This window comes from Corvus hawaiiensis, chromosome 14 (genome assembly GCF_020740725.1).
Source record: "Corvus hawaiiensis isolate bCorHaw1 chromosome 14, bCorHaw1.pri.cur, whole genome shotgun sequence".
NCBI lineage: Eukaryota > Metazoa > Chordata > Aves > Passeriformes > Corvidae > Corvus > Corvus hawaiiensis.
In genome coordinates this window covers 6441844-6506355 of record NC_063226.1, presented here as the reverse complement: position 1 = coordinate 6506355, position 64512 = coordinate 6441844, and the positions used below count along the sequence as shown (strand labels likewise).

The following is a 64512-nucleotide window of genomic DNA, read 5'->3' as shown; positions in this document are numbered from 1 at the left end:
TCACTATTAATCACACCTGAACCCATAATTCAATTACATATCAATTGGCTAATCCTTTCATATATTCCTCTTTGGGTCTTTTAAATTGAGCTTCAGTTGATTAATGTATTTCTCAAAGCAAGGAGCTAATAAAGGCCAGTGTCCTCCTCCTCTTGTCATTGTTTTCAGTATCTTTACGAGCAGTTATAAATCCATTCTTCTGGAACGTCTTTATAAAATTGACCTATGCTCTCCAAGTAATAAAGAAGACGCTTATCAGCCACTTGTTAATTCAAGGCACAGATGTGAATCTTGCCCAGGGCCAAGATTTGATTCACTGAGACAAAGCAAAGAGCTTGGAAAAAAAAAAGCCCATCAGGCCACAAATAGCTGGCAATGCCTGGTGTGTAATTGCACAGGAGCAGTCCACACGCCGTGCCCCATGAGCTGAAGAACAGTGTGCCAAGATAACAAAACCCCTTGGGTTTGTCATCTGCAAGGAATCTGATCCCATCCCTTGCTCTGAGTCACAGTAAAAAATTAATGTGTTATTTTCAAAATTCACCCTTAGTGGACACTGGCCAGGCCTCAGCTCCTCAAGGCTGTTGTGGTGTATTGGGTAACAGCATGTCAGCCCCAGTGTCACCTGCCAAATGGCCACTTGGCCACCCAGGGACATTCAGGAGCCACTGGTCCAGCACCTCATGGGATGATGGACTTGGTCCCTCAGCAGCTACACATTCTGGGCTTACACTGGCCTCGGTCTCTGATGGCTCTGACCTTGTGTGGCTCGAACAGTGTCTGTGGGAAGACACTGAGGCTACTGGTTGGGGGCTGCCGGGGTTGGAACTGGCTGAAGGGAAAATCCACGTCACTCAACTCCTTCTGGCCCATTATGCTCCAGCCACCTTTGCTGCACATCCTGCCTCCCGCATCCTACATCCTGCATCCCCCCCGCACTGGTCACCAGGACCTACAGGTCACAGGGAAGCTGCTTGACCATTCCACAGGCCTGTCTGACCATTCCTAACTGCCAGAGCTGTGTGGCCTGGCAGCATGGTGACAGCCACCATGCCAGCACTAGGGATGAGCCATATGCTGGTGGGCTCCAGAGCTGTCCTTGGAGATACTTTGGCTCCCCAGCAGAACAGCACACCAAGCTCACTGGAGAAAGTCCAGTTCATCATGAAGAAGAAGACAACTGAAAACATGGAAACATCATGAAAACCCCCAAATGGACCCATGCTTTAAGGTCATTCATATGTTCTTGCCCTCACAGCAGAAAGTGGGATATTTTTAAAACAGAAAGAAGTTCTGTTTCCTAAAATACGAGTTGTGTTCCTAAATGACAAGTTGTGTCAACTAGCCCTTTCAGCAGCGGTTCCCCTCCCTGGGGGCCTGGGAGTGCCAGCACTGTGGCTCTGCTGCGCTGGCAGCCAGCCCTGTGTGCCTTCCATGGTGTCAGGGCTGTGCCTGCGCTCCCAGGACGAGCTGGTGGCAGCCACAGACCTCAGTGGGGTCACGCCGACTCGAGTGCCCTGACACAAGGGGCATCGGCTAACGCTGGGGTTTGCTCCTTTCCCGAAATTGGTGCTGCCTTCCTCTGCCAGCAGTAGGCTGGTGCCAAAGGGAGGGCAAGCAGGGCCTGGCATGCCCTGTGTCCCATCCCATAGGAGCAGGGTGGGTCCAGTGGCACGGTGTGGTAGCATGGTGTAGTAGTGTGATGTGGTGGCATAGTGTGGTGGCTACCAGGAGAGCCTGTGGGGCCAAGGCACTGAAGGGAGCCAGGGTGGGCAAGACACAGAGGGAGGATGGAGCTGTGGGAGGATGGAGCTCCTGGGACTTGCCTCTCTGAGCCTTCATGGGAATGGCCACATTTTATACAGGATTTCAAGAATCTTCAGAACTTCTGCCTTGCAGGAGCTCTTAGAGACACTGGCAGAGGCTGTTAAAGCACTTCTTAAACTTCTGAAACACAGAAAATGAAAAACATTATGTCCCTTACTCGTTTAAAGCATCTCCTGATTGTCTAAGCCAATCACAGGATTTTTTGGTGGCCCGACCTGATTTACAGCCGTGTGTACGGGCCAAGAAACCTTCTAAGGGCTGCCAGAAACCCGCCCAGTGCACGGAGCTGCTCCCAGCTCAGAGCATCCAGATGGGTAATTGCGCAGTGGGATGGGTCAGGGAGAACTACGGAGCTGAAAACTACGGCTCTGATCCTCCAAGGAGTCCCACGTGGGTGGATTCCAGCGCCTTCATGCGTCTCTGTGTAGCACATAAATTTCAGATGTCAGTGCTCCACTAAGTATATTTCAGTTCTAAATTTATCACACAGATGTGTCTGCTGCAGAGTCTTTGGCCTCTTCAAATTCTTCCTCTGGGAAGAACTCACTGAGGCTCAGGGTCAAGCTTTGGAACTGCTTGTTTTGTTACTGTCTCTATAAAAACCTGAAAGGTTTTACTTGTGCTGGAAGATAATTTTCTTGCTTATATTAAATCTAAATGTTTTCTGTAAGAAAGCAAGCCAGGCACCTGTGGGTTGGGAGACAAGGATTGTTGGGGCAGTGCCTCGGTGCTGATTCCAGTTCATGATCACTTCATACAAGGCCTAGTGAGGAAAGGAATCAGTTTAGTTCCCCAAACGCTGCTGTTTTGAATGCATCCAGCCCTGGAAAAGTTACAGCCTCACAAGGAAACTTTTAAGAGAAACAAGAAGCCAGAAAAAACAAGCAGAAAATCCTCCAGCTGTTGCTCCAGTCCATTGTGTCCATGCCCGCCCTGGGAGTGCTCCGGCTGCTTGGGCCCGGAGCCAGGGCACGGCACAGACCTCTCTGAGCTGGCAAACCCAGCCGGTGCTGCCTGAAGAGCCCACAGGTGGGGGCTGGGCCTGCACAAAATAATCGCAGGAGGATCCTGAAAACAGAAACCAGCACTGAGCAGGGTGTGGGTGGGAACGCTCCCCTTCTCCAGCAGGGACCCTCGCGGCTGTGTGGGCAGCTTGGCTGTCCCTGGGACCCCAGGAACACCCTCCTGAGTGGTCACATCTGTCAAGCTTCTCCAGAAATCCGGTCTCCAAAGCTGGCTGCAAGATTCCCATTTCAGAGAGAGAAAGCTGTTCTCTCCTGTTAAAGAAAAGCAAGAGGCCTGAAAAAGCAAACACTGGTGCACAATGTCAAAAGGTGGGGAAAAACAGACGTGAGGAGGGGCGAAGAGTGCTGGATAGATAGAAAGAAGCCATTGGTCACAGGAAAACCAGAGTCTCAGTGACCCACGGCACAGGACGCTGTCCAGGGACTGTGGCAGTGCAGGAATATTCAGCCTTGGCAGGGCAGCTTCTCCAGTCAGAAAGTGCAGAAAACCAGCTTTGGGGACTGCAAACCCAGAGAGGGGCTTTGGCAGTGCTCAGGGCACTCCCAGTCCCATGGACACAGCCCTGTGTGGCCTCCCCAGGGCACAGAGCTGGGACCCCACAGTAGGATGCGCCTGCAGAGGGGGCGGCAGTGGGGGCAGCGCTTGGGCCTGGGGTGAAGAGTGTCAAAAACAGGTTGATGGAATTGGCTTTCACACAGGGTAATTAGTTAATGAAATGAGTTGAGGTTACTATGTAATGCTACTAGTTGCTGTTTAATTGTCATGGGATAACGTACTTGGATGTTCTGAACAGTTAACGTTATGTCAAGTTAATATCCTTGTCTTCCCTACAATTGAGGTAAATAATAGCTATAGTTCATGTAAATAACAGATTTTAATAATGGAGGAGCCGGCAATGTTCCAGAATATTAGTGATGTAATTGAAGGAGGCGTTTAGAGGAGACCCCTGCATACAGAGGCACAGGCAAGAGGATCGTTGGGTGAAGACCACTCCTAAGACAAAACCCTAGACACCGGGAAGCAAGCCACCAGCTGATCGAATGAACTGACTCAAACATCAGCCAATCGATCCTAAGGGGAGGGTGTAGGGGAGGTGATGGGCGGGGTCTTTGGGGTATAAAATGTGGTGTCAAAGCCCTTGAGGCTGTCCGGCTACAGGTTATCTGAAGCCACGGCGGGCGCTGCCCTTTGCTTTGTGTAAAGGCAGACAGCCAATCTAAGCCTCTGATCGTTGTATTAAAGATTTAATAAATTGTTCCCAATTTAAATTGTGAGCGGTCCTTTCTCACAAGAGGAATAAAACACACAGAGATGGTTGTTTCACTTCATGGAAACTTTATAAACACTTGCAGTAACCTAAGCTTGTACACAGCACAATGGCTCTGGGGCTGATGGTGGGGGGCTGCCATGCTGCACGGGGCGATCCCGCGTTCCCAGCTGTCATTCCTGGGCCACTGGCAGCAGGGACAGTGCTCACAGCAGCAGGGATTGGGCCCCACAGCAGCAAGGACTGTACCTCACGGCAGCAGGGATTGGACCCCACAGCCCCCTGCCAGCACAACCAGCACCCCCCACCACTCCAGCTGCTGGTCCCCAGTGTTCAGCTGCACCCACAGGTGCAGGAAAAATCGGCACAGACATACAAGTGACAAAGAACTTTAAAAGTACACCATGAAATACATCTGCAAGAAGCTGCTTCTCCCCACTGCTCATGCTGTCAGACTGAAACCCAACCACCCTTGGATTCTCCCTACCCACAGAGCCTGGCTCTGTCCTGGGGGTCTGTGCTGGGCAGTGGACACGAGCCAGAGGAGGATGTGACAAGCCACTCTTCCCGCAGAATGTCGCCGCCAGAGCCACGTACATTGGCAGTAACTCAAGGACCTTCCCAAACTGACAGGCTTGAAGGGTCCCCAAACAGCAGCCCAAAGCAGGAAAGAGAGTTGGGAAACGCTGGCCTTTTGTGTGGGAACCACAGGCCCAACACCCCACCAGGGCCAGGGGCTGATGTTCTGCAGGCAGGTGGCCCCACTGCCAGGCTGGTCAGAGTGGCTCCCTCCAGCTTCAGCTCCATCCTACCTGTTCAGAGATCCCTGATCAGAACCACTGTGTGTTGTCCTCATGCTGCTGGTGAGGAGCTGCAGCAGGAGGGGCCCAGCACAGCCCCAGGTGCCACCAGTGCACGTGGCACAGCCTCAACTGCCACAGCACAGGGCTGGTTTGGTTTTAAAGCCACTTTCATGTGACAGGTCCAAAGGAGGGAGCAGCTGGGGCGCTGCTGAAGTCAAGGGAGTGAGAGCACCATGGACACGACACACGTGAGTGCCAGTGTGTGACATTCAGCAATAAGAGACATGAGATGGCACAGAGGCAAAGCGCCAGGAGGTGAGAAGGACCTGCTACGGGCAGGACACAGCGCGCTTGAGGGACGGAGCACCCGGGAAGCAGCTGTGGAATGTCTGGCCACTGTTTTGGAAATGCTCTCAGCACCTAAAGAAAACCATTCAAAATGGGGGAGTCATCTTTGGGTGGGTGGAGGAAGCAGGGAAGCCGCTTGCTGCTGTGCACAGCCCTGGAGCTGGGACCCGGCGGCAGCTGGAGCAACAGACAGGCCTCTACTGCTACAGGGCTGCACAGAGGTCCTGGCCAGGGACACCTCCCTGGCCAGTGGACATTAACCACAGGGCCACAGCTGAGGGACAGACTGGACATCTCATACTGGAAATGAATAAACAAGCAAACAAGAAACTGGGCAGTTCTTAGAAAAACAAACCCACAAACAGTGAGTTTCAGATGCTCAGCACCTCTGTGCTGGCCCACCGCAATCACCCAGGATGGACACTTGTTGGTGGGCCTGTGAGAAGTGGATCTGGTGAGTGTGGCTCACATTGGAAGAAGAGGCAGTGGAGGAAGAGGCGGAGGAGGAGCATCTGCTGCTCCCTTGCCCCATCTGCACCCTTGGAGGCTGCTGACCCGAGGGTGCTGCCTGAGAGCTGACCCCAGGCAAGGCTGCGGCTGTGGCTCAGGCCAAGCCCCTGGCCCAGCCACGTCTGTCAGTGCGGTGTCCCAGGCCAGGGACATCCAGGAGGAGATGAGGAGACATCCCAGAGCTGAGCACAGTGGTTCCCCAGCCCCTGCCCAGCCTGCGTCACCATGGGCAGCATTCCCAGGCACGGCTGTTCCACACACTGACACCACAGCACAGCTCACCAAGTGAGGGACACAAACACAAAGGGGCTTCTCAGGGCAAGGGGGCCTGCAGCTGCTCTGCCCTTGCATCCAAACACATGGACTCAGCCCCTGTGCTGTCCAAACACCCTTTTCAAGGTGTTTTCTGAAAGTGAGCAGGTGAACAGGGGCTCCGCTGTCCCTTCCGCAGGTGGTCAGTGTCCCCCAGCCCTGCCCATGCTGCCGTCACCTGTGCAGGCACACGGGCACTGTCACAGCCTGCAGGGAGGAGAGGTGGGAGGGCAGGGAACAGTTCAACACAGATGTGTGGGCAGGACCTGCTCACCATCATGGTCTCCCTCTCCTAATTTCTTGAGCCACTTGTGGCTTGGAAATCATTGTCCAGTAAGATAGCTGCTCTCCAGGACACTGGGGCTGGCAAGGCTCAGCTATGTATGACTCCTGGGTCACAAGCACAGAAAGTCTCCTGGGTCCAGCTGGGCTGAGGTGTGCTTACAAAGCCTGGAAGAAGAAAACAAGCTCTGTGCTCTGTGCAGCAGTGCAAATCCACCAGTAATGGCAGAACCACTGGACTCCCACAACCCCATAAATGCTGACTTTGTATTACATGTCTGCTTTCAGTTTATTATTTGATTTGTTGTCATAAACACGTACCTTTACCCTCAGCTCTCATCACTTGGGATCCTGCCTTGGGGTGATGAAGAACTGGATAAAAGGAAGTAGAAAAATAGAGAAAATAATGAACGCAAGAAGCAAGCTCCAACTCAGCTCCACGAGCTGCTCGAGGCTGGGTAATGGGCAGGGAGGGGTCTGTTTTGCAATAGAACAAATGATTTCACCTTCAGCACCAGCAGCAGGAGTTCTCAGACTTACACACAAACCTGCTCTCCCTTGGGCAGAGGCTGGCAGCTTTTCAGAGCAGGAAGCTGGAGCTTATTTGGGCAAATGTTATCATAAATGGCACCAGCCGCCACTCAAAGCCAAGGGCTTTGGTGCCTGTGCTGTGTCCCCATAACCCCCTAGCTCCCTGTCTGCATAACCCCTGTGCTGGCCCAGCCATGCTCTCTTGGCAGCTGCTGAGACCTAACTAGCCCTCATCACCTCACTCATGCCCTGATCTTCCCACTGAGCTGGAGTACAATGGGCACTAACTACACCACTAGATCCACACACATGGTAACAGGGATCCACAGGATGTTTCTCACTTTTCAGATTTAACTTACCAAGTCTGCATCTAGACTCACATTTTACACTTTGTGCTCCTTGTTTAGTTTCAGCATTTTAGCTGAGCCCCTCAGCTGTTTGTGAGAACGAGACAAGGCAAGCCTGGGGCTGGGGCTGTCTGTGCTGGCTCTGCCTCAGAGCCTGTACTGCAGGACTGCTGCTCTCCACATGCCACCTTCCTGGTGCCAGCCTTACCTGCCTGTTCTTCGGGAAGCTGTCTCAAAGAACTTGGTCCTAGAGGCCACCCTGCAAAGAAAACAGAAGTCTCTCTTCTGATTTGACAATTTGCTAATGAGATCTGCTCTGTGCCAGGGGAATGAGCTGTAGCATGGACAGAACTGCAGAGATCACCTTCAATTGACAGTTCTTGTGCCAAGGCACAGCCGGGCTCCTTCTGCACCCACTCCACCCTCACACCACCTGCCAGCGCTTTGGCTGGGCTGCTTATAGAACCACAGAATCATGGAATCATTTAGCTTTGGAAAGATTTCCAAGATCATGAGTCCAACCTTTGACCAAACACCACCACACCAACTAAGCCATGGCACCGAGTTCCACATCCAGTCATTATTTCCATGCTATTGCCTATAATCCCATACGCATCCATCCCCTTTAAGATCTTTCCTTCAGTGTTTATGTGCTCCTGCCCGTGCTCAAGAAAGAGAAGTTCTCCCAGGCAGTTCTGGCACAGAACTGACCCTCATGGCACCTTTTGTTTTCTTTTGGTTAATTCCCACTTAATCCAGCAGGGTTTCTGAGTCTCTTAAAATCTGAAAGAAACCTGAGAATGAGAAGAAGCTGAACTCCATCCAGTTTCCTTAAGCAGATCCAAGCTGGATCTTGTCCTGCCCCAGAAAGTGTCTGGTTCAAGAAGTTTGCTGGGGGCAGGAAGGGGCTCAGCTCCACTGACCCAGGAACAGCAGGGAAGGGGATGGGACAAGGCTCAGCCCTGGGGCTGTGCTTGAGCAGCTCCAAAGCTTTGTGTATGTCTTTGCTGTGGCCCCACTCCCCTCCCAGCTGTGCCCTCTGCTCAGCTTTCCAAGTGACACTCAAACCTGCACTCGCACTGGTGCCAAGGGGACATCCACAGGCTCCAGCCACTGAGCCCCCAGGTGTCCCTGCCGACACCATGCACCCACCACGGGCTGCTGGCTTACACAGATGAGGGCATCTCCTCTGCTGTCCCTGCTATCAGATCTGGCCTCTGCTCCAGCTTTGGAGGGATGGGAGTCCGGCACGGAGGATCCGGAGGTCTCACAGGGGGACGCGTTATCACGGGCTTATCACCATGGGAACGTGGCTTAGGGACACCGTCACAATCACCTGCAGGGATGGAGATGACAGACACTGAGCAGGAAGCTTTGGCAGAGGCCAGATATTTATGAAGGGACACTGTACAGGTCTGTGGGTTTAGTTGTGTCCCTCTGCCTCAAAACACCCTCTCATTGACAGTGGCCAATAGCCAGAATAGAGGGACAGAGTCCAGGGAAAGGAAGCTGCCATACTACCTGCCCCAGCACAGCCTTCTTGGCACTGGAAACAGGGGCTGGAGCTGCACCTGCAAGGACAAACTGAATGTAGCTGCTGACTGTGAAGTTGGTATTTCCTGGGAATGACAGGTGTTCTTAACCAAACCCTGTGCAGTGCCGCTCTGCAAAAGGAAGAGGAACAGCACAAACTGGTGATTTCTGCACCTGAGCTTTTATCCTGGACAATGACACTACCTGTCCTCTCCTCTGCTGCTTTTTTTCCCCAAGATCCAGCCAACCCTGCTATTCACCTAACCCTTCAAATACTTTAAGGGTCAAGGCAACACGGAATGAGTGTCAGACTTTACCTTGTGCCCCATGCCTTAGGCTGTTCTGTTCTCCCAGCCCCTCCTGCTGAGCTACCTCAAGAGGACTCAAGAGGAGAAGCCCACCATCCACTCCAGGGAGGGCTGACTCGGGCACCTCGGGCTTCCCCCGGGAGCAGGGCACTCCTGCCTGGCTCTGGCCAGGCTCCCGGCGCACACTCACCCTCTCTGCCACAGATGCCCGGCCGGGGCGCCGGTCTCCTGGCCTGCAGCGTGGCGGTCCTCAGGGCAGGGCTGGTCACCACCCCGTTGGCTGCCCTGCCACCCGGCTTCGCCCCGCCGTCCTGCAGCCTGTTCACCAGCTTCCCCAGCTCGGGCTCGGTGCGCGGCTGGGGCCGGCTCTCAGCAGGGGGACGCCCCGGCTCGTCCCCCCCTGGCCGGGGCGCGGGCGGGCGGCTGCGGTGCAGGGGCTTGGGGGCCTCCACGCCGCCGCCGTTGGGGGTCTGGCCGAGCCGCTCTGCTGCAGAAACAAGGGGGCACGGAGCCGTGGGGTTAGTTGTGTACCGCACCTGATGTCCCTCCAAAAGCCATTCGTCCCAGCCCTCTTGCTGCGCTACAGACCCAGGAGCCGGAGCTCTACTATGAACTCGACTGCTCCCTGCAGCCTCGGAGCGGTCCAAGGAAAAAGCTCCTGCTCCCAGGTCGGGGAAGCATTGAAATGCAAAGCCAGCCCCACCTGCATTAGCAGTCTGGGGGTTTTAAAGAGCAATGTGAATCAATCATGTTTTGCCAGTGTCACAAAATGCACTTTATACCTAAACATCATCAAAGCTCTGAAAACTAATGGAGAAAGGGACTTTCCATCTCTTTGGTGACTATGGAATCAGGGCACAGCCTGCAGTGACAATTAGAGCAAATCAGGTCCAGAAACATGATTTTAAGCTGATGTGCCCTTTAACATTATTATAAGGACTTCAGCATTTCCTTACAGTCAGCCGGATTTAACAGCAGAGAGGAACTTCATCTAGAAAATACTATCACAGGGTCCTGAAAAAGTTCGTTGGAGTTCTTGCTCTGGATGGGGAACTGCCAGCAGCTGAGCCGGCTTGAGACCTCCTTGGGCCTCCCACAGCACAGCCCTCCCTGGCTACCATCTCAACTCCCCATGCAGTTCCTTTTGCACCTTTGCCTCTGATGCCACAAAACCGTTCCTCTGGGCCTCTCCTGTGCAAGAACCAACCTTAGTTTAGCTAATGGAGAATGCGGCAGAGGTAGCAGAAAAACCCAAATCCCGCAGAGTCTGACTTGTGACATGATGTATGAGTGGTTTTGACTTTCCTTTCTCTCTGAACAGCCCTCACTGCCTGCTGTGTCCAGGACCCGGGAAGTGCAGCTGTACTGCTGTTACCTCCATTGCTCCTGGAAAGGTGTTACAGGAAGCAGGAGGGGCGAGAGGCAGGTAAGGCATCAGGGAACAGCCGGACTGACCTCCACTCTCCTCCACAGAGGCTTCGAAGAAGACAGGTCTTTCCCTCAGGGGACGCTTGGAGATGGTGATGGGTTTGTGCCGCCGGGCAGCCACCCTGGGTGGGGGCACCGGGGGGGCTGTGGTGTCCTCTGGGGGGCCAGAGTAGATCTGTAAAGGGAGACACGTTCGGGTGACCCAACACAAAGGGGCCGCTGCCTCACCTCCCGCTGCAGGTGCTCCCACCCAGCACAGAGGGGGACAGTGGCCACCACAACACTCTCCCCACCACAGCACTGTCCCCACCACTGACACTGTCCCCACCACAGCACTGTCCCCACCACTGACACTCTCCCCACCACTGACACTGTCCCCACCACTGACACTCTCCCCACCACAGCACTGTCCCCACCACTGACACTGTCCCTGTGGCTCAGCAGGAAGATCACAAACACAGACAATTTGTAGAAGCAAATTCTCCTGGAGCAGATGAGAGAGGCTTTGAGGCTTTGGAGCTGACAGCTCCTGAGCAACATCAAGACTCCCACCATCGAAGAGGTACAATCCCTGAAACACCCAAATCAACCTTGCATTGATTCAGATCTAACACTAAAACCCTTCAGCTCTTGGCTTACAATGATGCGTTTGGCACCAGGAAATTACCTGGGATGAAATACTGGCATACAAACAATGCTACTGAGGAGTTTTATCTCCTTTTCTCACTGGTCATTAATTGAGAAGTTCTTATTTATGTCAGGGTTTTTTTTAAGAGCTGAAAAAGAATTACATCTGAAGAGCTGAAACATCATATCAAGGCTCAAAGCAGCTGCTCTTGTGTTCTTCCCAGGGATGTTAATTGAAGTTTTATTAGGGATTTAAAGCCTGAGTTACTGTGGAGGGTTGGCCTGAGCTGCTGAGCCCAGAGGCTGTCCTGGGAGATGTGGAGCTGGTCCCTTCCTGGCTCCAGCCCAGAGAAGGAGAGCTGTGCTAGCCCCACCGCCATGCCAGGTCACCACACCCTTGGGCCACACTTTGATATGGAAAAACAACTTTATTGCATCACCCAGAAAAATCTTAACATGAAGAAATGTAACATTCTGCTTTGATTACATGCCTCATTTTGGTAATTCAAACCAAAAGTATATTCCTTCTTCTCCACGCCAAAGAGCAGGCCTGGGAGACCAAAATGGGGGATGGGAGAGGAAAACATGTCCCTAGTTTAACCTCCTTGGTCCCAAGTGTGTGCCTGGGGAGGGCAGGCAGTGGCCGATGGCTCCCCACACCCCATGGTCAGGCTGCTCTGGCCCAGCCTGGGCTGGCTTGGGATAAATCTGTGTGCTGGGTCCAGGCTTTGCTCCCGACACCCTGGTTCACTCTGCATGAGGAGAGGAGGAACAACACAGCATCACAGAATGGTTCAGGCTGGCAGAGCCCACAGGGGGTCATCTGGTCCATCCTCCCTGCTCAGCAAGGGTATCCTTAAAGCAAATGGCACAGGATTGTGTCCAGACAGTTCTGGAATATCTCCAGTGAGGGAAGATTCCACACCCACTCAGGGAAAAAACCTCCACACTTATGGTTTGGTGGCACAGGGCTGGCTCACTGCCTGCTGGGCTCTGCCCTGGGCAGGGGCAGGACATGTTCCCCACTCCAAAACACAAGGTCTGGAGCACCCTCTCTGCCTGGATTCAGAGGGACTTGCTGTGACATAACAGCCCATGAATTAAAAGCAGCAGCTCGTGTATTATTAAAGCAGTAAAGGATTGCCTGCAGGAGGGAACTTTTTTGGAAATATCAACCTCATCCTTACATCCTGACCAGAATCCAATCCTGCTTTTAAAAGAAACATTAAGCTCCCCAGGGACACTTATACAGGTACCAGAGAATACTGTTTTCAACACCTGAAACCCAAGCTAAACCCACCACAAACGACTCTGTTTAAGACGTGGGTGCAGGCTCTGATTTACGTCTAATTGAAAATCCAAGTTAAATAACCTAAAAGTACCAAGATATTGACAGACCCTCACCTTAAGTAGGTTTGTACAGGGAAGGAGAACAGTCAACCTATTTAATTTAACCACGGCATTGAAACATGAGCTGTGGAAAAGCAATTATCCAGAAACACTTCATGAATAGTTATTTTGTCCTCCGAGTCTTCAGATTGTACCATATAACCCACATCCCCTCTTCCTCCAGACTCATCTGAGCTGTTTGCTCATGTGTGAGCTGAAGATTATCTCGGCTCCAATGCTGAACTTATAAACTCAACCTAATAAAAGTGACTAATCTAACCTTATTGCTGGAGAAATTAAAAGCAAGCAAAAGGACATCTGTCTTAATTAAAGTTGTCATCCCAGCTCTCAGAGGTGGCAGGGTATGTTGATTCAGACTGTGCCTCAGGCTGTACGGAGGGGAGCACAGAGCCTCATCTGTGGAGTGAGCGTGTGAGATCCCAGACACAAACCAGTGCCCGTTTTTCTGTGGGAACTTATTACAAGTGTTCATAGAGACCTACAAAGGAATTGGCTGGTGTTTCCGTGAGCTTCTGGTGTGGGTACTCAGAAGCCTCTCTGAGCTCTTTCATCCTGTTTCAATCCTTGGCATTACAGCTGACTCCCACCACCTCATCTGGTCCCATACCCCCACGTAGTCCTCACCTGGTTGCTCTGGCTCCACATCCCTGTTGCAGAAACCTTGCTATTCCAGCTTTGGCTGCCTCTTCCTTTTCCAAATGGAGCTTTGCTCCCGCCCATGTGCTGCCCTGTATGCCGGCAGCTGCCTCAGCCCCCTCACAGCAAACAGCATCCCTGAATGAACGGCTCCACCTGCTTCCTGCCCCTAAGGCATGAGAGAGGTTTGGATACCGTGTACTCTGCTGTGAAAAGCTGGAGGAGCAAACTCACTCGTTGGAACCCAGAACTGTTACCAGGGCAGTAGTCTGCTCCCTGCTTGGGATCTGCTGCTCTGGATGCAAGCTGGATGCTCCAGCTTTCAATACTAACACCCAGCTTTTGTTATCCCCCAGCCACCTGACACCCCTGAGTCAGTGTCGGGTATTGCTGAGAGCAAGTGTGAGCACAGACACAGTGCAATATTCTGCTTTGCAAAGACAGAACTCCACATGACAAAGCTGCTGTCTGCACATGCATCTTCAGCACCACCCCAGCAACCAGATCCTGGCTGGGCACACGGGTGATACCCAGGCTGAAATACCCAGCGCAAATCCATGGAAGGCAGATGAGACTGGAGGCTCTCCAGGGCCTAGGGCCACAGGCACCAGCCTCAGCTCCTCCGACCGCTCCACCCCTGGCAGCAGCTCCCTCAGACTCCCCCTCACTCCACAGAACACCTCCTCAGACTCCCCATACCATCTCCACATTGTCCCTGTATCTGCATCTGAATGCATCCACAGCTGAATTACTTTCATCAACCGTTCAACACTTGTCTGCTCTAGGTTTTTTCCACTGATTCAACAGTTATGCAGTGTCACATCTTGGACTGTGCCCATTGAAACCAATTCTGCTCTGGCCTAGCTCCTGTCTAGAAAAGGAAAGAGTGGAGCCCTGTAATGTCCAGTCATACAATAGTGTTTTTTCAATAAAGCTTCCCCTTATTTAAAAAGAAAAGGCAAAAATGCCCAGACTCGCTGTTTCCTCTGGGACCAGATAACACCAGCACTGAGGAACACACCTGCTACCCTTTGCTTCCTCCTGAAGCCTTTCAGAGCAGCGTGTTACATAAAGCCAGCCCAAGGAGACTCCAGAAGGAGCCAGAGTGCTGCCAGTTGCCACAGCAACAGTCTGCAGGAGCAGGCTGGAGCAGCCAGAGCTGCTCTGGGGCTGCCCCGTACCTTCCCAAAGTGCTCGATCAGGATCTCGACCACGATGTTTTGGAACTTGATGTTCATCATCGCTGCCACAGTGTCCTCCTGTGCTCGCATGAGGGTGGGCCCGAAGATCACCCCCATGTTGGACGGTGACATCAGATTCTCCCGGCTGTGCTCACAGACGCTGCAGAGAGCAGGGGAAGGAGGAATAGAGTTTGGCTTGGTTTGCTTTTTCCAAACAGATCTTATTCCAAGAAAAAAACCCAAAATCCCAGATACATTAAGAATCAGTCATTCAATTTTCTTTGTTGTGTTTCAGGAGAGTTTGTTTCCCAGCAGTGACAAACATGGCTCTAGCTCTGACACACAAGTTTGGCTCGGACAGATGCTGGAGAGAGCAATGTGCTGACAGCATCTTTATTTGATCTCTTCCCACTCCCAGCTCCTCTTTAACTCTGTAATCAAAAGTTATCTGCAAAGCATATACACAAAAGGAATGATTTAATTCCAATACCCTTTTTATCCAGAATTGACTTCTGGCTTTAATTTTCCCTCTCTCTGAAGGAAGAGAACTGAATATAAGGGAGCACACTATGGTGTTTGCAACAAATCTCTGAGGGGTGACAATTTACAGCCCCTGCTCTCAGAGGACATTTTCATTTTTAAATCATTTCCTGCTCTGTGCATGTCTGAAAGGATGGAAGGAGCAACCAGAAAGAGAAGCATCACTTGACACAGAGGGCAGCAAGGATAGTCACCCCCTTTGTGCAATCCACATGGAAAGTCCCAAGGAGACTACGGTGGATAAAATTTTGCAAACCTGACCTCCCAGAAAGGCTTGTTCTGCTGATTCCATTATTCTCTTTCTTTGGTTTTAGAGGAAAACATCTACTTACTTGACGAGGTGCTGGATGAGGAGTTCTAACATCTCCCTGTTCTTGTCAGGCAGTTTATAGACCAGTGCATGAATGGCTCCCAGCCTGTAGTCCAGGTTCTCGGACTCTGGAAAGCAGGAACACAAAGAAGAATTTGTACCCAACACTTTCAAACTAAATACACCAGGGAAATATAAAGCCAAAGGAAACCTGTGGAAGCTGTTCCCTGCACAGCATGGGAGCGATGGGGAGCAGAGGGAAGTGAGATTTCATAGCAACAGGATGAACACTGTGAGAAACAATATGAAGTGGAAAGAGGAAGAAATGGAGCTTGAAAGGGAGCCCAGGGACACATGCCAAAAGAGGCTGGGCATGGGCAGGTCCTCCCCTTCGCACCCTTGTCCCACACACCTGGGAGCACACAGCTTCCCTCTGGGAGTCCTATCAGCCCAGAGAGCTCTGACACTGAACAACACCTAAAATATCCTGCAGGGCAAAAACCTAAGTCCCTGAGCCAAAGAAGTCACCCTTAGAAGCATAAATAATCAAGAAACAATAAAATACCTGGTGTGAGAAGAATGGTGTGGGGTCTGGGTGGCTGGGAAGCTCAATGGTGCAAGTTTCTGAGGGAGGGCAGGGAAGGGACAAAGGTCTTGCCCACACATCATGGGCTTAACCAGCTCTGAAACTAATAAATCCTGGGCTTGACCATCTTCAGCAAGTGGTGGAACATTTCCCTTTCCAAGAAAGAATGTGTGTTTTTCATTCTCCAGAGGGACACATGAAGAAGAAGTGGGCACTCTCCCAGTGACTTCTGGAGGCACAGTGAGGTGAGGGATGCTCTAATGTCACACATTTCCAAATGCCAGCACTCCCATGCTGATGGTGATGACCAGCTCCCTGCATCCGTCTCCCTCACAGGGCTCACAACTGTCATGGCTCATCTGCAACAGCCACAACGAGGTGACAGCTGAGGACCGGCTGGCTCAGCACAGGTGAAGCCCTGGCACTACACCTCTGCTTCTTGCCTGACCTCTGTTATTCCCAACCGTGACTCAATCCAAACAACTACAGCAGAGAAATGTCTTCCATGTGCTGGTAGACACTCTGTTTTCAACATCCCAGGACAAATTTCACAACCTAAAGGGAATACCTACTTATCTGAGTGGCAACAGTACCGTCTCATTCCCTCACAGGTTTTAAAATAAATATATCAATACTAGGGGGAAACAATTCTTGTGGCACACTTGAGCTGCTTTCAAGTGAGTAATATCCTCTGGCTCTCCAGACCCTCCAAAAGCACAAGACCCTGTTTGAGGGAAGGGCACTGCAGTAGCAAAGGAGGGAAGGGAACACCCAGCACCACATCCCCCGCACAGATGAGCACTCGGAGGAGAGGGTCACTGCTCTTTCTACAGGTGAAGCAGCTGGACACCACGGGCTGGCAGAGCTCTGCCAAGTGATTTTGATGGACTCTGGCTGGGGAGAGCAGGGCCAGGGACCATCAGTGGGGCAGCTGTGGGACTTACTGGCAGCCAGGACCAGCTCTTTGTGGAGCTTGTACGTCATGACGGGTTCAGACAGGTTCCTGCAACAACCAGAAAGAAAACTGAGCTCTGCAGGGCATTGTGACCCACTCGTGACCCATCTTGAACTGATGGGCAAACTGGCTCATCCCTCAGTGCCACCAGGTCCCAGTGGCATCTCCCTCTGCAGTCAATATCACTGAAACAGCTCATCCCATGGGACTGGGGGGTTCTGCAACACCCATATTTATCATTCCTCTTCCCAAAGCCTTTGTCGCTTTGCCCTTTTCAACAGCCAGATGTGGATATCTGGCAGCTCATTGCACCTTTCATGTGGATTAGCCCCAGCCCCCTTTGCCTCCTTGGGCAGGTGTGACCTGCAGTGCTACCTGAGATAGAACTTCAGTGAGCTGGTAATGGTCTTGATGTCCCAATCCCCACTCTGGAGATCCACATCCCCGGGGCATTTGGGATCTGGAGGAAGAATGAAAAGATTTTAGAATGAAGTTCATTTAGAGGTTGCTAATAAACAGTCTGGTTGTGGTGGGGGTTTCCCCTTGAGACACACGAAGCCACAGCAGCACACAAAGAGAGCTCCTGATTCCCATGGCTGGGAAAAGCAGAACACCAGCACCAGTGTCAGGATTTTTGGAGAGGCTGGGGAGCAGTGCTGATGAGGGACAAAGAGGGAACACCAGGTAAAATTTAAGCAGTGCTGAAAAGTCACTGAGAGCATATTCTCTACTGTTTATTTTTTCTCAAGGCTGGCAGAAACAACAACGCATTTCAACAGGTCCAAGACAAGCTTTCTGACATCCAAAGTAATCTGAATGCCAGCTCCAATCCCTCATTTGCAGCTACTCCCCTGAAGGCTGGTCTGGAAGCATTCCCTCTTGCTGCACGGAGAGGGGAGCTCAGCAGCATGGAAGTACAGTTTGCTCCTGCCTACCCAAAATAAACCACATAATGTCTGTGGAGCCATGAAGTGAAAGATGTGGTTGTAGGATGGGGGAAGCTGGACTACAGAAATAAACAGCAGGATTTATGTTTAAAAATAAATAGGACTAGAGATTTTAAAAAAAATTAAATCTATCTCCTTAGAGTGGTTAAGGATGAAATGCTGCTGCAGCAGTTATTTCTGTGGTGTTGGGCTTCCCATTGTGCATTCATATGCAGTGGGATGGCAAGTGGTTTACCCAGACCCATGCAGATAAACAAAACAAAAAGCCACTCACTGGTGGGATTCAGAGGAGAAAACCACAGAGGAGGGTGAGAATCAGCAGCAATAGAACCTGAGGCTCAGCAATGAGTCATAGGCCAGTGGAACTGGGCAGATGCCTGAAGTCATGGCTCTGTGAGAATCGGGCACAGCCAGACACCAGTACAAACCAGGGTTTTAATAAACAACATCCAGAGTAGAAGCAATAGGAAACAACCACCAAAGCCTTTGAATGCTGCATTAAGATCAGATGTCTGAGCTGGCGTGAGCCCGAGGCATGCAGGCAGCGAGGTGAATGCAATCCCTGCCCTGTGCTCCAGCCCTGGTCAGGGCTGGGGAGGATGTCTTGGCCTTGGGCAGGTGGGGATTGACCCCAGAGGTCCCCCAAGAGGCTCGCAGCTGACCATGAGGTGAGGGTACAATGGCCTCACCCAGGGCCCAGCCCAGAAGTGCCTGTCCTGACACAGAGAAGCGCTGCTGAGCCCCACAACCTGCCCAGACTATTAAGACTGTCCCCAGTTGCCAAGCTTGTGTGACAGGCAGATCCAGCCATAGGAAGGCCTGCAGCAGGAATGCATCCATTGACTTCTGAACATGTACATTGACTCCTCAACATACACACTGCACACAGTGAGGTGTCCCCATCCTTCCCGAGAAAAACCTTACACCAGGGTGGAGGGCTCCCTGCGAAGGCCACCTTCCCAGTCCAGCTCATCATGTTATCCCAGGAAAGAAGGGGAAAATGAGCCTCAGAGGGGTCGCAGGGACCAAAACGCCTGCTGGACATTTCTCACTGTGGAACCCGATCCTCTCTGTCCCTCACAAACAATTCAAGAACAGGACAGAATAATTAATTCTTACCAAAAAAGGCATTCAGCAACTTCTGCACCTGGATATTGCTGCCAACGGTCCGGTACACGCCCTCCGTAGTGATTCCTAAGAGGACAAAGCCAAGAGCGTTAGCCGAGGTTTCCCGCTGGTGGTCCAAAAGCCCCATCTAGTGGAACTGTTTTCCTGCTGCTGGGCTCTGTCCCACAGCCCGGGCTCTGTCCCATATCCCGGACTCTGTCCCATATCCCGGGCCCTGTCCCACTCCCCGGGCTCTGCAGGCAGGGGCTCCACTCACCCCCAGCAGCTGTGGCCACCAGCACCACCGTGGTCACCATGTCATGGTCAGGTGAGCACAGCCAGGGCATGGGACACGCCAGCCCACATACCCCATGTCTGGGGGGTGCTGCTTTGTCATGGGTTTGCTCAACCCCTCACAGAAGACAAACACATTGAAAGAGAATCTGAAAACACTGGCCAGTGCTGGGACAGGCAGAGCCACTGCTTCTCCTGGCTCTGCAAGCAGGGTCTTTGTGCCCCTGCTGGCCTTGGCTGCCACAGCCCCAGAAATCTGGAGATGAATCCAGGCCCCCATCTCACATTGGTGATGTTCACTGGATGTTCACTGGTGCAGGCTGGACAATATGTGACAGCCCAGAGGATGAGCTGCCACCCTGCCACCTGCTTCTGCTGCTTCACAGACTGGGGCTGAAGGAGCCTGTAGCCACCCTCGGCCGCAGTGCTGGAGCTGTTCTCCTGCTGCCCAACAGTGGGTGTGCTCAGGGCCAAAACTGAGAAAACCATGAGCAAAACCAGCATGAAGATAGAAATACAACCCCAACCAACTTGGTACAACATTCCCGACCACGTGGGACTTCTGCTCCCGAAGAACACGCATTCCTCAGCTAGAAGCTGAAGTGCCGTGTCAGTGACTAACACTGTACTGCAGGAACTGCAGGGTAACTCAAGGCCATGGGAAGAATGGCCAGGCCGGGCGAGCTCCTCACCTTTGGTCTCCACTGCATTGATGCACTTCCGAACAAACTTGAAGCCGACCTCGTTCAGCTCCACTGTTTTGGACAAGGAAGCTGTGTTAGCTGACTGAGCACTCCTGGAGAGCCCTGAGACACCCCCAGCCCCAGCCCCAGCCCCTCTTGGCACCCGGAGCTGCAGTGCCCCAGCACAGCAGTGTGTTCACACCTGCACTGCATCCCCTACATCCTCAGGAAAACACTGGCATTCTGGACATCCTGACAAGGAGTTATTAGTTCCGTATGTTCTCCCATTTTTCCTCGAATGTATTATGAGTTGCAGCACTGCTCCCTACACCCTCTCTGTGTTTAATAATAATTGCAAATTGGTGTTTAATAATAATAATAGTGTAAATAATTTGGATTGTGTCTGATAAAGACTTGAATAATCACTTCCAGAGCAAAATCTATAGTTAAAGCTCTTCCCCATCATGGGACTGTGTAATTTCTGCTTACTTACATCACGAGGATTAAAAAGCAAAACCAATCCAGCTTGATGTGCTGAGGAAAGCTGAGCACAGGGCTTGTTCCACTGATCTGGGGAATCCTATGGCATCCCTGCATTTTCAGCAGGTGGTTTATACTGGTTGCTCTGAGCAACAGCAACATCAAGCTCAGACGTCTCTTAGCCCTGCCCTAGAAATAAGCACAGACCCACCTGGTGCTTGATACTGAGGGCTATGATACCACTGTAATTCTTATCAGCTCTAATCTATTACAAAGAGAGAATGTTTATTCACTGAGACCCAAATCACATTCCTCCCAGTGAGTGATGTGAACACGGCCACACAGGTTTGTGCTCATGCTTCTGGGAATGCTCCCTCTGTGCTCATTAGAGCCAGCTAGTTACAGTGCTGATGAAGTGAGCTCTGAGACAGAATGCAGGTTTCACCCAGCTAACAGAGCCCCAAAGGGTTCCAGGGCTCTGCAGGGTACACCCCACTGCTGCAAGAGGGGACATGGGACACGGTGGTGGGTGGGAGATCCAGGAACTCAATGCCACCTCTATTGCCCTATTACAATCTTTGTTAAGATCTCTCAGAATCTCTCACTGGGGTCTGGAGGTGCAAATTGAACCTTACATCCCGCTACTCCTGGCTAAATAAAAACTGCTTGCTGCAGTTCTGTGCGACTTGTTCTTATCTGGGCTCAGTGCCAGCCACTTGTGGTACAAGAACAGAAGTGACACTGCTGTCATGGAGCAGGAACACTGCTACTCAGCAGGAATTGAGGATAAGTGTATCTGCAAGGAAAACCCTGCCTGGCCTCGAGGCTGTGAGAGCCCAAAGAACAGCAACAGAAGTGACTCACTTTCTTCCTGCTTCGTGATGGGACTGTGATAAATCTGAAAAAGGAAGAGGGAATGGGGTAGCAAGAAACAAAAGTATCAGTATGATTTGGTATTTATTTCTGAAAGAAAATGCAGCATCCCATAAATCACCCGTAGATCACCTGTGAGTCACTCATAAATCACCCATAGATTACCCAGAGGCAATCACAGCCAAAAAGACAATGTCCCATAGAAATGTCATTTTATAATAAGGCAAGAACCCATTATCTGCACAACAAGGAGCTTCTGCTGCCTCCCTGCATTTCAGTGGGGCACCTATTGCAAGGGAAATTCTCTGTTCTGTAGGCAAACCGCAGGGCTCTGAGCTTTGCTCAGACTGAAGGAAGGAAACACCAGTAGGCACAGAAAGGTGGGAGAACACGGGTGCAGGGTGGGCAGTGACATCTTCGAGAAGGTGGCTAAGAGCAGGGACAGACAGACAAAACATCATCTCCGGCAGGTAGTGAGGAGCAGGAACAGGAGCGAACCAGCCTCGGAAAGGCCGGTTCTCAGGCGGGCTGGCACAGCAAGGGAACATCCCCAGATTTAAGGGGGAAACCCAAAATCCCCAGTGGTAGCCGAGGGAATGGCATGGAGCCCATGGCGATCGTGCAGCGCTGATCCCGAGCAGCACCCGCCGGCAGAGGACACTGCTCGGCAGCGCATTCCAGCTGGGAACAGCTCCAGGAACACTCACCGGCTCCTTCCCGTCCATGGCCTCCATCCACAGCCTTCGGTTGGCTTCTGAGAGCGCCTGCAGCGTGATGGTCCCGGACCTGCGCGGAATTCCCCCAGCGACAGGCAGGGAAAGGAAGAAAAGTTGTTTTTAATAGACTTCAGAAAGGGATTTGCTGCAGCCCGTGGGGTTTGGGGATGCGAAGCCTCTCACCTTTCATTAGTTTCAATGTCAAAACAAAACCTTTTGTCTATGGAGTCAGTCTTTCTCCTTACGCAGGATTTCAGGGTCAGGTCCAGGGTGCCCTAGGAGAGAACATGAATGCCAAGGTGAGAGGACAGTAACATGGGAGATTTCAGGCTCCTCAGGCCCCTCAGCTGCAGCCCAGCATGGCATTGCCCATGGTGTGTGTCCTGACATTCCGATGGCATTGGTACCAGGAGCACAGGTAGTCCTCCCACCATCATCACAGGTAGAGATAAGAGGCTCCGAGTTCCAGGCTTGCTCTCAGCCAGAGAATGTCCTGGACTTCCCAGCACTACCCCACACAGCAGCACTCTGCCTCTACAGTGCTGGAACACTGCTCCAATGAACCCAGGGAGGCACTCCCTGGCCTCTGAGGCCAGGACCACGCTCACCCATGCTCTGACACAGCTGAGTCCTAATTTTCATCAGGGCTGGTCATCAGTACCAATTACCCACACCACCAATGGTCCAAATGGCTTTACACAAATTCTGTGTGGCAAACAGATGTATGTTTGCTCCTCCCAGATAGAGCAGCGCCCCCCTCTGGAGGGGCTCAGCTCTGGCCCTGGGTGTTCATGTCCCTGTGCTCTGCAGCAGAGTCAATTCATAATTTGATTGTGGGTTTGTGGCCAGCTGTGACCTGACGGTGCAGGCTACCAGACTGCCAGAGTTTGGGAAAGGCACTAAGTTTTCCAAGCTCTTATCTGCAGTAATGGGCCTTCCTAGACATGCTTATGGCATAAATGACAACAAATCTCTCCATACAATAGTCTGGACATTTCTTTGCCCAGCTCTCTGCCAAGGGGTTGCAAAACATCTATTTTATTTTCCTGCTGCAGTGTGCAGAGCCCTGCCAAAACCAGACCATGAGCTCACACACTGGAGCACACACGCCTGGCTGGGAAGGCCCCAGGGACCTGCTCCATGGCAGAGGAGGGTGGGGGACTCAGCTGGAGGCACTGGCTGTGCTCCATCCTCCCATCCCTCCCCTGTCACGTGGAGGGACTGAGGGAACTCCTAGACTTTGGTAAACCAAAGCACTTTGTGAAAGAAGTAGCTACCCAAATTGCCACCATAGTGCAGTTTGGAGCTGCACTGTTGCCCTCTCCTTTCCCAACACTGTCCCAGTCTCACAGAACCAGTGCTGAGAGGACAAATCAAACCACAAACCAATGCCGTGAGCACATGCCAAGGCAAGGGAATGCTGCATTTAGAAGCAGTGACTCCTGTAGTAACTTGAGTCATTCATGCACTTCAGTGGCTGCCACAGTTCTTGTGGCTCCCAGCCCTTGTGCATGGGGAAGGATCAACATCAGCTGGTCTAGAGAGGCACAAGTTTCACCCCAGACTGAACTCATGAGCCAGCACTGGCCAGTATTGCTCGCATCACACGACCCACATCTGCTGCCAAACCCTGCAGGGCCTGGGCTCCCAGGGACACCTGAGTGAGACCTCTCCTCGTGGGGGTGCCTCTTCTGGGTGACACCAAACTGCCCTGTGCAGGCAGGGAGGGGTCAGAGCCCACCCCTCTGCTCTGTGGCACACGCAGGGTCAGCCCTCACGGGACGGGAGGCCATACGTGGGAAGGTGGGCTGGTGGTTGGGCCAATGTTTGCAGATGTCCAACTCACTTGCTTAGCTCCAGGCTTCTGGTCTATGGGCGTCATCCGTAAGGTTTTTGCCTCTTTCTCGTACTGGCAGTAATACTTCACCCAGGAGATGCCCAGTGCCCCTGTGGAACACACAAGAGGCTGCAATCAGGGACAGGGAGGTAGCTGGATGCAGCCAGCAAGGCATGGTCAGTGTTGCCCACATGTCCTCCCTTCTCTGGGGATGGACACTGACAGCCCCGGGGGACATCTCCCTTGCAAGTGTCTCCGTGGGCAAGAGCCAGGAGGAGAAGAGAAGGAGAGGAGGAGGTGAGAAGGGAGAGGAGATGAAGAGAGAAGCAGGAGGAGAGGAGGAGGAGAGAGGGAGAGAAGGAGAGGACACAGGGCAGCAGCTGCCTCCAGCACCCTCCCAACTCACTGCTGGAAAAAGGGCATTTGTGGGACTCTGGTCACAAGCCAGGCTGGTTTGGCCAAGCCCAGCCAAGACCTACACTGGCAGGATCCTGCATGTCCTGAATGCCTGTTTCACAAACCCCACTGCTTGTTCCTGTTGGTGAAAACTCAATAATAAAGCAGCTTTAAAATACTCTGAAGTTCCTGTTTCTGGATTTATTGTCACTTTTCTCTGTTTTCTTACCTGAACTGCTTTATAGGAAATAATTAAACTGGTATTTTTTTCTGTAATTTGTTTTTAAGTTGCAGTTGTCAGGAGGAACAACTTTTCATACCTTATTTATAGGGAAGCATAAATAGAGGCAGCAAATAGCCACTGGCCTGCAGGAACATGCCACATTTGGGGTCTAAAATTACCAAGTGTGCTTTCTTTTAAAAGCAGGACAAACAGACATAAAAAGATATGTATAAATAGATTTCTATATAGGATTAAGAATGAATGCTTACAGAGTTGTCTGTAGCCTCCGAGGTCACAGTTTTGCACATACTTATGTCCCCTGAGCATTCCTGCTGCATGGCCATGGAGAGCTGCAGGGTTTGGAAAAGGCTGTATTTGGTTTGATTTGATTCTGCTCAGAATTACAAGTTTCACTCTCAGCAGCTTAACTCAACACTGGTTCCACCTTGGCTGTGCTCAGCTGCCCGCAGAGGCTCCCAGAGGCTGGGCAGGACACCAGATTCATCCTGGTAAAACACAGCCAAGGCAGAGTCTGCCAGAGCTCCAGGCACTGGAGTAATAAATCCCATCTCATTGGAGCGCAGGGCAATTAGCCCTGTGCTGCCACAGCTCATGGCACTTGGAGAAAGCTCTGTGCCACTGCTGACAAAGCTGCCAGCTGAGGCTGCCAGTGCTTCCTCAGGCACCTCAGGCACTGGCAGAAGGCGACACCCTGGACATGCCGTGCCCTGGCAGCAGTGACACCCGGTGCAGCAGGGCTGGCCTGGGCATGGGAGCTGAATACAGCCCACAGCTGGGTTATGTCAGGGCAGCCCAAGCCTGCACGTTCCCTATTGCATGCAGGTGCATCTCAAAGCCATTACATTTCTCCTGAGTGTACAGGTAGCCCTCGATGGTAGGCTGCCCAGGCAGCTTGCAGGTTAGGGGCGCTTCCTTCATCCTCTTCTTCAGATCTTCCAGCTCCTCCCGCGTGCTGGAAAAGTGATTCCTTGTCTGGTAACAGAAAACAAACAGAAGCATATTTGAAGATGAGCAAAGAGTGAGCTGCAGGTATTTATTCCTAGATAAATCTGAGGTGCTGTAGCAGAAATGAATTGGTTCCCAAGGCACAAAACATGGAAACCACTCCCCAAATCCACATGGAAACTGGCTGTAAGGACCACTGGGCTCTTAGAGATGATCGAAGAGTCACACCAAGTGCAGAGATGGTGATGGAGTGCCATAGCTGGGAGGTCACTTGTTCCCTTAATTAAGGAACTTCAGCACATTTCAAGGCTGGGTGGAGCAGAGGCAGCACCTGAGCTCCCGTTCATACCATTGCTCGCGTAACAGGTGTATTCTCCTCCCAAAGGAGATCATGCTACACTGCTTGGCATGAAAGAGTCACATCAAGACGGGGTACAAAATCCAGGCATTCTGATGGAATACTACACCGACCAATTAATGAGCCAGCAGCAAAACAAGCTTGGCTCAGATTTATTGCTGTCCCACAGAAACGAAGGCCAGTCAGGAAAGACTGAGTATAAAGGAAACAGGACTCAGATATTCTACCCCACGAGCACACGTGACCAGCAGAGGAGCTTATCAAAGCATGTAGCAAGCCTGTAGGAAGCCACTACCATTAAGATCAAGGTTAGAGGCCTTCTTGGAGTACAATTTCCATCTCATGAAACTGAAAGAAAATCTCAGGCTTGTTTATGCATCAGGTTAAATGATGCAACTGCAATAGCCCCTTCCAGAGAAAACAATTTCATAGACCTGTGAACTGGCCTGTGCAGGAGAGGGGAAAACACATGTGAACTGAGAAGAAAATAACTGTATCTGCAGCTCCCACAATGCAAACATGGCCAGACTGCCTGGGTGGAAAGACTTTGCCATCAAAGGAGTGTAAATCCAAATGAGAACAGAAGTCACACAGAAAAGTCCTTCAGCTGGGCAGGGACTCACGTTCTGCAGGCTGAGCTGGAGCTGCTGCTTGTATGGGAGGAAATCCTGCGTCAGCTCCACTGTCAGGTTGTTGTAAGTGAAGAGGCTATGGAGAAATGCCAGCACCTGCAATGGAGGAAAGGGACATGCTGAACTGCTGTGTTTATAACTGAAGGAAAGATGGACAGAGTGTGGGGTTTCAGAAATTACAATTATTTTTTCCTTACAACTTTGGAATGATGCCAGCCTCGATATGGCTCATCCACCACAGTGTCCCTAAAGCCCAAGCTACCACCCACACATCTGTCTGAATAAAACACCCAGAACAAAAGGCCCTGCAGGGAGACCCAGAGCAGATCTGCAGAGTGCTCATCCACAAGATCCACAGGATCCCACGATCCCACACTCCACTGCAGCAGGCATTGGGGCAGAGCAACCACCCAGGGCAGGGTCCCCGCCCTCAGGGACAGTCTGGGACCCCTGCAGGCCAGGCTGGGACAGGTGAGCAGAGCAGGTAACACCTCTGTGCCTCTGCAGACAGACAGCACTTGCCAAACCCAAGGGGGCCAAGATAATCCATAACACGACCTGTAGCTATGTACAGTGTCCAGCCTGTTCCTCAGGATCGACAGCCAGCCAGAAGAAACAGGGCTGGGGCTACAGAGTGCTCCAGCAAGCACCACTAAGGCTGTCAAGATGCAGCAAGCCAAGGCTGCAAGGTTAACTCCTGCCCCACAGGACCTAATCCAACCTGGCAATTCATCCCTTCCTGCCATTGCCAGCACATCTGAGTATCAACCAACGAGACTGAGAGAAAAGGAAGCTCCTACCGGCTCCACAATACTGAATTTCTTGCTTTCTTGTACTTCCTGGATCTGGTACACATACTCGAGGGAGGACTCAAAGAAATTGTGTCTCTCTTTGTCCACCTGAAGGTCAGCCTAGAAGAAAGAGGGAAAGGTGGTAAAAGAAAATACATCAAATGTAGTTTGAAAATATTTGACTTGCTTTTGTCTGTCAGCCCACAGATAGTTCTGTCCTCAGTAAAAACAGCCTGCCAGGTGTCCAGCCTGGCTTTGAACTGGAACACTGGATATTCTTCTAAGTCTGCCCATTTCTGGCTCCCTTCATTCAAGGATCCAAAACCTCTTCTCACTCTGCAAGGACAAGGCTTTCCCAAAGCTCATTTGCTATTTTAGCACAAGCCTCTTCTCCACACACAACCCTATGAGGACAAGGCCACCATCACCACCCTGTTGCCTGACTCCATCTGTGTTCCAGAACCAGCAATTTTGGAGCTGCAGCAGCGGCAGGAGCACACAATGCTCCCAGAGCTCACACACAGCTTGCCTTGCAGAGATGCTTGGAGGTTGATCTGACAACTGGTCTGACAGATCTGACCAGAACCAGCTGCTCTAGTGTGGGCTGGAACAGCTGGGTTTCCTTCCTTGCTGCAACATGCCTGCAGCAGCACCAGCTGGCAGGAGCCCCCTCCTCTGCCTGCCCCCACAGCCACCCCACATCCAGCAGCAAGGCGGGATGCCAGGCCAGCAAAAGGAATAATAACTGGTTATTTTGCTGCCAGAGCACTTCCCAGGTGAAAGAGTGGCCAGTCCCCAGCTGTGCCAGTGCCACTGGTCACTGCCCTACACATCAAGCAATGACAACACATAAAGCCACTACCAGCATCCAACAGACACAGGAGAACTATGAGCTTGATTTCCCTGGTCTCACACAGAGAATCCAGGCTTTGGGTAGATTTAATTGATTATCAATTTCAACGGGTTACTGGAAGGGATGATCTCCCCCCACTTTTTTTTTAAGACATAGAGCAGCTGGTGCTGCTGTTTCTGGACCCAGCTCTGAGGAAAATTCCATACACACCTCCTGTAACTGAGACTCCTTCTTTTTGGAAGACAAATGCAAGTGGCGATCCAGCATAGAGTAAAACTTCTCACCATCCTTCTCAAACTTTTTCTTTCTTTCCTGTAGATGCAAGAGGTTGAAGCAGAACTAGTTATTGGCATTTTCCAGATAAGACTATGCATCAACACCAAGATGCTTTGTGCAATACTGCATTCCCATGGACAGATTTTGGTCAACCCAGCCAGAGAACAGGAGGCCACCTCTCATTTGCTCTGCCTTCACAGCCCCTTGCCTATCTTGGGTGCAGTTACACCTCAAGACCCAGTCTAGTAATACTCCGTGGCATAAGAAGTATTTTTTCATGCCAACATCATGGCAAAAGCCCCACCGCTGAGGTGCTGCTCCCTCTCTCAATCTCTTCAATTGGAGACATACTCATACATCAAAAACCTATTCACCATCTGCTGATGTGCTGTTCACACAGCCCAGAAACAACTGGGCAAACACTGCAATGTCAGAGACACATCAAGGTCAAGAAAAGGTTCATTAGAGTTCGGCAACTTTCTGTTCTAAAGAGTTTATAATTTGTTTCTGAAGAGTACCAGAAGGAAAGCAGAAGCCTAGAAGGTCGACAGGTGGGCAGGAAATCCTCATCTCCCCATCAGCAGTGGTGCAAAGAGAGCACAAATGAACAAGAGCAGCAAACAGAGACACTCGAGAAGGAACCCCCAAGAGCAGGCAGGGAGCAGCAGAACTGAGCACCAGGCTGTTGGCTCCTGCCTTGCACTGACTGTGATACTGGCAATCACAAAACAACCAGAGTAGGGGCCAGGTTACAAAAATACCCACTTCGGATGGTAACTGAGATATCAGGGATTCCTGGGAGGCAACTAAATTACTAAAATCAGGAAATTCCAGCCTGGCAGCAACCTCAGTGCCAGGTCCAAGCAGTTGAGAGCTGGTGTACACATAGCGCAGGTATGTATGGGATGCCCAGATCCTCTGGCTTTTGAAAGCTCAGGAAAGTGGAAAGCAGTTAGGAAGTTCCAGCTTCCTTGGAAATTTCTGTTATCTTTCAACACCTATCTGCTGAGAGCCCTGAAATCCTGTTCTCATGCCCCCACTCAGAAATTCATGGATAAACAAGCATACACCAGTGCCACCACAAACCAGAGCAGGTGGACTCTGCCAGACTGCTGCGTATCAGGAATTTTCCTCATGAATTCAGTAGTGACCGCAGCTTCCCCTGCCACGAAGTTTTGCTTCCCCATTCCCACTTGCACGGACTATTCCAGCTGTCTGTCAGGATGTCCTGCACCAGGATGCCTGGGGGCTCCCAAAACCCCTACCTGGGCTCAGCACAGTTGGCTCCTGATAACAGTAACAAGCCTTCCTGCCAGCTGCCTTGCTGGGAAAAGGATTCTCTCCCCACAAGAGTCCTGACACGGCTGTAGTGAAAGTACAGTTACCATAGGGAAATGGCACCAACTCAACTACCCCTGCTTATGTGCAACTGTCTGGAGCAGGGCAGGCTTAGCTCAGGAAACCTTTTCACCCCAGCAATTACATGCCCTGCCCTGCAGACCCTGGAATTACAGGACACCTGAAGGGAAATGCATCCTCTGGAATCACCCCCTGCAATATCAAGTACTGTGACTCCATGGTAGCAACCTCACACATCAGAACAGAGAGATCTACATCAAATCCCGAGGAGCAGAGTCCTTGAAGGGTGAATCCTAATTTAAGCAGTGCAGCAACTGCGGGGCTGAGGCCAGGAAGGACTATCAAAACAAACCACCACCCTCGTGACTAACGCCCTGATCAGCAAACCCAAACCCAGCGCAATGAAAGCATTTGTGGAGCAGCAGTTCCTGTGTCTGTAAGGTCACACTCCTGGGCTGTCTGTGCCACTAATGCACCAACTAATGCAGCCAGGAACTCGTCTTGTTTCCATTTCCTTAACGAGGAGCCTCCAAACCCCAAGGCCACAGAAGTGCAGGCAAGCAGAGCTGTGGGGCTGCAGGCACAGTGCTCCTGTGGCCACCTCCTCACATCTCAGAGGAGATGGCTGTGCCAGCAGCAGGTCCTGAGATGGAAAAGCAAGTGCTGCCGTGGAAAGCGAGCTCCAAACCCAACCTAGAGTTCTGCTGTCTCCACCAAGGTGGCATGCAGAGGTGGTGGTGGCAGCACTGGTGCCATCCCTGTTCCTCAGCAGAGCTGTGGATGAGCAGATGAAGGCGCAGCAGGAAAGGGGCTGAAGCCCACTCCAGGTGTCCTCTCTTGCCTCTTGCTGCCAGCAAGCAGCACACATAGGGTGTGTGTGTCTGTCCCCACCCTGTGGAGAGGCCAGCAGGAAAGGCAGCCACGCTCCAGGCTAGAGCTGGGACCAACCTCTCCTGCTCTCTGGCTGCGAGGCTGCTCACCTGCACCAGGAGCTGTGGGAAAGCACAGGGCAAGGGAACAGCTGCCCACTGGAGCCTGGTGCTACCATGGCCGGGCACAGCAGAGCCCATGGACAGGGAGCAGGGATGGGATGGGCAGGGGGGATGTGCCTCTGGATGCAGCAGCCTGGGAGCACGTGGCTCCTAGCTTGTCCCCAGGAGAGATGACATTGTTGTGGGAGGCTGTGGTGCCCGTGCAGATGGCCACAAGAACCCATGGAGGAGGCCATGAGCTGTGTGTGGCCATGGTGCCCACACAGATGGCCACAGCCTGCACCTATAGGGAGACCACAAATCACTAGGCAGCAGCTTTGCCACCAGCTTGTGGGCAGCTCCCTGTGGGAAGACACGGTGGGTCTTGGGGCAGAGGGGTCACCCCTGCTCAGGGAAAGACTAGTGAAGAGAAAGGAAAAGCCTGGGAGAACAATGGAGCTCCTTCTGCAGCAGGAGTTGGGAAGCCAGACAGCAACTCCTTTGGGGAGTGCCTCCTCCTCTGCCAGCGCCCATGGCAGTCAGGGGCACACGGCTGCACTGGGGACATGGAGCACTGAGCTTCTGGGGATTGAAGGGACTGGGAATGATGTCCAAGACGGACCCATGTGCAACAGGACCATAGTGCAGCATGGCATTTTGGGCCACTAAGAGGGAGCTTGCCAATCATTCCCACTCTGGCTAATTAGCATATAACTGAACAGCAGAAGGATGACCTACAAATCCTTCTGAGTTGGCTGCTGAACAGAGCAAGCCAAGACAAAAAAACAACACAAAAAAATCACTCAGACTGAATCACAATCTGGAAACATTAGCACAAATTAGTTCCTCATGAATATTCAGCAAAGGGTAGCCCCACGTTCCCATTAAGGTTTGCCAAGTCCAAGTGCCACCCATCTTCCTTTCATTGCTCACTGGGAGCAACCAAGCAGATCCCACCGAGTGCAGGCACGAGGCTGCTCTGCAAAAACCCCACACTGGGAGCTTTGACAGACATTGCTGTACCCAGGAAGGAGCAGGAGCCTGTGGGACAGCACGGGCTGCCTGCTGTGGCAGGTGATCCAGCAGCAGCTCTGGCTGCTCTGTGTGTGCTGGGTCCTGCCCAAACCCCGACTGCTGCTGGCACTAGGGCGACACCGGAGCCCCTCAGCAGCTTCAGGTCCAGCTGACCAAGGGGAAAGGGACAGACAGACTTGCAAAAACTCCCCCTTAACCAGTAGTTGCTAATTAGGATCTTCTGAAATTCCCCTCTTAGGAGAGGTGGAGTGAGTGGCAAGCGAGAAGCCCAGCTCATGGGCCACTTCTCCTCTCCATAAGGAATGAAACACACTTCGCTTGCTGGCAGCCCCCACCTCCATGCACACCTGAGGGGTTTGGGTGCAAGATCAGTGGATGGAGGATCATCACAGCTCATTCTTACGAGGCAGCAGCAGTTAATTCAAAAACAGATTTCTAAAAAGTCAAGGGGTGTAAAAAGAGCAGTTCCATCGAAGCACACTGAGTTCATCCTGATGTTTTTCCCTCACCCACTGTTTTCTCTCAAATGCTCCTTAGGTTCTGCTTCCACAGAGATGAAAGCAAGTAGAAGTTACTATCCCCCCTTCCTTTTAAAATTATAATTAATTAAATTAATAACAGAATTAACTAAGTCCTTTTAGGAATATGTTATCTCCTATGGAAGAACTTTTGACAAACAGTGCAGCTATTCAGCATTCCTCCTGCCCTTACAGTACATCCAAACAAGTTTTTCCCTCTTTTTTTGTTTGCTTTGTTTTTTTTAAAAAAAAAGCTGTCTCCTTCCAAGTGAAACTGGAATTCAACTTTTCCTATTCAAATTCTCTTTGACTCAGTAAGTGTGGCCAGGCTCTTCCCACAGTGTCCCAGCCCCATAGTGTGCAGCTGAGCCCCAGGGCTATGGAGAGGGAGGGATGGGGCCTCCATATGTGCCAGCTCCTTTCCACACTCACCCCCTGCCATGAGTGCCAGAGCTGGGAAGTGGGTCAGCTCAGGGGGTCGCAGATCCTCCCTTTTATCTGTGATGTGGCATGGCACAGCACAGCAAGTCACTCACACTGACAGCAAGTCACAGAAAAAACAGTGACCCCACGGGGCTGCGGCACGAGGGAGTGGCTGGAGGGGGTCCCAGTGACAGCCTGGGGCTGCCCTGTGTGGGAGCACACCCTCCCAAGGAGACTCCATTCGTCCCGGGAAAACGGGTGAATGCAGACTCAGATGTGTTGGTCAGACTGGCTGTGCTCCAGCCAGAGGCATCACAAAGCCCCGATTCAAGGGCTCTTCCTATTTGGCTCCAGCAGCTCGCAAAGGGAACAGAAAACATCTCACAGAAGGCGACGCTGCCAAAATACGGAAACTAAGCAGAGGGCACGAATTCCCTGTGTCATGTCTCCAGCCTGTTCCACAGCCCAGCCTCAGCCTCTGCTCCTGGTGCAGAGCAGAAAGGGTCCACGGGGTGATGCCAGGCCCAGCAGCAATGGGAGGAACCCATGCTGACAGAGCCCCCTGTGAGGAGCCTCAATTTGTACTTCACACCTTCTGCTGCCGGGTGAGGATGACCTGGGGATGCTTTGCAGGCTAGCAGGTGCAGGAAGGCTCTGTGCCCGAGGTGATACCCGAGGGTGCAGCCCACCAGCAGTGTGGCACAGGCTCCTGTCAGGGAAGCATCAGAGCTGAGGACAAGGGGCTGGAGCGGCTGGGGCTCACTCCCAAACTTGCATCCTCTCAAGGCTTTGGAGTGGCACTGGGGACAGTGGTACCTTCCTGTGCATCCCTGTCAGTGTGAGTACACCTGGATCCTTGCAAGGTGCTGCCCTGTAAGCTCCTGTGTGGGGCACTTGTGCTGAGCCACAGCACAGCCCTCTTCCCACCACAGTGCCCCGGCACCTCTGCAGCTCATGGTCCTCAGAAGAAACAAAACCCAAAACCAAACCACAATGGCTGAGCCACCTGCAACAACTCCCTGCCCTCTGCCACTTCTCCAGCTTCTCTGAGCAGTGTCCTGCCACTGTCACCACCCTATGCTTCCACCAGAGCGCCCTGCCCGTCCACAGGGACCGAGGGAGGGCTGCAGGCTGCCAGGTGAATCCATGTCAGTGCCGGGGCTATGGCAGCAGCCCTGCTGAGACCTGTGCCTGCCTGCTGGGCACGGCCGCTGCGGAGCCAAACACAGGCACATGGCCCGTGCACGGAGGCAGCTCGGCTCTCAGGGCACAGCACACTCTGGGAAAAGTGGCCCTCACACACCTTAAGGGCTCTCTGGGAAGAAAGCAGCCTGAGGGACACGAGAGCAGGGGCCGTGGGCAGCACCTCTGCCATGCTCGTGGCTGTAGCTCTTCAGAGGGTTCCACACACCAGTCCTCAGGGCATGGCAAAGGGCAGGAGAGCCATCAAGTATCTCTTCTCAAACCCTGTATTTATTAAATGTCAAAGCCTCCAGATGGGCTGGGCTGAATCCAAGCCCCAAGTGTTCTCCAAAACATCTCCATTTCGGAGCTGGGTCAGAGCCAGCCCCATTTTAAGCTGCCACTGAGTAACGTGGAACCTGGACTTCTTGATAGCGGACAAGGGAAAAATGATCTTTTGTGCTCCACATGTGCAGAATTTGCTTTTTATAGCTTGTTTCTTTAAAAGTTTGGTCCATCTGAAAGACTCATTAGACACTTCATGTAAATATTTCATAACAAAAGCCCTACAACTATAATCAGGTTCTGCCTACTGGCCTCTGCTGCTTTCCCTCCTTCCCTTTTCCTCTCTTTCCCTTCCTCCCTCCCACTCTACCACACACTTCTCTGCAGAAAATATTTTATTCTCAACAGCACTGACTGAACAAAGGGGAGAGGAGAAAAAGCAGCAAGGAGGATCTCCTGGTTGAAACAAGCACTCCTTGCTCAGGATGGAGGCAGTGCTGGAATCAGGCCAGGAGAGAACCCAAAGAATTCAGGAAAAGATTTTGGAGCCTCTTATGATTGAAAAATCAGACTAAAAGTCACAGCACAAACCCTCATGCCAGCAGCTGAAAGCCAGCATTGAACAGGGAGTTTCTGAGCGCCTGAAGTCAGAATGCAGTAGAGCAACTGTCTGCTTGTTAACAACAACACGAGAAAAATCTGAATTCAAACACAGTAACAGAAAACAAGTCTGTTTACACTGAAAACAAACAAACAAGCCTTACCTTGGTGAACCCTATCTGCTCCTTCCGGAAGTTTTCCAAAGGTTTTATCAGCAAATCACTTGCGTTCTGCACCTACAGTGCAAAGAAAAAGCATTTTAGTTGTGGGATGCTGATCAATTTTCTCCTAAACAGAGGCTGAACAGGGCTAGAAGCCAAGAACTTTGAGATTTTAATGTTTGTGACTGGAAACTTCTCTGTCTGTAGGTGAAGTCACTTAACCCATCTGTACCTGCTCTTCCCCATTGGTAACACACAGCAAACCCCAGCCACAGCCCAGGAGGCTTTGGGGGTGTCCTGTGGATGATAGGAGGCGTCCCTCACCCTGATCTAACAAGGCTGCTCTCAAATAAAGGATGGACTTCCCTTCTCTCGAGATTCAGCCAGAAGGTTATCTGTAACAGGAACAGCTAGGGAAAAGGGAAAGCCTGCCTGTGTCTTTTCCACTCATGTCTGAGAGATGCTTTCCTGGATGGTGCTCTGCACACCTTTACCATGAATCCACATGAAAGCTCATCCCAGTTTGTATCACTGGCTCCAGCTTCATCCTGGCACTGGGACCAACCTGCTGTCTCCTCTCATCCCCACTTCTGTGACAGGCTCTGTCCCAAGCTCCAGAGAAGGGAGGGGGGAAGAGAAGGGGACAGGACACCACACAGCCATAGCCCTTCAGGGAGTTCAAAGTTGATGAACATGGTGAGTGTGAAACCTCCTGAGGGAGCTGCTGTAAAAGAGAACTGCTCCTACACGTAGAGGGCAAAAACCCCCAACTTTGAAAGTTGGATAGTGCCCACAATCCCTGAAACAATACCTTCCCCTGCTCCCCCCACTGCCAAAGGAGCCACTGTACCTGGGATGTAATTAATAATAAAGAAGTATCTCAGTGCTTTCCTGGTTTCCTGCTGTTCCTTGCCTGCCCGTGGACCCTCTGGCCCAGCCTGGCAGGAGCTCCTGCTGCTGCACGAGGCAGGGGAATGCAGAGCCACGAAGTACATTCCTGGCATGCTGTAAGCTCTCCACAGAGCCTAACCTTCATGTTTTTCCTGGAATTAGCAGTGAAATGGGAAGCCAGCACTGGCTCTGGAGGAGCCCTGGAGAGTCTGAGGGCACATGGCAGTAGGAAGCCTATGGCAGTGCATTGTCCTGCAGGAGGTGGGCCAGCACAGATGGGCTCAGAGACACCTGCCTTCCTGCACCCAGCAAAAACGGAGTGAAAGCACTTCTTATTCTTTAACCCTTGGTTTCACCACAGAAGCGGCTGGTGAGCTGCCTGCACACACTGCAGCCCCTCCAGCTGCAGGGCCTGGGGCTCTGTGCCTCCTGTACTGCCTTGGAGAGCCACAGCCCTCCACACCTATTGCTGTATCTGCCCTGTGCTCAGGGCCCACGGCCATGGGACCATGGACCAGATGAGTACAAAGCACATTCCCAGTGCTCCCAGCTGCCCTCTGATGAGCAGCCTCAGACCGAGGCACATGGGGCTGTGGCCGTGATTTGGCATTTAGCCACGTCGAGAATGACAGAGCCCAGTTCCTATCTCCTCACCATCATGGACCTCTCCAGCTCCACTTCATGCAGCAACTCCGCAAACTCCTTAAAGGACTCGGCTGTAAGAAAAGAATAGGCTGGTCAGTGGAGCTGGGATGTGGCACTGGAGTATGAGACACATGTCAGGACACCCCAATGTGGCTGCACCCCCAGCATGGCCATCTAAAGGCTGGCAGAAAAAACGAGAAGAGTTGGCCCCTTTTGGCAGAAACTGCAGGCTGGCCTTGAGGGGTATTTATCTATGCAAGGGAGAGGAGGCAATGAGGGAGAGAAGGCAATGAGGGAGAGAAGGCCCTGGGAAGGTAAGAAGATGTTAAGTAGCTTTTATCAGTAATTGTGCTATAGAAATGGCAATGTAGGCGGCAGAGAAGAGGCAAATGGAGGGAAAGGCAAGCAGGGGGAAGGGGCAGCTGCCATCCCCAGGGCCTGCAGCAGGACAGGCCCTGTCACAGCAGGAAAGGGCTGCCTGGCCTGCCTGGACAGCTGCCAGCAGCACCAGGATGGGCCTGGCACCTCTGCCATGGGAAGAACTGCAGGTGCTTGCCAGGACCAAGACAAGTGTGCCAAATGAAAATGGCCTGAAATGACAAAGATCACATTCAGCATCAAGAAGCACAAAGTCCATGTACAGGAGGAAAGGCAGCAGGTGTAGACATGGTCACAGACACTGACACCACTCCCCAAAATGTTAGAAGTGAAACAAAAAGATCTCGCTGATCAGCAGTTGTAGCTAGAGTCCAACTACAATAAAAATAGCATGAAACCTTTCCTTTAACAAACTGAAAAAAGAATAATTTAGCCTGGGGGAAAAAAAGACTAGGTGGGAGTAGCTGACTGTCTTGGGCTGACTCACCCCACACCAAGGGGGAACATGCAGCCCTGCCAATCGAAGGAGAATTTGGGAAGGGGCTGAATTTGTCACATGGGAGGAAACCTCTCAGCAGCACAGCTTTGACAGTGCCAAGCCAAACTCCCATCTCTCTGGGTTGCAAGGCAAGGCTGGGCAAACACCTGCCCATGCAGGTAAGTGTGGCTGTGTGCTGGATGCCTGGGGGAACAACCTGATCACCCCAGTGTACCTGGGAACTATCTGGGAGTTAGCTGGGAAAGGTTCCCACAGTTCCAGCCTGCTCAGCACAGCGTGGGGCAAGTCTGGTGAGTCCCAGGCTCCCTTCTGCCCTGGTGGGAACAGCCCGGAGTGGCTCTGTCAGACCCCAGAGCTCTGCAGTTCAGCTGGGCTGGGCTGGGCAGGGCAGGGCAGCACAAGAGGGGCACAGCAGGTGTACAGCAAGGCAGGCACAGGATTAGCTTGTCCCACAGGTCAGGGAGAGGTTGCAACTGTGCTCTGTGTGCAAGCTGAAGGCCCTCTCCCCTCATTCCCAGCGGCACCTTGAGAGAGGTACCTGTCCTGCTAAAATCCAGCGTGAGGATTCATTCTGCAGCTGCCGAGACACAAAAGGGAACAACTGCAGCCTCGTGACACGGGCCCTCAGCTGGCAGTGGCACAACAGACCTTCCTGATGAGTCAGGAACTTCTGAGCTCTCCTCCAGCGAGGGCTCCAGCATCCAGCAATGCAATGCCCCGACGGCTCATGGTGCTCATGCCCAGGGCCACACATAACTGTCACTGCAGCTCCCCAGGATGATGGGAAACCTGGAGTGCTTGGACACCAGGGGCCTGAGCCAGGAAAAGAATTATCACGGGAGAAAGAGAATCCAGCCCCAAACTTACAGGGAATATGTCAGTGCCTAAAATGTTCCCTAGCTGGTTTATTCCCTTTGCTCTACAGGAAGAGCCCAGGAAAATGTTTCGTGGCTCCAGTCATGGAGCAGACCACTGAGTTTGACCCTGCACCACACATATGAGGCTCAGACCCTGCTGCCAGCCCAGCAGTGCCTGGGAGCAGTGGGGTGGATCTGTGCTACTGGCCTGGGTCAGCAGTTGCCAGACCTTGCAGGGCAGCGTGGAGCAGGGGAGCCATCAGCAGCACCACCTGCCCAGCCACACTTGGGAACTGACACCTGGAAATGCCAGAGCGACTCTGCTGGGCAGCCAGAAGCATTCCAGGAAGGTCCTTACAGCCAGAGGATTCCAGGTTCCTGTGCCTGGGAGGGAGGAACATGCCATCCCATTTCACTGCCCCCTTTGTCTCTGCAGGAGCTGCAGATCTGGCTCCCATGAGGAGCACAGGAGGGGCCGCAGCTGTGGGGTAACACGGGTGCATCCATGACCTTTCACGTCCCCAGGGGAAAGTGCTGCTCACGACAGACAACATCAACCCAGTGTCCTGACTGCCACCTGCAGTGTCCCCGCCGCCACCCGCTCAGGTGCCTGGCTGCTCTCTGCCCACACGAGAGAGCAGTGTGACTTTAGCTCTATTTACAACCCAAACACGTTCTCTTGCAGCGCATAAGAAGCGCCTATAAGTGTTCTGCTTCATTCCCATATCCTGCACATCAAATGAGCTCTGCACTCCCACGCAGATCCCTGGCACCCTTGCAGGAGATGGAAGATGCTACGGAGATGCCAACGCCCCACTGCTGTGTCAGGAACAACGAAGCCTCAACCCCTGCAGGAACAGCAGGGCTTGGGTGGGAGGAGGAACACAGCCCAAGCTTCTTCACAGGGAAACCGGGGGCCTCTTCTTGAAAAAGCAAAACAAATACTCCCCAGCAAAACTGAAGGGAAACACACTCCTTTCACCACGGAGCGTTTTACATCTGCTGTGATCTCTTCTTGCTCTCCCTCATCCCACAACCCCTTTATTCAACCTCTGCCATTCCCAGCAGCCTTGCTTGGTCATTGGAGCTTTGCCCCTTCCAGCCAAGAGGAGGGACACTCCTTTTGCATGGCTGTTTGCCTCAGACCCCTCAGCTCCCAGGAGGGGCATTTACATGGCAGAGTTCTCCCCTCTCTGACCCAGATGTGTTTGGAAGCTCAGCACCTCTGCTGCTATTAGGATTTGGAAGCTGACTCATTTCCAGCAGGTTTCACCTAGAGACTTTCCATAAAGGAAACAAGCCTTGGAGGGGCAGAGCTGCAATCTGCTTCACATGGCTTTAAATACAACAGCCCAAGGAACAGGCTCTACTTCCTTCCCCTTCTGATGGCAGCCGACAGACCTGACATCAGCAATGTCACACTGCTGCCACTCTTCAACTGCTGCCTGAAAAAAGCTGGTTTTCTTTTTCTTTTCCCCTCTGTGCAGCTCCTGGGAGCAACCTGGCAAAGACCCTGTGCCCCGCCCCAGGAATGCCCTGTGCTCATTCTTGGAGAATGCCCCATGAGCCTATGAGCAGCCCCAGCCCCTCAGCCCAGGCAGGTGGCCCAAGTGTTTTGTCTCCTGGGGCAGGGTCAGAACCCTGGGGGCTGAGGATCCCCTGTTGTCCCTCCTGCAGCCTCCTGTCACCCTGCAGTCCACCCACCCCGCTAAGCCAAGAGCAGATTCATGTGAAACACGTGGGGTTTGGGGCATTCAGACCCTTCGGTTCAGCCCCCTGGGCAGTGGATGCTGAGTGACTCCCAGAGCTGTGCCGGGGGAGGGCAGGGATGTAACTCAGCTCCAGGATCACTAATCCCCAAGCAGATGTGCAGGGAGCAGCCCTGCAAGGCTGCCCAGGGCACAGACAGCCATTGTTTTCCATTTGAGACACATCCAGCAACCCTTTTTCCCAGCAGTTTGCAGCCTGGTGCCTTTGCAGGGCAGCGTGAGGCAGTTTGTTCCTGTGAGGCCTTTCCAACGCAGCCAAGGCAGCTTTGGGGGCAGCACCTGCTGGGCTCCTCTGCAGCACTGGGAAGAGGGGCTGCCTGGGAGTTCACCACACCACCTCCTGCCCAGCACCTGGCAGCATGGAGCAGGCCTGGAGCCATGGAAAACCTCTGCAAATTATCCGCTGAATTGGGAATGTGAAACTCGACCCGTGACTGTTCAACTTCATAAAATAATCTGTGGAAGAGCTGCCTGGAACCTGGCTCCTGAGGCTGCTTAAAAACCATCAGGCAGGCTAATTCCTAGAGAGGGAGACTGTTCCAGTTACTGGAAGTCAGCTTCAAAAAGCAGAGAACTCACCAATATTGATCTCATCATCCGTTAGGGTGTCACCAATGAAGTCGAACTGGAAGGACTGCAAAGTCTGGGAGAACTTCTGCACTGCTGAGGAGTACCCTGGAAAAGGACAGAGCAGTCAGCTGTGGGTCTCTGCAATTGTTCTACAGAGGCTGCAAGTCTTAGGAATTTATCCTGAATGGAGCAAGACCAAAGGAAGGTATTTATGAAAATCCATAGGCATTGGGAATTTCAGCCCTGCAGAAAATGCTGCAGCATTAATAACCCTCAGTGTGGGACAGAGGCTGCGGAAAGCATTGGCTTTGGGCTTTTTCTCTCTCTGAAAAAGCTTCTGCAGCACTAATGGATGCACCACACAGTACAACAACTGATCAATGGCCTTGTGTACAGCCACATACAGGAAGGGACACTGACACACTTCCCTGCAGGAAAACACATAGGAGATACTCCAGGGCTCTGTGTGCACCGGCACAGCTCCTTGGAGCACAGGGGCTGTCAGACAGGCTGACCACTGTTCACAGGAATTGTTTCATAATACGGGACAAAAATCTGTAGTCAGAAAACAAATGTGAGGGAAAAGGCAGGACTAAAAATAATTGTCCCTCTTTGGGGTCATGGACACAGACAGGCCCTGAGGGAAGGACAGTGCCACAGAGCACAGAGCTGAGCCAGGGGGCTCAGCTGGGCTTGCCTGGGCACCCACAGATGGGCCTGGGACCTGCTGCTCCCGCTGGTGAGGAACAGTCCGGGCTGGAAGCAAAGACACTGCCTGATGTTGGCTGTGGCTCAGATCAGATTATTTTTGGACCTTCCAGAGAAGTTGCTGGCCCAAAGGATGCTTTGTGCCTTTGCACCCTGTGTGGCTGCAGGACGTGGCTGGACGGCGTCTGCTGGCACTGGCAGAGGAGCCCTGGGACGGGGCACTGACACCACAGCAGAGCCCAGCCCAGGGCCAGTGGGATCAGCACCAGTGACACTCACTGGATCAACTACACCATCTTGCACAAAGCTACAACAAATTCCTGAGATACAAACAGACGGAGGCTGCACTTGCCTGACCTCAGGAAGCAGGATGTAGGCGACAAAAAGAAAAGCAAAGGAATAATGTTATACTCCAATTTACATTGCTATTTTCCTTAATTTGGGACTCCAGCTATAGGCACAGTCGCAGGCTGGACTCCTTTGTGGTGGTGCACAGAGATGACACTTTCAGAAATTCAGGAAATTGCAAGTGGGGAAGATGTGATGGCACAGACGTTAACGTGCAACCAGCTCCCACTACTGCTTTACCAAACCAGCACCATGATTGTTGTATATAGGAACTTGGTGTACATGGATGGGTTTTCTTTAGTTTGAAAATAAAACTTACTACTGTGGTGGCAATCATGGGATGTTCAGAAATGCTGCTGTGAAGGGGAGAGAAAAATTGGACAACACTGAAATGGATGTTGGGGAACAGAAATCAAGTGGCCTGTGTGGGATACCAGCAGGTCCCCAGACTGCCCTGCTTTCCCTGTCCCCAGGTCAGGAGCTCCTGCCCCTCCCCAAGGTCCCCAGGCAGGCATGGACAGGGGGAGAGCCGGGTCCCTGGTGCAGGCTCAGAGCGCAATCCCCGCTTCTCCCTCAAAAGCCTCGTTCAGCAGCTCCCTCCGATGGGTCAAACCTTTGCTCCTGAATGGGCGGATTCAGGCCTGAATGTTGCTATTTAGCCCCAGCTGCCAGAGGCTGGAGCACGTAAATGGGTGAACTCTTACACAGAACGATGTCATTGACTTGATGGAAAACCTCAGCAAATAATTCCCCCTCAGTCCCCCAGCGCTCGCTCAGACCAGGCCGGAGGCTCATTCAGCCCTCGCTCAGGGGAATCTTTGTTCATCCCCCTGAAAACCCCCATCACCATCCCTGACGCTGCTGCGGCCCCATCCAGCCCCTCCCCTGCCGCTGGTCACAGGTGATGTCCAATCCCTCCCTCTGAACAGCCCTCCCGGCCCAGTGTGTTTCCTTGAGCCCCTCTGAAAGCAGCAGCACTCCCAGCCAGCGTCCATCTCTCTGTCTGTCCATCTGTCCCCTCCATGGGTGCTGGCTGGGGCAGGTGACAAGGCACCATGGCTCTGGTGTCCCCTTGAGCCAGGAGCACGGCAGCACATGCAGGTCCCGCGGGTGGCACCTGGCACAGACAGAGGCTCTCCGTGTGCCGCGTGTCCCTGCCAGCCCAAGGGAGAAGGAGGGAGAGAGGGAGAGCGAGCGTGAGCCTGCACCATGTGTGCCTGGCAGGCTCTGGAGGAGCTCTTAATGGAAACCAGGCTCCTCCAGACCAACACAACTCAGCTTCCACACGTACAGAGCCTTGGCTGAACACTGGCTCCTGACAGAGCTCCTGTGTGCATGCACAGGACAACACTGCTGCTGCTGCAGCGCTGTCACAGCTCTGGGGTGTGACTGGGACACAGCATGGGGCTGACTGACTGCTGGCACTGTGGGACAGCTCTGGGGTGTGACTGGGACACAGCATGGGGCTGACTGACTGCTGGCACTGTGGGACAGCTGTGGGGTGTGACTGGGACATAGTATGGGGCTGAACGACCACTGGTACTACGGCAACATAGGATGCCCCCGCTCAGGGGCTGTGTCTCTGCAGGGCTCAGCACGAGGGCCTGAGGCAGAGAATCGGCATCAGTGCTCAGAAACACTTGGTGAGACGTTGCCCCTTCCCTTGGTGGCACCCGAATGGCAGTGTGGTGACACCAGGGATGGTGCAGGACAGGGGGGCCGGGGAGAAAGAGATAAGCCATGGCTACAGGAAAGAGGCTTGACCACAGGAAGGGGCCAGCAGGATGAGATATGCTGTGTGGAAAAACGGGGCTCCATCCCACGCTGGGAGAGATAAGTCTGTGTTCTCCCTTGTTTTCACAGTCGGAAATGTTTTCCCTCCCAATACAAACACTCGGTTGCCAAAGTCTCCTGCTCTGCGCCCCCAGAGCCTGGCAGGAGGGAGAGGCGGCTGCAGGGCCTGTCCTGCTCCCCCAGCACCAGGACCCAAGGATCAAGGAATAATGCCATGCTTCAAGCTGGAATATCCCCGCGAACAGCACGCCAAGGCTCAGCACTGCCCCAAGGACCCTGCCTGCTCAGCCTGTTTCCATGGAAACACACCAACATGAATTTGATCAGGAGTCCTCAAGGACTCTTCTCCCTTCCAGCGTCAGGAAGCAATGCCAAGTTTCACCATTTGTGGTCACAATGATTTACTCTTCTAGTAAAAATAAAGTTCCATCCCTGCACAGAGTGGCCCCAGCCGGGCTGTGGGGCAGGAGTGGGGAGCAGCAGTGCCAGCTGTGTTGGCCTCAGGAGGCACACGGAGAACTCGGGGCTCTATTTATGTGTGGATAAACACACCTCCAGAGCCAGCAGCTCTGGAAGGATGGGCCTCATAGCCTGCTCAGTATGGACCTGGAAGGATTCTCACTTCAACCTTTCACAGCAACCACAGGTAACCAAAAACCACAAACAAAAATGTGCTGCTACCACTGCAAAAGCCACAGGCCTCTGACAAAACACAAACACAAGCAGAGCCCCAAACCAGGCTGTGCTACTGCTTTTTCCTCCACTGCTTAGAATTTAAACCAGAAGGAAACCATCACCACAGGACAGAGCCATGGGGGAACAGGGTGAGCAGACAAGGACAAAGAATGGGGCACAGAGGTGTCGCTTGAGGGTCTGCAGTGCTTAAGGTGACACAGGTGCACATCCTTAATTAGCTTTACTAATTGCAACCCAGAGGTCACAATCTGTGTGACTGCAGTGGTCCATTCCCAAGAGAGGAAACCATGCCCCTGAGCACACGGAAATAGAAGTGGCCGTGACAACCAAGCCGTGACAGCTATGGGGACCAGCAGGATCTCTGCACCAGGACAGGAGAGCCGTGCTTGGGCTGCCTCATTTAACACCACAGGGACACAGTGGGACATCGGGGGTGGCACAGGTGCAACGAGCAACCTGATTTTTGAAAAGAAACACTTTGAAAACCAACAGACATCTCCAACTGTGCAGGAGAGCAGGTGGGGAGGGTACACCTCACACTGGCCAGGGCCAGGCTGCCAGCACTCTCACCCCCGTTATCCACACCCAAATAGCCCTTGTTTATGCGACACTCGTTGGCTGTGCAGCAGCTGGTATACACAGCACTGCTCTGCTTCTTCCTAGGAAACAGCCAGATGGGAATTGCTGCTCCTCCAGAAGCACAGGGGCTGAGCAAGCAGTGGGTTCAGCAGCCCTTTGGCTAATCCTCATCACACGCTGCTCCCTGGGCATCGCACTGAAAATTAAGAAAGGAAAACCAAAATAAAAAGACATCCCCCCAACCCCCAATCATTGCAATCATTGGTCAGTGACACTCCCAGTGCAAAGGCAGTCCTGAATCTAATCTGATCCAACTGAAAGCATGAATAGCTGAACAGTGATGGGGCTGCAGCATCCCTGTCCTGTTCCTGGGAAGGGACAGAATGTCCTGGCCCACGCTGGAAGGTGAGAAGTGACTTTAACCAATCTCCCTGCCTGCACCTATGCATGGGCAGCTCGGGGAAGAGCAGCCAGCAGCGATTTCCATCAGGGAAAAAGTAATTCCAGAGCTTCTGCATCTGCCTGACCCACAGATTGCAGTGCCAGAGCAACTCAGTCACAGCTTTAGCAACCCATGAAGAAAACCCGTAAGGAAGCAATAAGGAGAACCCAACCTGGGACTGACCATGGCAGTGCAAATAACCAGAGCAAAAGTAAGCAGGAGCTCCATCATTGCATTTTGCTTTCTTCTTTTTCAGCTTGAAAACAGAACTATCAAAGCCGGCCACACACTTCCTTTCAAATAAGCAAACAAAAGACAATATAAGTTCACTCTGTCCTTAAAAAGAGTATTTTAAGACATGGAAATTTTCAGGTTAGGATCTGAACCCTGGAAGTCCATTTCTGTCAGGGAAACGTTGCAAGACCCTGACACACAGCAGCTGAAGACACACCTACATTTCCTACCAGTGGCCCCTATGGACAATTTTCTCCTCCCTGGTGGAGAGCTGTGCACAGCATACATACAACATGTGAAATGCCACTTTTCCCAGCACGCAGAGAGAGGGCTGCGATTCCTGAGGGGAAAATAATGTGCCCATTGTTACCAACTCCCACCAAAGCATTCCCCGGGGAGTTGCCTGACTAAAGAGATGGAGCTGATCCCCATCACCAGCCTGGGGATGAGGTTCTGGACATGGTACCCGACCCACTGCTTCCCAGGGATTCTCTGTCCTTGCTGCAGAGCTTTAGGAGCCAACACACAAAGTATGTGGCCAAGGGGCCAGACTCTTCTCCGAGACATTGGATTTACACTGTGTGTACTACCTGCATGAAGTCCCCAGTCTCTGTCCCACCAAAATACCTCAGCCTGGAAAGCCATGAGATCCCCCCACTGAGCCCAGATGTGCCATTAGGATCAGGAGTAACAAGCCCTGACTCATGCAACACTCCCAAATACTCTACAGCTGCTCAAACACAGAAACATGTTGATTTTCTCAGATGAGGATAAAAAAATAACGCTCCGATCAGCCTTCTAGGTAGTCCCAAATCCACACAGGATCCTGCAAGGAATCCAGCCCTCTTGGTGCTGCCCAGAGGAAAGATGCTCAGCACTAGGGAATTACGGAGCAGCCCAGGACAGGCAGTGCCTGGCATTGACCCAGGGCAAGCCGTCCGCAAGTGCCCCTGAAGGCTCTGTGGGGACTCAGAAATCCTGACACATTGGACAAAGGCCATTTTTCCCACACTGACACGGGTTTTCCACTTGCCAGGAGTAAGTGGCTAGCATGGACTGCTAAAAATAACTTGCTATATTTAGCTGTGCTTTACAAATCTCTTGCAAAGGAATTTACTGGATGTCTCACACTCTGTCACACATTTACCTCTCCTAATCAGCCCTTCATTAACTGACTTGTTCATAAGCTGCTGCTTCCCTTTCACAGCCAGTCCAGCCCAGGCTCCAGGCAGCAGAGTAGGGCTGTACTCCCAGAAAAAAGGAATTTTTCAGTACCTCCCCCTAACCAGGGACCTTTTGCTCTGCAAGCTGGTTACCTGCCCTCTGGACTATCGCCTCCACTCACACATCCCCCTCCGACTCTCCCTCCACCCTCCACAGTTTCTGTTTCCTGTCCTAAACTTCAATCTTTTATTCTCATGAATTCTCCTCCTTGCCCAGCCAGCCTTGTGGGAAGTGCCCAAACTTGCTTGACAGGCTTGTTTTCTTATTTACTGTTAAATTAAAAACCCAAGTACCCACACAGAAGTGGTTCACACTCATCATATAATTCTTGCGCCTGTCTTATCTCCCTCATTGCCTGATGGAAACTGGCTCTGCTGAACCTGCCATGCTCCAGAGGAACTGGCAAGGGTTATGAGGCTGCACTGAAGCTCAAGGCAGTTAAACACACAGACAGGCTTTCCTGGATGCCTGGAGCAGAAGGAGACCATGGGTCTCCTCACCAACAGCTTGGAAGTTTGGCAACGTATCAGCCCAAAACCCCAACCAAAACACAAAGCAACCAAGCAAAACTGGAAGGACAACAAAGTTTTGGGGTATAATGGTCTGTTTTGGAGAAAACTGGGAGCGAGTGATGTGGGATACAGCTTCTGGGAGAAGGACGCACTCTTATCCTCCCTCGGATTAAGTTATCTTCTTCCCAAGACCTCCACAGCGACAGATCCATTGACCAGGAAGAGAATCATGCAGCATTTCAAAGCAAAGACATGGAACATTCTCCCAGTGACACTCACTGGCTTGTACTGGTTTCCTAGAGAGTGGCACTTCAGGCTGTATGTTTAATGTTTTTATAAAGGACAGTGTGTTGGTTGAATTTTTTTAATGATTTTTGCATCTGAAACACGAGGGCAGCACAGGATGCTGCAGCACAGCCTCCTGCCTGGCCCAGCACACCCAGGGCACCCCCGCTCTCCCCACCAGCAGCAAAACTCCTGCTGGCATCAGCACTTCCCTCAGCGCTCCTCAGGAAGAGCCATGGGTAAAACTGCACTTTGGAAGCCTGAACTTCTCAGAGAACAGATTTTTCCCCTTTGGCATTTTGCTGGCCTTTCAAATCAACCTTGCAGCCCTGCAAAGCTGGAGGAGTTGCTTCAGCAAAACTAGAAAGAGACACAGGGCAGCCAGCCCAGAACACGTGGCCAACTGAAGTGGAAGTTAAGCAAAGATGAGCGGCCTTAGAAATCAGCAAAAGTGGTGAAAGGCGCAGTAAGAAATAATGCAACTGTTTTTTTGGCAAATGCTCCCAGGGTCGCAGAGGCAGAGAAGAGTCACCCAGGAGGAAATGCCATTGTAGTCCTTTGGTTCACCATGGACCAAGCCCAACCGCGGGGCTGGTGCTGCCACACCTGCAGGAATTCCAGACCACCTGGTGTCCCAATCCGACTGTCAGCACACCAGGGAATTGCTCAGCACTGCGCTGGAGCGCACTGCACCCAGGAGTAGGAGGGAGAGCCACAGCTGGGGAACAGTGCCCAGCTCTGTGGGCACTGGCACTGCTGGTGGAGGTGGTGCTGGCGTTCCTGTGCTGGGCAGTCAGCAGCTCCCAAACCCTGCATGGGAGGCTCCAAGGGCGGCAGGCAGTTTTCCTGAGAACTCCCAACACAAAGGCTGCGGGACGCCTGCCCCTGCAGCAGGGATGGCCAAGGTGAGTCATGGGGATGGTGCTGCCAGGTGAGCCCCGGGGATGGCAGTGCCAGCTGAGCTGTGGCTGTGGCAGGTGGGGGACACTTCGGGGCTGGAAGCCAAGCAGGCAGCCAGCTGGAAGCAGGGTGACGTTGGCAGGTGGCTCTAGCTGCTGCACCTATTTATACATCTGTTTACATCACTATTCTATTCCACAGAAGCCAGTTACCACCTTCAGAATGCCAGCCTAGGGACAGGTCCTAGGGCTGGGGAATAAAGGACGGACTCTTTGAAAAATAAAAATACACGAAGCAGAGCCATGGAAAACAAATGGATTTTCCCCTCCCTTGGGACGAGTTAGCTGTCAGGGAGGGGCAACAGCCACTTTCCCAGGGGCATCAAGAGAGCGAGGGCAGAGCTGCAGAAATCCCTGCAGTGCTCCAGGCCACCCAGAGCCCCCGGCTCCGAGAGCAGCCGAGCAGGCTCTTGGCATGGTGCTCTGGCGTGAGCAGCAGAAGAGGGTGTGCTCCAAGATCCGCAGCTCCCCGCTGTACAGGCAGGACGGACACAGGGAAAACAAACATGAAAACAACGGACTCTTATCCGACGCAGAGCACGAGCAATCCCCACAGAGACATCTTATGATCTGCAGAGCCCTCGCATGCATCGCCCTGCAGCCCCACTTCCCAGGCAGGGCAGGTTGCGACGGGCAAGGGAGCCGCACTCGCTCCAAGCACGGATGATTTCAGAGTTTCCTTCGATAAGGGCGCAGCGGGGCCGGGCCAGAGGCCAGCTGAGTCACGCAGCACGCCGGGGAGGGATCGCCAGTGCCTTACCAGCGATCCAAAGTGGTTCAGCGTGGGAAGGAATGCGCATCCCTCCTGATCCAGGCTGGGAGACAACACCAGCGTGGGCATGGCCTGTCCTGCACCAGCTGGCACCTCCTGGGAGACTCCTGGGCACCATCAACCTGACCAACACTGGGACAGTCTGACCTGCAGAGCACTCTTAGGGGGGCTTTGCCAAGAGCTACCTCCACTCTGGGCACCTCTGCAAGGACTTGGGGGTCTGGCTCTGTGCTTCCACCTCAAACGGTCGCCCAATGCTCTGCAAGTCCCCAGTTCATCCTGTGATGGCACAGGAATAGGTTGTGTCCCTCGTTCTCCATTTTCACAGCTAAAAGGTTTAGTAACATTAATAAATCTACTCTTGTTTTAAACATTTCCAGGCTCTTCAAAATCAGGCTTGGCTGGCGGAACAGGATAAAAAGGAGAGAGATCAGACTGAGAGAGCAACTAACTTCTGGGCTGTACTTACAGACTTTATCTCAGGCTATTCTGCTGCTCTTATCATCACTTGAACAACTCGTGACTGCACATTCACCTGCATGGAGAATTCAGTGACAGGAAAGGACACTGGGCAGAGAGGCTGTGTTTGAATGTGCCCCGGGAAAAAACAGCCAGCACGGCCCGGGATCACCGCTCCCAGCATAGCAGCTTGGCCAGCGGTGCTGAGGAGGCTGTGAGACACAACACAGGCTGCTGTGGACAATCCACCATCACTAGAACAGAAACAACAAGGTTCCAAAAGCTTTCTCATTCACACGTGTCAGAAGCTCAGACAGAAGCTTTATGTGTTTGGAAAATTTGTTTAATGCTGAGTAAGGAAAAATAACTGCTGCCTGCTGAACTTCTCCAGCAGTTCCAAAGCTGCAGCATTTTGGTGCTCAGTATATGTAAATGGTGCTGATTGTTCACCAGAGTTTTTTCTATGAACCCCCAGTTCTCCAAACCTCTGTGTTCTTGCTAGGCAGTGCCGCAGGGCAGTGCTCCGGACACTGCAGCCCCCACAGCAGCGCTTGCCCCTCTGTCCCTGGAGAATGGCCCATCCTGGCACTGCAGCCCCTCCCTGCAGCCCAGATCCATGGTTGGGCAGCCAGGGATAAGTGCCAGAGCCACGCTGTGTGGGCAGGAGGATGCAGTGTGGCCAAGACGTGCCACAGGTGTCCAGCCACGTACTGCAGCAGAACGGAGCGGGGACACCGCTGTCACCCACAGAGCCGGGCTGGCACCCAGCAGGACAGAAGCCACCCATGAAAAGCCTAGGAGCAAGCATGGGATGCCACATCTGTAGTTATTGGTGTGCCACCAACAGTATTAGGAAATGAAATATTCCAACAATATCTCAAGAAAAAAGCCAGAAAAGCTGAGTCTTCACACAGTGACTCAAGAGGAAACTCTTAGGTCAGCAGCAACACTGCTATGAGCTGTGGGCTGTGAGACACACAGAACATGGATAACACCCACATCTTCCCAGGGAAGGAGCCAGAAAAGGCAGCAGAAGATGGATGAAAAGCTCCCTGCATGCCTCATGTGCAGCACAAGAAAAAAATATCCTTAAACACACGAAAACGACGTCACCTCTTGTCCCGGCTTTTGTGCCGCTGTATGCAGGCGAGTCCTCAGGAAGCATATCTGGGCTGCAAAAAGCCATCACAAAATCTTGCATGTTGGTTTGTTTAAGCTGGACCAAGGGTGGTCCAGAGCCCACCCACCAGTCCCCGAGCTGGCAGGGACAGGGCTGGCTTGGTGCTGTTGCCAGCTGCCCCTGCTCATATTCCTGCCCTGGCCTTCCTAAAAAAAACCAAGCCCTGGGCACACCTGGGCATGGACAGAGCAGCTGTAACCAGCCAGTGGTTCCTGGGGAGGAGGCTGGGGAGCAGCAGGGAGGGAGCGAGGGACACGGAGCTGGGCCCGGGGCCATCACGGCACAGCCCCGCGCCGAGCCACCGGCAAAGCAAACCCAACAGCGACAACTTGCCCGGGGAGCTGCTCCAGGGGGAGCAAAACCCAGCAAACACATCCCCGAGCCCCAGAACACAGGGTGGGATCTGCCTCGCAGCTGGATCTGGTAGATCCTGTGCCCGCCCCTCGTCCTTCCTGACTGCACTGAGGATACTGGCAGCTGGGGGTGAGTTGGTTTTTTTTGAGTTTTTGTTCTTTTTTCTGCTATTGTGTTTTAGTCTCTGGTTAAAGCATGTCTGGTTTAGATTTGCACTAACTGAGGCCCTAGTCCTGTGCTCAGAGCCTGCAGCCCAGGAGCAGGAGCTGCTTCATCAGCAGCTGTTGGAGGCAGAGAGACCCCTTCTGCCCACCTGTGCTGAGGATGCCTGCAGGGCACAGATGCTCCCAGGGAGAGCTGGGGTCTGACTATGAGTGTGATGTCTTTTGGGACCTTTAGAGCTGGGAAGTCAGGAGACAATTTTACAAGTTACCAGCAGTAACTGGTGCCCTTAGTGGCTGAAATGCTCAGCGAGGATGGGGAAGACCAGCAAGGAACTGACAAGTACAAGAGATCACATTATGGCTGGAGGAGAGTGATGTATTTTCCAGCAAGTCATTTTCCCCCTGCTCCTTACTGTCTCATGGCTAAGCTGTCTTTGTGGGACAGGACATTGTCACTGCAGTGCCTCAATGCCCAGCTGTGCCTCCCAGCAAAGTTGATGCTTGCCTGGGGAGCTGCAGCCTCTCCTGGTGTGGGACAGACTCCTCCTTCTTCCCCCTTTTCCAGAGGAGCTTTAGGGTTGTTTGGACACAGTATCCAGGACCTGGCTGTAACATACTGCAGGAACAGATTCCAGCCATTCTCCCCACAGCCTTCCCATGAACCAGGACATGGCTTTCTGGGGAACTGGGCAGACAGGCCGCTCTGGGTGGCTTCAATCCCATTAAAATAACCTGTTCCAAGGCCACGCTGCTTCCTGCACTCCACAGCATTAAACCCCCAGGCACCACATCCAACGACAGCACAGAAACCTGCCCAGAACAGGCCTGCCACGCTGAGGGACACAGCATTCCCTGAGGGGACAGGCCAGTTCCCACACACAGCGCTGTGGGACCAGCAGAGATGATGATGATGGCGTGACCTTCCTAGGGTGCCCAGGGAACCCCATTCTTGGGGAAAAGCCCAGACAGCCCCTACACATTCCTTTATCACATTATTCTTCAGAATGAAGTGCTCACAGGACCAGGGGAGGCTGGGAACTGCCAGCACAGTCCCAGGCACTCTGCAGAACTCCATGCTGGACAGAAATCAAGTGCAAAACCACATACACAACATTTGCATGAGAACTCACAGCTCTTCGAGCTTCAAAGGACAATTTTCACCATCACAGCACTCACAGGTACTAATGAGAGAAGCCTCAATCTGACATTTCTCCAACTCCATTTGATATGTAATTGGGAGAGAAGATCAAAGACCAGGGGAAATAGGTAGGTTTGCATTATCACACACACAGCAGAGCACAGTGAGCAGGAGAGATTAAAGAAACCCACACTGAAGCACAGAAAGAAACTGCTGTAAAGCAGCCATTCTTACAGCCAGGGAGTCACAACTTGTGACACCCCAGTGGCCTCGAGCGTGTGCCCTGAGCGAGGCTCCTCTGTCACACAGTGCTGGCCATGGCGAACTCTGGGCATGGACAAGCTGCTGTGGGAGCTGAATCCCCAGTGCCCACATCAGGCCCTGATCCTGGCCAGCCCAAGGGAATGGGCACCAAAATGAAGGGATGGACACCTCCCAGTCCCTCTCCCTCCCTGACCAGGGACAGGCCATGGTGGTCTCAGCACTGCCAGCACAACATGTGGGACCAGCATCGTCACTTGGCACTGCCAGTGACTCTCTGCACTCCTGGCACAAAACCCAGGGGATACAGCCAACTTTACAACAAAAATAATTCCCATTTCTGACTCAAAATATTATTTTCTATTATTGGTTTTCACATCCAAGACTGTTAAAAATGTACAATATTATTCTCTGCTTTAGTCAGTTAAATTCCCCACTGGGCAATACCTTATACTTTGTCCCCAGTGGTGTCCCTACTCATCTGTTGGGGGGGTGTCAGTCAGCAAGAGAAAATACCACACTCAAAGGCAGCACTGGTGGGGCTGTGACTGCAGGACGACCCTCACGAGGATATGGTGGGCTGCAGGCCCCCGGAAGAGCTTCACCCCTGGGATTTTGTTTGTTCCAGCTGGTGACACATCAGTTGGGTGGAGGGAATGGAACCAGTTTCTCTTAATCCATGAAAGGCCACAGGAGTTTAAAGCCCCAAAGTGCCCCCTTCATTCAGGTAACCTGGCCTTGGACACTTCCAGGGATGGGGCAGCTACAGCTTCTCTGGGCAACCTGTGCTAGGGCCTCCCCACCCTCATAGGGAAGAATTTCTCCCCATTATCCCATCTAACTCTGCTCTCTTTCACTTTGAAGCCATGGTCCTGTCACTCCATTCCTTGTCCAAAGTCCCTCTCCACCTTTCTTAGGCTCCTTCAGGTACTCCCCCCTCTATCCTCATTGGCTCTCACTCTCCTGATGGGACCACCACCACCTTTGCATCGCAGCGGCTGAGGGCACCTCCATCCCACCCTGTCCAGGAGCACAGAGGGATTGTCAGCCATGGCTGTCTGAGTGGACACTGGCATCTGCCAGCTGCCACCTGGTCATGGTGAGGCCATGGCCAGTGAGTACCCCAGATTCCCACCCACAGCTCCGTAAGGATAGGATTCACAGATATATCTATTTTTTTAAGTTATCTGTTAATTAAACACAAGGAGCTGATGGAAGTCTAGGCACGATTGGCCCCAGCACCTCCCTGGCAGCCTCGTGGATCAGCTACAAAAACACCCCACAGCATTTCAGGCAAGAAATCCTCAGCCCTGGGGGTCCTCGGTGCTGTCTGGGTGTGCTCTGCTTTCTTCTGCTTCTGCCCTTCCTCCCTGGCCAGTCTCCCTGGGCCGGGTCTGCTGACCCAGCGAAATCCCTCACATCCCTGTGCACTACAAACACTGAAAAGGGAAATGGTTTTGAACAAAGTGATCAAGAAAAGCATTTCCATTAATAAGCAGGTTTGTTTAAATCCCTCTGATTTCCATTTTGCTGGTGTTTTATTTGCCCTGGACTGCACAGAGATTTGGGGTTTTGTACCCATGTTAGGTCTCACAGCCCTGTGACGTCAGCAGTTTCAGTCACACCAGCTTTTGTCTCTGCTGCTTCCAGATGGGCAAACATGGGCTATTCCAGCCACAGCCTCGATAACAAGGAAGCTCTGAATTATTCTGAACAAAAGGGCAGCAGCTAAACCTATTAACACCAACAGAAACCAACCAGCTGGCAGGAAAACCATGTGTGACCAGCGTGGATTGTCTGTGCCCCTCCACTGCCCCCATGGATGCTCTGCTGGCCCGGGCCTGGACTCTACTGCATTGATAACAGCAGAGAATCATGGAATCATTTGGATCGGAAAAGATCTTGGAAGATCATCGAGTCCAGGAGGGTATGGGAGATGGCACAGGGAAGGTGTGTATGAAGGTGTATCTGCAGCTGTGGGGAGGGAAAACAAATCTAAGCCGTCAGAAGGTCAGTGTCAAACACATGGGACTTGGTGGTTTCAGGTGACACAACCTGGCCCAGGTGCTCTGGTGATCTGTCAGCACTTCTGAACAGGCGACTCCCGCAGAGTCAACACTGAAATCGACATTTCATTGGGAGAAATGCTCACCGTGATTTAAAGAATGACAGAACAACGACAACAAAAGGAGGACTTACAGCAGGGCTCTGGAAGGCCCCTCTCATGCTCACAGTGGTCCCCCAGGGTGACGAGATGCCCAACGATGAACCCGCCACGCTCCCCCCGCGCTTGGGAGACGCAAAATAACGGAGCACCCTCTCCGAACAAGGATCACGGTCCCCAAACCAGCACATGCCTGGGAAGACTCGGCCGGTCCCGCCGCCGGTGTCAACCCAGCGGGACGGGGGATCGGCCTGTCCCTGCGTGGGGACAGCCGCGGGTGGCCCCGGGGGTGGCAGTGCAGGGACAGGGACACGCCGGGGGTGGCGGGGGCGGTGGCCGCTGCCCGGGGAACGCCAGCCCTCCCCAGAGCGATGCAGGGCACGGGGCCAAAGCGGCTCCAGCACGGGGCTGCAGGCGATGCCCAGGGAACGGGACACACCTCAGTGACCGGCCGAGCCCTGCCCGGACCCCCGCCCCGGCCCGCTCACCGCGGATGGCGGCGATGAGCGCGTTGCCGTCCTTGATCACCTCCTTGATGAACTTGTTGGTTCGCTCCAGCTCCTGCTCGTAGCACTTGAGGCGCTCGCGGAAGTCGGGGCTGTCCAGGTAGCAGTCGCTGAACTCCAGCGGCGGGTGCCCCATGGCCGCGGCTCGGCCCGGCTCCGCCGCGCTGCGCCTACCGAGCGCTGCCGCCGCCCCGGGCGCCCCGCGCCGCCGGCATCCCGCGGGCCCGCCCCGCCCCGCTCCGCCCCGCCCGGCCCGGCCGGCCCCGCCCGTCGCTCCCCGCCCTCTCCCGCTGTCGCGGGGCCGGGCCGCGCCTCGGCCGAGGGATCCCCGCCCGCCGCGCTTCCGGCCGCGCCGCTGCCGCCGGGAGGTGTAGTCCGGGCTGTGCCGCCCGGGGCCGCCGCCCAGCCCGCCCGCTCCGGTCGCTCCGGTCCGTACGGTGCGGGACGCGCGCTCCGGGCCCGTCCAGTCCGTGCAATCCGGGCCGGTCGCTGCCGCCGCCTCGCGGGCCGGTCCGAGTGCGCCCCCTGCCGGCGGGGCGGGGGCGGCGCCGCCCCCACGCGTTGCCATGGACGCCCCGGCTGCGGCGCGTGACGCGACGGCGCGTGGTGATGACGTCAAGTGGCCTCCACGTCGCCGGGGCGGCCAAGATGGCGGCGGCGGAGGGGAGCGGGGCCGGGGGGACCCTGGTGAGTGCGGCCGGGAGGTCCCTGGGGGGAAGCTGGGGGGGTCGGGAGGGGGACCGGGGGAGGCAGGGGGCGTTCGGCCCCCCTCTCTCTCTCTGAGCAGGGCCAGGCAGTCGGTCAGGTGCCGGGCAAAGGCGGAGCGGGGTCTGGAGGCCTGGGCGGGCGGCGGCTCGTCCAAAGGGCGGGGACGGGGGAAGGGGTCGAGGAGAGGGGCGAGGAACGGGACAGGAAAAGAAGACAGGGAAGGGGACAGGGTCAAGAGCAGGGACGGGGAGCTGCTGGCCTCCCGCCGTGCCCTCCCTGCCCCGCCTTCTCCAGCGTTTGCCGTCGAGCCAGCCGGGCTGTGTCCTGTTTGCCTTCACCTCCGGGCACCCGAGAGCTTTCCTCGCCCGCTGGCGGGGAGGGAAGTAGCCCGGCTAAGCCTGGTCCCTGTGTGTGCCCGGGCCGGGGTGTCCGTGCAGCTCTCCAGGGCTGTTCAAGGCCAGTACTCGGGGGCTGGTGCGGCTGTGCAGCCCTCAGGCATCACCTCCCTTAAAACACAGCTTTTCACTTCTTTCAGTTACTGCTGCCGGAACAGAGCACAGAGGGTGGGTTTGGGGGTGACGGGGCAGGTTCACACACACCTGCTGAGCTCTTCAGGCCATGAGCTGCTCACATCAGGCAGCGACAGCCTGGCCCTGCTGTAGAACATTTCCTTTGTTGTATCCCTGAATTCTGAGGAGCTGCATCCATCCCCAGCCCCTGTGAAGTGCACATGAGCATGTTTGTGTTTGTTCCTAAAGGTTTATATCCGTTCAGTTCCCAGGTCTGGCAGATGTGTCGATATCCCAGGATATCCCAGTGGAAGGGGAGATCACTGTCCCTGTGGGATCTCACTCTCCTGATGAGGATTACTCCACGCTGGACGAGCCAGTCAAGGACACAATTGTGAGTCTGAGCCCCTGGCTGGAGTAAAACTCGGGTTTTCTGGTATCTTTGGCAGCTGTTTTGCACAACTCTGCTCAACCTGTACTTCAGCGGGGATTATTTTAAAACTCGTCATGTAAAACAAATTCCTGTGGATCAAAAAGTATCTGAATTGTGGCCCAAAGTTTCTCTGTGATCGTGAAATCATTGTGAGGGCAGAGGCCTCAGTGAGAGCTTCTGAGAAACTCTGAGGACTGAAGGTATTTTTCATTTGTTTTCTTTTCCTAGAGGAGCAACCAAATTGTTGGTTATATTCTGGTGTTACCAAAGGATTACAGTATGGTGGTTGTTAAAGAAAAGGATGTGATGCTGTAGTTGTTAAGGAATGTAGGAAAAGTCATCATTGTTTGTTGCAGAGGATGCTACAGAACTTCTTGGGTTGGATCCTCTCCTGATTTGCCACCAGTGTTCCTTTACTTCTGTGTCTTTGCTTTAGCTGGGAGCTGTAATTTTTGTGAGGTGATGAATTGCAGTGTTTTGTGTTTGTTTCAGATGAGGGACCTGAAGGCTGTTGGGAAGAAGTTTGTCCATGTGATGTATCCCAGGAAGAGCAGCGCGCTCCTCAGGGACTGTACGTGCTGGGGCCTTCCTGATTTCCAGAGGGTGCTTTGCCTTCAGGGGAGAGGCAAAATCCAGTGGGACAGGGATTCAGGAGTGTTGGACATCCTGTTCTGAACAGCAGAGATGACAGCTGGGGTATCTGTGACAGGCTGGCGTGGGCCAGGATGGGTGGAACTGGCAGCTTTAGCAACTGGTGGATCTTGAATGAATTTTGTTATAGATCACGGTGTAAGATGCTGAATAAGAAAATTGTAAAGCAGTGAGATGTGGAAAATGGCACCTTGGGAGTTGGGCAAGGGGCTCTGCCCTTCCCAGGAAAATGGATGATTCTGTGACTTTTGTGATGTGTTTTCCCTCTCCCTGCAGGGGATCTGTGGGGCCCATTGGTGCTGTGTGTCTCCCTGGCTCTGTGAGTATTCTGGGGTTATTTGGGGTTTTGTAGCCCAGTGCATGAGGGAAATGAGACATTAAAAATTGCTAGTTAATGTGTTAAGATGAACTTCATCTGATCCCTCTCTGTCTTGTGCAAGCACTGCTTGGTTGGGTTCTCTGATAAAATGTGACACTTCAAGCCCGTTAAATTTAGGATTTAAAGATGAACTGTTCCTGGTCCCCTGTCCTAGGAATGGTTTTACTGAAGGTGTCTCAGGTTGTCCTGATTTGGCTGTGGTGCCTGCATCCCATAGTTATTCCAAGCTTTCTCTGAGGCTGGTTTGTTCAATCACACACTACTCTGCTGCTTTGAGAGGTACGAAAACTTTGGTACTTTAATTTCCATCTCGGCCTGTTGTCCATGGCTTGATTCCCTTCTGAATGCTTTTGCAGCCCTCAAAACAGGGAAACAAATGGACAGAAATCACCTCAGTTGAGCCACAACTATTTTCCTTCCCTGTGCAAATCTGAGGATATAATGAAAATAAAAAATGGATGTAAAGCTATGGGCCTGCAGCATAACTGGGGATCAGGGTTGGAGCTCCTGCTCTGGCACCTACTCCAGTCTAGGAAAACTCTGTCAATGCCGATGCCTCTGTCTGTCTCTTCCCCACTCCAGGATGCTGCAGGGTGGCTCTGCAGACAGCAAGGATGATGGAGGGCCCCAGTTTGCCGAGGTCTTTGTCATCATCTGGTTTGGGGCCGTTGTCATCACACTCAACTCAAAGCTTCTGGGAGGGACCATGTGAGTGTGCGTTTGTTCCGTGGCAGTTCCCGCTCTCCCATGCACGGAGTTCTGCCCTGCCTGGTCTGACTGCTGTTTCCCTGTTGCTGTCTCCTTGTGCAGCTCCTTCTTCCAGAGCCTGTGTGTGCTTGGGTACTGCGTGCTGCCGCTGACCGTGGCCATGCTGGTGTGCAGGCTGGTGCTGCTGGCGGGTGCGGGCACCATCAGCTTCATCATCCGCCTCATCGTGGTGGGGGCCATGTTTGGCTGGTCCACCTTGGGTGAGTCCCTCATGTGTGCCCTGCGTGGCTCCGTGCTTGGGGAGCTCGATCCATGTTCATTCCCTTGGGCAAAACCAAGGGATGCTCTAGTCTGAGGTGTCCCTGGGCTGTTGAAGGGCTGTAGGAATAGTTCTTCCAATCCTCAAGCTGGCAGTGGTTCTGCCTCTGCTTCTGCTCCTGGTGATTTCCATGGTCATATGCAAATTGCCTTGGGCAGCAGGATGTATTAAACTTATTATTAACTTAAATTATTTAGTATTAAACTCTGTGAGACTGGTGGTTTATTCTATGATTATGTTATAAATACTATTAGAAAATGCTGATTTTATAGAGATGCATTTGCACTATTTCTCCTGTTCTTTATCTGTAAGTCTGGCTCTCATTGTACAGTGTTAATCAGCATTTATGGCCAGGCTGGTTGGGGCTTGGAGCAACCTGGGCTAGTGGAAGGTGTCCCTGCCTGTGGCAGGGGTGGAATCCCTTCCAAGCCAAACCATGCTGTGATTCCATGAATCTATCATTTGTCATTCTGTATGATAAAGGAAGTTGCACTTGGTGATTACAGCCCGTTGGTTTGAGCAGTGGTTTCTTTTTCAACACCATTGCAGTGCAGATCCCCACTGTAGTTGGCTGCCATGCAGTGGGGTCTCTGAGTGTTCTGCTGCTCCTGCTCCACGTGTTTGTGTCTCCGCAGCATCCACGGCGTTCCTGGCGGACAGCCAGCCCCCCAACCGTAAGGCGCTCGTCGTGTACCCCATCTTCCTCTTCTACTTCGTCATCAGCTGGATGATCCTCACCTTCACCCCCCAGTGAGCACCATCCCGAGGGACTGGGACACGGACTGGACTTTTTCATGGACGCTGCAGTGAATCCTTGGCTTTATCTCTTTCTAATTTATATATAGGGATACTGTAAAAAGGCAGGTTGTGGGATAAAGCCAGAGAGCTGCAAAAAGTGCTTGTTTGTGTGTCCCTCTTTGTGAAAGATACTGAGGTCCAGCTGCTGAGGGGTTTATTTAGCCCTGTTCTGTATTGGTGTTAAATAATGCCCACTGGGAGAAGGGATTGTTCCATCTGAGGAGAGAGCAGGAGATCCTGGATTTTCAAGCTGTTGGGAGATGAAGTTCGCACGACTTGGCAGATTTCCTGCCTGTGCCTGGATTCTCACTGAAGATGAAAATGCCTTATCAAACCATAGAACTTCACTGCAATGATATGTGGAGAGGAAAGAGACATGTCTGACTCCTTTTCGTTCTCTTGTAGAGTGGTGGGATGTGCACCCAGGGCAGTGTGGGACTGGGGCTTTCCCAGGAAAGGAGAGTTCAGTCAAAACTCAGTTGGGTCACTCTGGAGAGAGTTGGAGCTGGTGGCAGGGAGTTGCTTTTGCTCATTTCCATGTGTTGTGTGTGTCCATCCCTTCATGTGGCAGGAAAGAGGGTTCCAACTTGGTGCCTTCAGCATTGCATCCATGAGAGGACTGTGGGCTCACTGCAAGTTACAGACCTGTGACCACAGGGGACAGAGCTCAGAGTCCTGCAGAAATGCTGAGACTGCTTTGTAGCAGGGACTGGGCTCTGTGCATATGGGAAGGGAAAAATCCCTGGAAAGTACTATGAATGTATATGTATGATTAAAAACAAGGGGTTCTGTGCGGGAAGTTGAGGTTTTGCTGCACAGGCTGTTTGGGTCTGAAAAACCATACCAGGGCTTGGGCCCCAAAGTGTTAAAACAGCTTGAAGGAAGGGAAGTAAATGGTACTAGAGGTGGTGGCTGCTCTGAAGCAGGATGTGAATTCTGCTCTCTCCTGCCTCTGTGTGACAGTCCTTTGGTTGTTCACAGGGCCAGCAAAGAAATGTGTGCAAATGTGCATTTGTTCCCTTCTACTTCCCGTGAGATGTCAGACACTGTTCTGAGGGTTGTTTTGTGGGGTTTAGTTTTGCTTAATCCTTTAATAAAAGGGAGGGAGCTCTTCCGGTTACTGCAGGTGCATCATGTACCTCTCCTGGGAACAGGTGTGCAAGAGTCAGGTGTATTTTGGCACAGACATTGGGAGCTGGGACTTGCTTTTGGAAACTGTACAGAAATGATTCCTGTTGTCTGTTGTCCTGAGTCAGCAATCCATGAAATATCTGGGGTGAAAAAGCTGCTGTAAAGTGTCCTTTTTCCTACATTTGTGCAGATAGACTGAAACTGAGGTCTGTGGGTTCTGCTGAGGTGTGAATGTGCCTAATTTCTAGTTCTATGTGCAAGAGCAGTCTGTGCTGTAAACGCTGGCGGTGGGTAGGAGTTGGGATGGAAATTGCTGAATTTCAGATTAAAAGTGCATTTTTGCATTTGTGGATAATGAGCTGCTGTGTGTGGCAGGGCCTGGCTGTGGCACCAAGGGGCTGGAGGGGAGCTGTGGTGGTTTGTAGACATGGGAACCATGGAAGGGGGAATTTTTAAGCTTCCATTAAATTATTGCTGGTATGGAATATGGTTTTTCTTTTAAGTGTGCAGTTTTTCATTCATTTAAATGTTAGTACAGCTTTTTGAAGCTGAGAAGAAGTATTCAAGGGAAGTGGATGGTAAAGCTGTTGATGGCTACGGTGGGATTCCTTGAGCCAAATCTTTCTGTCCTACAAGAATTTAACCACATATTCGAAGAAATCCTTGGATTCTCTCTGAGTCTTGTGACTTAAGCTGCTGTTCTGTCTGAAGGATAATTGGAGTAGCATTTAATTGATCCAGTAATATTTTGAAATTTTTTACATGACTTCAGAAAGTCCAAAAGCCCAAACTGGGGTTTGTTCTTCAGCCACCACTGAGGTTCTGCAGAGCCCCTGCTGTTGTCCCTCGGCAAGCGAGCGGTCCTAAAGCCAACGGGACATGGGCACATTAAACACAACCAAACCATTTTGGTTCAGGGAAACGAAATGCCTTGAGCTTGTTTGATATTTGCAGATGCCTAGAATTAGTGCAGCTAATTGATAGTCCTTTAGACTGCTGGTGTCATCTGAGAGTGCTGAGTGCTCCCTGAATGTCCCTCATCCTGTCCAGCCAGGAGTGCAGTGCATCCCTCCCAAGGGCCCTGCAGGACCACAACAGAGAGGTTTAATTTGTGCTGGAAATGTCTGTGGTAAGAACTGTTCTGCTTTCCGTGGGGGAAAGGCGCTTCCTTCTTGTTTAAAGCTGCTGTGGAAGGGTGACAAGGAGAAGCAGCTGTGTTGCCTATAACAGAGTGTTTGAACTGCTCTGCAGAGACATGGCTGAGTTTCCAATGCACAAACCAGGCTTTCTTTCCTACTAGGATTTTTTTAATACTGTTTATCAGCAGAAGTTGTTGTATATATTTAATTTTGATCTATTTAATACCAATAAAAAGGAAAAGAGTTTATTTAACTCAAAAAATTCAAACAGGCTGAAGGTCACGTGGGCAATGTGACGTGTGGATGGAAGCTCTGTGCTCTCTCTACCTGTGGCACCTGCGGTACCAGGAGCTCCCCAGGCCTGGCTGGGGCAGGAGGGGGGAAGCTCCCCAGTCCCTACCCTCGTGTCCCCCTGGCCAGACAGGGAGAGCAGGAGATGTGGGCCACATGTGCCAGAGCCCCCGAGGCGGAGCTGGGACATCGCCCTGCCCAGGCTCAGATCCTGCTGGTGCTCACAGACAGTTTGGGGAAGGAGCAGTGGTGCAGGTGTACCCCAAAATCAGGGTTTCAGTGGCTTCAGGGCCAGGAGGTCTCAGGAGCCACCCAAGGGACCCGTGTGTGCCTCAGCTGTGCTGTCCAGTGATCACCGGAAGCTGAACGAGGCAGGGGTGATGGGGGAGCAGAAACCTGGTAGGAAGGGGCCTGATGGGTGAATGGATATTAAGGCCCATTCCTGCCTGGCTAATAAATCAATGGCAGTGAAACCCATCCCTGAGCCACGCCAGGATTTGAGGCGGTGGCCAGGAGTTTTTCCACACTCTTGCGCTGTACTGTGGGCTGACAATGAGGACATCCGTGACACGACCCTGGCTAGGGAGCCTTGGCCTGGAGCTGGTGGCAGCAGGGACACGCTGCCCCTGTGCCAGGCACGGGCCGCGGGGCTGGGGAAGGCCACCATGGCCCGGTGGTCACCAGAGGGCGGCAGGACCGCGCCGTCCCTCGCAGCCTTTTGCAGATCAGTTTTCACCTCCCCGTGGTTTCCAGCGCCCCCGGAGCTCTGGGGAGCACCGCCAGTGTGCTCTGTCCTGCAGACAGGACCGGGCTCGCAGGCAGCCCTGGGAGGTGAGCTGTGAGCTGCCAGCCTCAGCCGCCACCACCAGCCACCAGCTCAGGCTGTGGTGCCTCACCTGCCCCTGCTGCAGGGTTTCTGCCTGCTCAGTGATGGGCAAGAAGACACTTACATTCAAAAAGGGCCATTTTTTATTTTTTTTTTTTTAAAAAAGACAATTTACCAGTCCTGGAAATGTAACTGTTCTGCTCAAAAGAGGTGTTCTCAAGTGCAGCTCTGGGCTTTGTAGTTACACTTTGTTTGGATAAAGCTCGAATTTAGCATTTTTGTCCCCCAGTCTTTTTGTCCCCTGAATCTTTTAAGGCAAATACTCTGCATGCTGAATTGTACCCCAGGGCAAATGAATGGGGCAGGTGACAGTGGAAGAAGGACTTTCCCAGTAAAATCAGGAAGTAACTGATACAGTGCAGCTGTTGACAGCTGGGACTGTGAACCTGATTGCCGACCTTTGGCTTTCCTGGCAAGGAAACTAGGTGACATGGCTGCAGGAGCTGGAAGTCAGGCCCGAGGCTGCTGAATCTCCACATTGCAGGTACTCAATGGAAGGGCAGTGACGGGTGGGACAGGACACGCTGTGCCCAGCACGGAGGTTCCTCAGCAGAGATGGGGAGAGAATCACCGAGGGCAGGTGTGACAGCCCAGCGCAGGGGGCAGCTGCTGGGACAGACACAAGGGTCGCTGCATTGCTCTGCTGTCACCTTGTCAGGGGCAATGCCTGCGCTGGGGGGTTCAGGGTCTCTGAGAGACAGGAGTGAAGGTTTGCTCTATTTATTCTGAATCCTAGTTGGATTCGTTGCATAAGTGCACTTGCTGATGCAGGAAGGACGGGTTTGGTGTTTCTGTCCCAGTCACCTTCCCTGAACTTTGTCCCCTCTGCCCACGTTTCAGGGAAGGGAACAGGGCAGGTTTTCTGGGGTGCCACGGCTTCCCCATGCCTGGTACCTTGGCACATCTGCACTCTAAGCTCTCTGTGTCTGAGGAGCTGCTGTTTGTGCTGCTGATGGAGGCAAGGGAGCATCGTCAGAGCCTTGGGGAGGCACATGGGCAGGCAGGGTCCTGCCACCTGGGAACTCCGTTATTCCCTGCTGTGCCTGGGAGGGAGGAGATGGAGTGATTCCTGGCCTCAGCCAAACTTCCCCTGCCTGTGTAGTAGGCTCAGCCCCAGCTCCTCCTGGGAGCCTGAAGCACACCTCAGACAGCACCTGAAATCCATCCCAATGAATCCCCTCTAAACCCCACTCTTCCCCCAGTTCTGCACTGCCAGCAGTGAAAAGGGCACCATGTGAAGCACAACCTCCCCTGAAAGTATAGAGGGAGTTTGGCATTTTAGGCGAGAAATGAAGAATACAAACCCAGCTGGTCGAGCTGTAACTGTGGGTTCGCATGCTCTGCTGAGAAGAGCATGGACGTTCCCGGAGTAAGGACAACACCACCTCTCTCTAATCAAATGGAATAGAAGGGAAAATGAGGAAAAGCAAAATAAATGT

The 64512-nt window shown here is 52.7% G+C and overlaps 2 protein-coding genes across 3 annotated transcripts; one reads left to right on the top strand and one right to left on the bottom strand.

Annotated features, from left to right (window-relative positions):
* Positions 1 to 4171: 4171 nt before the first annotated feature.
* OPHN1 (oligophrenin 1) lies at positions 4172 to 55328 on the bottom strand. 2 transcript variants are annotated; one of them, XM_048318835.1, is made up of 24 exons: positions 55104 to 55328; positions 40352 to 40447; positions 36279 to 36340; positions 34737 to 34808; positions 28134 to 28235; positions 27080 to 27190; positions 26271 to 26375; positions 25187 to 25316; positions 23714 to 23814; positions 22051 to 22142; positions 21859 to 21937; positions 21143 to 21176; positions 19808 to 19870; positions 18834 to 18908; positions 17143 to 17227; positions 16757 to 16815; positions 15249 to 15354; positions 14377 to 14536; positions 10550 to 10697; positions 9285 to 9581; positions 8424 to 8589; positions 7462 to 7512; positions 6697 to 6747; positions 4172 to 6543 (listed from the first exon to the last, which is right to left on the bottom strand). In XM_048318835.1, exons 1-23 carry the CDS (start codon positions 55255 to 55257, stop codon positions 6705 to 6707), a joined length of 2391 nt encoding a protein of 796 aa, XP_048174792.1. In that variant the 5' UTR covers positions 55258 to 55328; the 3' UTR covers positions 4172 to 6543; positions 6697 to 6704. The 2 variants fall into 2 exon arrangements, with proteins under 2 accessions (XP_048174792.1, XP_048174793.1); XM_048318836.1 differs by having other exon boundaries at positions 9285 to 9578.
* A 380-nt stretch (positions 55329 to 55708) lies between these two features.
* YIPF6 (Yip1 domain family member 6) lies at positions 55709 to 61242 on the top strand. The gene is made up of 7 exons (XM_048319143.1): positions 55709 to 55808; positions 56604 to 56732; positions 57264 to 57342; positions 57699 to 57741; positions 58384 to 58509; positions 58612 to 58769; positions 59464 to 61242. Exons 1-7 carry the CDS (start codon positions 55731 to 55733, stop codon positions 59580 to 59582), a joined length of 732 nt encoding a protein of 243 aa, XP_048175100.1. The 5' UTR covers positions 55709 to 55730; the 3' UTR covers positions 59583 to 61242.
* Positions 61243 to 64512: the final 3270 nt, after the last annotated feature.

What these genes read in the sequence shown, in the direction of transcription:
- OPHN1 (XM_048318835.1), bottom strand. Translation starts at nt 55,257, where the DNA reads ATGGGGCACCCGCCGCTGGAGTTCAGCGACTGCTACCTGGACAGCCCC. An exon ending in GCTCATCGCCGCCATCCGCG is followed by an intron (nt 40,448 to 55,103) that starts GTGAGCGGGCCG and finishes GTCCTTTTCCAG; the next exon opens with GGTACTCCTCAGCAGTGCAG. An exon ending in GCTTCCCGAAGAACAGGCAG is followed by an intron (nt 6,748 to 7,461) that starts GTAAGGCTGGCA and finishes CCTTTTATCCAG; the next exon opens with TTCTTCATCACCCCAAGGCA.
- YIPF6 (XM_048319143.1), top strand. Translation starts at nt 55,731, where the DNA reads ATGACGTCAAGTGGCCTCCACGTCGCCGGGGCGGCCAAGATGGCGGCG. An exon ending in GCGGGGCCGGGGGGACCCTG is followed by an intron (nt 55,809 to 56,603) that starts GTGAGTGCGGCC and finishes ATATCCGTTCAG; the next exon opens with TTCCCAGGTCTGGCAGATGT. An exon ending in GTTTGGCTGGTCCACCTTGG is followed by an intron (nt 58,770 to 59,463) that starts GTGAGTCCCTCA and finishes GTGTCTCCGCAG; the next exon opens with CATCCACGGCGTTCCTGGCG.